The sequence below is a fragment of the Phoca vitulina genome, unplaced genomic scaffold (assembly GCF_004348235.1).
Source record: "Phoca vitulina isolate PV1807 unplaced genomic scaffold, GSC_HSeal_1.0 scaffold40, whole genome shotgun sequence".
In the NCBI taxonomy this organism is placed as follows: domain Eukaryota; kingdom Metazoa; phylum Chordata; class Mammalia; order Carnivora; family Phocidae; genus Phoca; species Phoca vitulina.
This window is the reverse complement of record NW_022589743.1, coordinates 4,786,554-4,857,550: the sequence shown is the minus strand read 5'-3', so window position 1 is coordinate 4,857,550 and position 70,997 is coordinate 4,786,554. Positions and strand designations below refer to the sequence as shown.

The 70,997-nt window shown below is 45.5% G+C and overlaps 2 protein-coding genes and 1 pseudogene across 10 annotated transcripts; 1 reads left to right on the top strand and 2 right to left on the bottom strand.

Moving 5' to 3' along the window:
• Positions 1-9,969: 9,969 nt before the first annotated feature.
• On the bottom strand, positions 9,970-10,404 carry LOC116647266 (annotated as a pseudogene).
• A 19,028-nt stretch (positions 10,405-29,432) lies between these two features.
• ANKRD40CL (ANKRD40 C-terminal like) lies at positions 29,433-34,791 on the top strand. Its single transcript, XM_032429303.1, has 3 exons — positions 29,433-29,472; positions 33,506-33,666; positions 34,592-34,791. Exons 1-3 carry the CDS (start codon positions 29,433-29,435, stop codon positions 34,733-34,735), a joined length of 345 nt encoding a protein of 114 aa, XP_032285194.1. The 3' UTR covers positions 34,736-34,791.
• A 6,611-nt stretch (positions 34,792-41,402) lies between these two features.
• On the bottom strand, positions 41,403-67,961 carry LUC7L3 (LUC7 like 3 pre-mRNA splicing factor). Of its 9 annotated transcripts, none has more exons than XR_004302330.1 (12): positions 67,685-67,960; positions 55,738-55,804; positions 52,667-52,706; positions 51,956-52,100; positions 51,512-51,586; positions 50,427-50,531; positions 48,884-49,045; positions 48,217-48,500; positions 47,034-47,194; positions 44,822-44,947; positions 43,286-43,391; positions 41,470-41,936 (listed from the first exon to the last, which is right to left on the bottom strand). XR_004302330.1 is itself a non-coding variant. In XM_032428634.1 (12 exons), exons 1-12 carry the CDS (start codon positions 67,781-67,783, stop codon positions 41,903-41,905), a joined length of 1,419 nt encoding a protein of 472 aa, XP_032284525.1. In that variant the 5' UTR covers positions 67,784-67,961; the 3' UTR covers positions 41,470-41,902. The 9 variants fall into 9 exon arrangements, 7 of the variants coding, with proteins under 7 accessions (XP_032284528.1, XP_032284525.1, XP_032284524.1 ...); XM_032428634.1 differs by lacking the exon at positions 44,822-44,947 and adding an exon at positions 43,497-43,637 and having other exon boundaries at positions 67,685-67,961; XM_032428637.1 differs by lacking the exons at positions 43,286-43,391; positions 44,822-44,947 and adding an exon at positions 43,444-43,637 and having other exon boundaries at positions 41,403-41,936; positions 67,685-67,959.
• Positions 67,962-70,997: the final 3,036 nt, after the last annotated feature.

The following is a 70,997-nucleotide window of genomic DNA, read 5'->3' as shown; positions in this document are numbered from 1 at the left end:
AGACCGGAAGCTCCCCTAGAGCCTCTAGAGGGGGCTTGATCTCAACACCGTGATTTCCGACTTCTGGCCTCCAGAACTATAAGAGAAGACATTTCTGTTGTTCTATGCCCCCGAATTTGGGGTGATTTGTTACAGCAGCCCCAGGAAACGAATACAGTAAGAATCTGTTCCTTGCCTTTTGCTGTTTCTAGAGGCCACCTACATTCCTTGGCTTATGGCTCCCTCCTCCCTCCTCACACACCAGTGGCGTGACATCTTGTCTCTGACCTGCCTCCCTCTTATAAGGATCTTTGTGATCGCACTGAGCCCACCTGGGTAATCCAGGAGAGTCTCCCCATCTCAAGATCCTTAGCTTAATCCTGTCTGTAAAGTTCCTTTTACCACATAACGTACACACGGGTCCTGGGGATTAGGACGTGGACATCTCGGGGGTCCATGGAGAGACATTATTCTGTCAACCACACTCAGGTTCCCGGCTTCAAGGTGTTTTCCAAGCACGGTCTCCAAGGGTCACCGTTAGGATCTGAGAGTCCCCTGAACCTGCAGAAAGATTCAGCAGACTGTGCGTGCCTTCTCTTCCCGCCATAAGACTTGGTCCTCTCCCTGCATCTCCTGTTCTGGGAAGGCACCTGGGGCCCCTCTGGGTTGGGCGGCAGAGATGCTCGTGGGTCTTCAAATCCTCCAGCTTGGAACCCACAGTCCTAAGAGGCCATGCTCCTCGGTTCCTTCCTTTCCATCTTTCTGCCGCACTACCACGCTCTCATTTCCCCCAAACTCTACTAATCCTGCCTTACCATGGTGGTGGCCACGTTTCCACAAAGCTCACTCAGAACCATTTTCAGGGGTGTCACTGAGTGAGGGCATAAGTGGCCCGCTGTCCTTGGAATAATCTGGGACAGGACGATCAACATAGCCCTTGTCACCTTAGGCCACAGTCAGCTGGGGTCAAAGGGATGCCCAGCGAACAAGGGATTCCGGCTCAGCGGCAAGCCCCACCCTTCTTTGGAGCACCTACCTTGTTTCTAAACACCCAGGCCACCCACTTTCTCTCCACATCATACACTCCTGCCTGACCAGCGCCTCCCGGACCTGTGTCTTCCTGCTAGACGGACCCCAGTTTGGTTCAAGCAGCCATGATGTGCAGGAGAGGCTGGGGTCTGCCGAGCCCCACCCAACCCCTCATGAATTTTAATTGGTCCAAAGCAATCGAGGTGACTTCTCTTGCCAAATGATTGGTCAGGCAAGGGCAGGTGAAGCCATTCCAGCCAATGAACCCGCAGAGCCTGTCTGGTGAGCCCAGGGGAGGAGTCCAAGATGGCAGACAAGGGAGTGGGGCAGAGGAGACAAGCAACCAGCCTGAGTCCTGCGGGGCGGGGGGCGGGGGTGTAGGCCTTGGAATTAGCAGCCTTGCACCCACGGGCTTCCACATGATTGGCCCCTCTGGAGCTGGGCTTGTATTTCCCATGGCAGGCATCTCACGGGTTCTGTCTTGCAGGTAGCTTCTGCTCTCTTTTGCTCTGTCAATCCCCACCTGTGGCCCTCGGGGCCCTGTTGGTTGTCATTCTAGTAGCAGCTGCTGCTGATCCCTGTTTACAGCCCCCACCACACACACACACACACTCCCCCCCCCCCCATGCTGGCCTTTTTTTTTTTTAAAGATTTATTTATTTTATTTTAGAGAAAGAAAGAGAGCAAGCACCAGCAGGAGGGGTAGAGGGAGAGGGAGAGAGAGAATCTCAAGCGGATTCTGTGCTGAGCAGAAGCCCGAGGTGGGGCTGGATCCCATGACCCTGAGATCATGACTTGAGCCAAAACCAAGGGTTGGATGCTTAACCAACTGAGCCACCCAGGCATCCACCCCCCCTCCTTCCTGGCTCTGACATCACAGTGAGGTTCCAAGTGTATACACCAGGTATGAAATAGTTAAGCTTGGCTGCCAGGTGGGGGGCGGGTGGGTGGGTGAACTTGGAGTTGATGGCACCCTGCACAACGGGAAGAACTTTTAGTTGTCACTCAAGTGGGAAGTCAAGGTGGTCCTCGCAGCCCCTGCTGTGGCTAGGCGTGGTGTGGAAACAAAGCAAAGAACCCCCCTACCCCCCACACCTTCCCGCCCCATCACTGGAAGCATAGCAGGGCCTGGGAGAGAGAAAACATTTCCTGCACTCACCCATACGGGCCAGGAAGAGCAGCCCAGAGCATCAGAAGTACAGTGATGGGGCTCTGCAGATAGTGAAGTTTGGGTTATAAAAAGTCAGTGCCTGGAGGCTAAGGGTCTGCCCTGTGCTTAGTGTGACCAGCTGGGACTAGAGAGGAAGCTCTGTGAATAACCCAGGACCAGGATAACTGCATGGAGCCTCGGGACAGCTAGGCATTTCACAGTCTCCATTCCAAACCTCCAGCCTTGACTCACCTTCCTGGTCTCTCAATTCCCTTTTGTTCTACCCTCAATAGCCTTGTCCTACCTGAACCCTGGGGGGGGGGGGGGGCACTTGTCTTGACCAGGCAGGGCTCTAAGAGGCCCAAAGAAGCCAAGGCCACCTCCCTTCTCTGAGGGGCTCCAGTCTGTTATTTTAAAAATCAAGGAATACCAAAACAAGCTTTCTAAAACTACGGCATATTTTGAATGTTATATTTCTTAAATTATTACTTTTGATGCACACACACGCAAGCAATGAAATAGTTTCTTTCTCTGTCCCAAAAGTATAAAAATTGATGCTATTTTGAGGGATGCAAAATGTCAGAACTTTTGCAGCAAAATTGCCTCAATTTCCCATTTCCAGTAAGACAGAATATTATACTAGTTAGGACTGAATGATGACTCTGTGTCACCGTATGAGTATCCTGTCACTGCTGTAGTAAATAACCACAAGCGTGGTGGCTTCATTCAACAGAACTTATTCTCTCTCACTCCGGAGGCCAGAAGTCCGAAACCAGTTTTTACTGCCCAAGGATCTAGGGGAGAATCCATTTCTTGCCTCTTCCGGCTTCTGCTGGCTTCTAGCTCCCCGGCCGCATCACCCCAACCTGCCTCTGTGGCCCCATGGTCTCCTCCTCTTCTTGGGTAGCATCTCCTGCTGCCTCCCTCTTATGGGAATACTTGTGGTGGTATTTAGGGCCCACCGAAATAATCCAGGATAATCTCCCCACCTCAAAATCCTGAGCTTAATCACGTTCTGTGCCTTAGAAAGTAACATTTATACGTTCCAAGGATTAGGACTTGATTTCTTGGAGACCCTTCATTCAGCCCACCACACACTGGTGAACTACAGACTTCAATCTCTTAAGACTGTCCTACCCTAGAACAGTGCTCTGCACAGATGGTTACAGGACTTGGAAACAGTGTTCATTCAAGCAGGTGCTGTGGTTCAGGGACAGAGCATCAATTCAAGACTGTACGAGAATCTTCCAGTCCTGCCGGTGCCTCTCTGCTTCTGCATGGACAACCGTGCTTAGAGAGACCATCCCAAATCTTCACGTGAGGCTTTCTGGAAATATGAGGGCCCAGCCAATGGCAGTCTGCCATCCCTACCCCACGCTCGCCCAGTGACAGGCCCCGTGGCCAGTGCACTGTGGTGCCTCAACTCCCCCAGGCAGGGAGTCCATCTGGAGCCCCACTCACATCTTCATCCAAGACTTGATGCTTTAAGCCCCCACATGTTTGTCTGAAGAAGACCTATCTTCTTATTCTTATTGTGCCAAAAGACATCTAACCTAAGTGTTACCATGTTAGCCGTGGACAAACGTGCAAATCAGCGGCATCAAGGACATTCACAAGGTTGTGCGACTGCCAGCGTTAGCTAGACCCAGTCACTCCCCGTACCCCCTCCCCGGCTCCTGGCAACCCTAATCTGCCTTCTGTCTCCATGGATTTGCCTAGTCTAGATATTTCCTCTAAAGGGAACTGTACCATGTTGGTCCTTTGTGCCTGGCTTCTTTCACTTAGCGTCATGTTTTCAAGGTTCATCCAGATGGTGGCACATTTCGTATTTCGTATTTCGTCCTTTTGATGCCTGAATAATATTCTGTTGTTTGTATATACTACATTTTGTTTATTCCTTCATCAGTCGATGGACATCTGGGTTGTTTTCTACATTTGCCCATTCCTGACTGGAACCCCAGAGCCCACGAGACCCTACATCCATCACCCCTGAATGAGGGCAGTGGGCTGCCTCTAGGTCCATGAGCTTCCGTGCCAAGCCAGACAGGACTTGACCTTAATCCAACACAAAGAATGTGGCCATGATAAACTGGGTTCCTTAATGAGATACACGCCCACCTTCTGGTCTCCCCACTCCCTCCTTCAGCGAACAGCCACCCTTCTTCCAACCCCGTGGTCCTCACGGGGCTGCCCTTCTCTCCCAGAGTCCTACTGATGCGGAACTCCGAAGCTCTTCCACCCCTACTCCTCGTGCTATTTAGAGGGTAACAAAGGGGACCCTGCAATCGGTCACCATGCACCCAGAGAACCTCCCCGGCTGCTGTCCAATGTGACCTTGAAGGAGGCCCAGGCCGGGGCAGGGTGGTTTCTGAGCCAGCCAGTCTTCAGGCCCGTGGGTCCCAAATGTCGACTTCCTGGGCCCTGCTGGGTCTTGCCAGGGCCTTTCCAGGAGAAGCCAGGGCCTGAAGCTGGGTATTGACACTTCTGAGGTGGATTCTCTGCCAACGCAATTGCCTTTGATCAGAGACCCTCCCCGCCTCCCCCTCGTAACAAGTTGTGAAATAAGAAAGTGTAAGTCTTCCCTTTAAAGACAAGAAGAGCAGAATGACAATTATAGAAATTTCTTTTGTTTAATCTGCTTTAAAAGGGAACAATGGACCAAGCAATTTTCCTGGCATCGCCCCAAAAAGAAGTATTGTGATTATTAAAATAGTGTGCTTACTTTGTGCTAATGAGAAAAGCTGGAGAATATTAAAGAACTCAGAGACTCTACAGAGCCCTGATTATCTGACTCATCAGGCAAAGGTCCCAAGTACAATTACAGAGACTCTTCTCTGGCCTCTATCTTTAAGAAATTTTGACAGTTGTCCCACCACTCTATTTAAAAAGATGAGAATTTTCTTATTGTCATTTTTTTTCTAGAGTCTGCTTTTCCTCACTCCCTTCCTTCCTTCCTTCTTTCCTTTCAGTAGGCTCCACATGGAGCCCAATGCAGGGCTTCAACTCATGACCCTGAGACCAAGACCTGAGCTGAGATCAAGAGTGGGACACTTGGGGCGCCTGGGTGGCTGAGTCGTTAAGCGTCTGCCTTCAGCTCAGGTCATGATCCCAGGGTCCTGGGATCGAGCCCTGCATCGGGCTCCCTGCTCGGCGGGAAGCCTGCTTCTCCTTCTCCCACTTCCCCTGCTTGTGTTCCCTCTCTCGCTGTGTCTCTGTCAAATAAATAAATAAAATCTTTTTAAAAAATAAAAAAATAAAAAAAAATAAAATAAATTAAAAAAAAGAGTGGGACGCTCAACCGACTGAGCCACCAGGTGCCCCTTGTTTTTCCTTTATAAATATAATTCTTTTTTTTTAAGATTTTATTTACTTATTTGAGAGAGAGAGAATGAGAGACAGAGAGCATGAGAGGGAGGAGGGTCAGAGGGAGAAGCAGACTCCTCGCTGAGCAGGGAGCCCGATGCAGGACCTGATCCCGGGACTCCAGGATCATGACCTGAGCCGAAGGCAGTCGCCTAACCAACTAAGCCACCCAGGCACCCCTATAAATATAATTCTTAAAATCTCTGTACATCAGTTTCCTCATCTGTAAAATGGGAGAAGTAGGGATTCCTACTTACTCCATAGGAATATTTTGAGGATTTAAGAACCAGAAATCACTTAAGAACTGCATCTGGAACTTAGAAGCAATAAAAATGTTTGTCATTATCATCACCATCATCACCATTATAAATACCAAGATTGTAAAACACATTTTAGATAATTGTCTGAAATCATAAAGCATGGATAGGACAGGATGCAAAGATTTTTCATGAACTACACCTATTGTCAATCACTTCAGGCAGAAAGAAGCTCAGGGAAATCACTAGACGCTTTTCCTTCTTTTTTTTTTCCATCTAAACTAGCTTCCTTTGTTTCACATACTAAGAAAGATGGAGCAGAAAAGTAATTCAGTCTGCTATTGTCTGCAGATACCGGTTTTAGAATAAAGGTGCCTCTCACCATTTCTGAATGTTAGTGAAAGCGAAGCTTTTCTTTCTCTCACCCAGACCCTGCCCAGGCTGCTGGGGCTGGGCCATGGCGGGCGTGGAGCTGCTGAAGGCATGGGAGCCCCGGGGAACAGCATCCCTGACTCTGTTGCCAAGCTCTTCAGAGACGCCCCAGCTGCTGCCACTCGGGCTCTCTTCGCCGTCCTACCAACAGAGGCCCCTTGTTCTGGTTTGACCAGTTTGAGCAGATTCTGTGAGACACCCCAACGTTTCTGGGGCCCCACAGAGATGAGAGAAACTCCATCACCATTCCCACAGCCCTACGGCCCCATAGCCAGCCTCCTCAACAAGGAGAGAGGCCTGGCCTTGAGTGGCAGCCACGGGGCCCCCGGGGGGCTGGGAAATCCGCTCACATCTGTCCACATCTGCACCCCCTGGTCTTCCCTGAGCTAGCCCCACCAAGGGTGATGCCTTTTGTGCGTTGCTGGGGACAGGACATCACAACAGGATCCAAGCACAGGTGAACTGTCACTTTGGAGACAGCTGGTCCTCACCGAGGTCAGTGTTCCAGGTACGAGGAACTCAGGCCACCTTCGGAGGGCAGACGGACCAGTGTATAGGGCCCTGGCTCCCCAAGATGGTACCTGAGACCACCACAGCCCAGTCACCCGAGACAAGGGACCTGGCTTGTGCCCAGTGAGATCAGCACTGTTCCCCGAGCATTTCCACATCTGATAGAGGCTGGGGAGCCAAAAGTGCTGAGTCGGAATAGCTGGGGACGGAAGCTAAGAGATCTTGTGGCCTGCAAGCTTTGGGGCTCCCTGTATTCTCAGGCTAAGTTAATGCTACAGTAAACAAGCCTGAGAATGGTAATGGCATAAACAGAGTGGGGTTAGTTTCTCACTCACATAAACAGTGCCAGGCGGGCCCAGCTCTGGTGGTTGGTTGGAGGTGGAGATCTTCAAATACCTGGGCTCCGTCACCTTCCACATGGCTTCCAAGATCTCCCTGATGTTGACATCCAGTAACGAAAGGGGAAAGAGCGTGAAGAACCACACAGGTGAGGAAGACTTTTATAGTTATAGCAGGCCTAGAAAAATGGGCATATTTCAGAGGCTAGAAGGCAATTGCACGGCCATATCTAACTGCAAGGGAGGTGGGATGCGGCCTGGCTGTGGGCCCAGAAGGACGAAGATACCAGTCTGGAGAGCAGCTGGCAATCCTTGTCACACCATCCAACTGTGGTGGCCATGGATCTGAGGTTCACCTGTGTGCAGCGTCCATGGTCCCGAAGTCTGGAGCCACCTGGCAGCCTCCACGGGGTGGGGGTGGGGAGCTCCTAGGGAGCGCCAGACTATAACTTCCACGAGATGTACCCCCCGACCCCACCCTCCCGGCAAAGCTGGCTCCTCAATGCTCAGTCGTCAGAGGGCAATTCTGAATGGCCCTCCCGGATTCTGGATGCTCTGCCCTTCGTGTAGGACCCAGTCGAGGGCTTGTGACCCTTGACCCAAACTGAGAGCCCCTCTAGGGAACCATGGCTAAGGGTTTTCAGATGAGACTCTCACCCACACTCCACCACCTCTGTGCCTATGTCCCCACCCTGAGAGCACCCCCCATCCTCACCCTGACCCCCACCAACCTCCCCCCAGTACCACTTGCCCTGCAGAAGCATTTTCTCTCCATGAATGATGCAGCCACCTGAAGTCACAGTTTCTACCCCAGGTGGGACAAGCATAGTCCCCCATCCACTACTCACCACTCAATAACCAATGACTAAAGAGAACTTCTCAACCACATCCTTCAGGAGTTGGGGCAACAGTAAGATGAAGCCAAAGAGCTTTGGCTACGAGGAGTCCTGACGTCAAATGCCCTCCCTGCCACTCCCTAGCCGGGTCTCTCGGCTCAAGCTGCTTACCTTGCCGAACCTCAGCAAAATGGGGGGGATAATACCTCTGTGCGGAATTCCAGAATTCCAAGAGTCGGAGATGGTGTGCACCGAGTCCTAGCACGGGGCCTGGTGCGCAGGAGGCCGGCAGGCTTGCTTGCTGTTGTAAGTGGGGGCTCCCGGCTGGTGCGGCACGCTCTGGCCAGAGCCGAAGTCCCCAAGGAGCTGTGCCCGCTCGGCCTGAGAGCCCCACGCTGTGGGTCTTCTTCGCCCTCCTCTGAGGGGGCGCTCCTCCCCCTTCTAACGGCCATGCAAGGAAGGTTCCAGCCGCCCCCGGCCTGTGACAAGCTGGGCACTCTGACCCCCACTCTGCTCCCATCTCCCAATTGCCAAACCCAGAGACACTTCATTTCTTACCTTACCTGACTTCTTGCGTGCAGCGTCCAATGCTGCTGACAAGCACGTCTGCCCAAACTGCCCCCTCCCGCCTTCTGAATACCTGCCTTTCTTTCCTTCCTTCCTTCTTTCCTCCCTCCCTCCCTTCCTCCCTTCCTCCCTCTCTCTCTCTCTTTCTTTCATAGGCCCCACACCCAGAGTGGAGCCCAATGCAGGGCTTGAACTCACGACCCTGAGATCAAGACCTGAGCTGAAATCAAGAGTCAGATGTTTAACCGACTGAGCCACCCGGGCGCTCCCTGAATGCCACTTCCTATCGCTTCCAGACACTCCTGCAGCCTCCTTGCCCAGCCCCTCTTCCTCTGCCTTCCCTTTCCATGCTGACATTCCTAAAGACACATCCTTGGCCCTCTTCTCTTCTCCATGCATCTCCCCAGATGATCCCACCCCTCCATGGGATTGATGGCCACAGACAACACTGACGACTCCCAGATCATTCCCAGTGCCCAGCAGCTTGCCCACAGCAGCTGGGATGACCTAATTCACAAACTGGATCTAGTCTTTAGGCCACTTCAAACCCCTGCATGCTATCCCATCGCCCCAAGAGGAGTCAGACCAGACTCCAGGGTCCAGGAGTCCTCATCTGGCCCCGCCTGTCTCCTCCTCCCCACCCCACGCCCCACATTGCTGGCCCCGTCCCTCATTTTGGCTCTTCCAGCCTTCGGAGTGATTTGCATCCTTGAAGGCACCAGGATTCCCTGGATCTCCACTGCTTTGACTTCCAGGAGACCCCCATTCACCCCTCAATAGTCATCCCAAAGGACAGCTCCCCACCTCTCCAAGCCTAGCTGGGGCCCCTCCCCCGGCCCTCCCTCCTAGGGGACGGTCTGTGGTTGCCCACCTCCCTGCTCAGCGGTGTCTGCAGTTGCAGGGGGGAGGGGGGCGGGACTCCACGGGGAAGGGAGATGCCAACGTCCAGAGGGTGTTCAGGATGCGGGCTTGTTAGGGAAGGCCAAATTAGCTCATGGAGTGTATAGGCTGAACTGTGTCCCCAAAAAGATAAGATGACATCTTGACTTCCAGTCCTCGGAATGTGACCTCATTTGGAAATAGGGTTGTTACAGGTGTAATAGGTAAGATGAGGTCATACTGGAGTAGGGTGGCCCTTCATGCAGGATGACTGGTGTCCCTGTAAGAAGAGAAGAGAGACAGACACATGAAAGCAGAGACCAAGGTTGTTTTTTTTGTTTTTTTTTTTTGCCCCAAAGGCGTATCCTAGCTTTATTAAAGGGCCGCGCCACAGAGTCAATATAAAAACACAAGAAGCCCCATCAGTTTAATAACAATAAAAAAAACCAAACAATGGAAAACTGAGGGGGCAGGAAAGAGGCCCCTGGGCCAGGGGTACAGGGAGTCCTGCTCACAGCACCAGACCTGGCTGCAGGGCCCCCTCCCCCCGCCCCGTATTGCTGTTGCTACGAGGTCGGGGGGGCAGTGATTGTCCTGTGGGAGCCACTGTTCACCTGGATAAAGGACCCTTACTTCTTCTGGGGTGTGCTCAGCTTCTGCATGGCCCGGGTCTTGTCCAGCAGGCCAGAGATGAAAGCCTCAGCGGCTTTGTAACAGTCAACCAGCAGCCCCTTGACCCTGGCAGCCCGGGTATCATCACTCCCCATGTCCAGGAGTTCGTCCACATCAATCTCCAACTCCGGGATCTCCTCTTCCTGGCAGTCGTAGAGGCGAGTGAGCTGCTCCAGGATCCACTCCTCCAGGCTGAAGCGCTTCTGTAGCTCCTTGCGGTCGTACTTGACCGTGACCTTCCCTTGGCGCCTCACTGGGCCCTCGCCTGCAACCCCAGGGGGCTCTGAAAGTAGAGGCGGGGCCCTGGGCCACCACTGCCCGGCCCCGGGGACCGGGGCCACCAACGCCGCGCCCCTCGCAGGGCCGCTGTCCCCCATGGCGGCTGCCGGGGCCACGTGCGCGCGTCCCGCCCCTCCCTGTGCCGCCGCCTCCCGGACGCCCTCCTGCTGGCTCCGGCTCGCTGGCTCGGGTTAGCTCCCGGCTCGGCTCCGCGGGGAGGGTGGCGGCGGGGGCGTCGGGGCAGCTGCAACACGCAGAGCTCCCCGCCCCCCCCCCCCCCCCCCCCCCCGGCCTAGCCTGGCCGCGCCCCGCCCCCCAGAGACTGAGTTTTGCTGCCACGAGCTCAGGAGCGCGAGGAGGGCCGGCAAGTCCAGAAGCGAGGAAGCGGGAAGGAAAGGTGCTCCCCGGCAGGATGCAGAGGGAGCTCGGCCTTGCCAGCACCTTGACCTAGGAGTCTGGCCTCCAGAGCGTGAGACGATACATTTCTGTTTGTTGACGCCGCCCTGGGAACAAATACACAGGGCAAAGGGCAGGCCTCAGATTTGGGGGAGAAGTCTCCTATTACCTGCAGTGATTTTTTGGAACCTCTGATGACATTCCTGTCCCCAGTTGTTTTTCTCGTGAGGCCAACAGGAACAAAGGCCAAGTAACAGAATTGCCCGTCAGAGAGTCTGGGGACCCCACCCCCCAGTCCTTGTTAGAGGAGAGGAGTCTGGGCACCCCCCCAACTCCTTGTTAGAGGAGAGGACAAAGCCAGCAGTGGGCACCCCAGGCCAGCATCTTCTCACACTCCCAGGCCCAGTGCGGGCTCTGCCCCAGCCGCTCGCACGGACCACCTGCTGTCCCCTTAGAGCTGCCCCATGGTGTGGGCTTCGGATTCAGGAGGGCCAGAGCTCAGCCCTGCCCGTCTCCAAGCCTCGCTTTCTCTCCTGTGTTTGTTCCAGCACCGGAGGCCCTCGAGCCTGCTGCACCTGCTGAGCCCAGATGTCCCCTCCTCCCCGCATCCTCCCTGGGGCCCCCTCTCCTGGTGTCTTCATGGTGGCAATGCCTCAGACAGCTGAAGAGGCCCCATCCTGTCCTGTAAAGAGAGCAGGAGGAGGATCACAGGCACTTGCCTTCAAACCGGGGCTCTGCCATTTCCAGCTGTGTGACTCGTTCCCTCCTTGCAAAGCTGAGATACTGCAGGGCTGGGGGAGGTGGCTGATCGAGGGGGGCAGAGTCTCCTTCCCTGGCTCCTGGGCCAGCCTCAGGACGTCTACGAGAGCACCGAGGCTGGCGGGACAATAGTGTGTGCCTGCTGCATGCATTGCTCTGAGGGGACGGTCCTTAGCCTTTCTCTGGTTCGCAGAGGGTCCAGAAGTCGAGACCCCTGCATAAATCCCTGCACCCAAGGCCCTCAGCACACTGCCCACGTAGCGCTGAGCATCTTTCCCGGGCTCCCCGCTCCAGCCCCGCATCGTGCTCTGAGCTGTGGTGGCCTGTCTCCCACACCCTTTGAGGAGAGGGACTCGCACAGGTACATCCTGTTCACCGTGCCAGACCCAGGGCTCATTTGCGAAATAGAGTCTTAAGAGTGTCCCTTCCCTGCCCCCCACGCTGCCCTCCTTCTCAGCCTCCTTTGCCGCCGCCTCCCTTTGCCCCCCCTTGGAGCAACGGGGCTCCCCAGGGTCCTGCCTCGTTCCCTGCCCGCCTCCCGCCACCCCTCTCCCCAGACCAGCTCCGCGGCTTCCATCGCTTCAGCCTGATTTCAGTGGAGGGGATTCCAGCCGCCCTGACACAAAACCCCAAGGTCTGACAATAGAGGTGCCTTTTTCCCCATAAAATCCTACTGGCACTCGGTCCCGCAAAGCCATCAAGGAGCAGCCCCCTCCATCTCTACCACGGGGCTTCCAAGTGGCCTTGGGCATCCGCATGCAGCAGCTCGGAGAGCACATGGAGAAGGACAAGGAAGGTTTTATGGGCCTTTATGAGACATATGTCACTCCCACTACCTTCCATCGGCCAGAACTCTGCCTGTCTTAGTCTGTTTGGGCTGCTACCACAAAATACCCAAGGCTGGGTGGCTTATAAACAACAGACATTTATTCTCACAGATCTGGAAACTGGCAAGGCCAAGATCAAGAGCCCCCTGGAGTCTCTCTAAGGGCACTAACCCCATTCATGAGGGCTCCACCCTCACGACCCACTCACCTCCCAAACGCCCCAGCTCCTGAGCCCATCACATCAGGGGTTCGGACCTCAACACATGAATCTGGAGGAGGGGACACAAACATTCAGCCCATGGCCGATGGCCACACTAACTACAGGGAAGCTAGGGGATGCAGTCGTGTGGTACGGCTGACAGCAGAGGGCTTAGGTTCGGTGAGCGGCTACCTAGTCCCCACCCCAGGCTCCCCATCTGGTCACTGACGAGCCACCCCCTCTCCTTCTCCTTCACAGAGCACACTCATCGCTCCCCAGAGAGGCAGCCGAGTCCCCTGCCCTCACTGTCTGCTGGGACGTGAGCCACAGGCCGGGACCTCCAGGAGGGGCGTGGTTCTCCCTCTGGGTCCTATGTGGGTCCTTGGGATCTGGAAACTAAAAAAGGACAAGTTATCCCCATCCTGCCCTCCCCCCAACGCCCCCAACACACACAGTATTGGACCGTAGGGTTCGGACAGAGTAGCCACGATACAATATCCCAAGGGGAAGGGGATGAACGGAGGAGGATGTGCGCAGGCGCTGGGGGCACGGGGGAAAGCCCCAAGTGGGAGGTCTGCTCTCTGGGACCCCTGGCTCCACCTTCCAGCTTCTTGCCTTTTTGCTCCAAGGGCCCATTTGAAGTGGGCGTGTTGGGGATGTGCCCTCCTTGGGAGTGGCTCCAGCCCCAGGTGGTAAAAGCTGTGAGGCCCCAAGGTAGTTTTAAGGCCCAAAGGGTTAAAGGTTTGTCTTTGGTTCAGGTTTCTGGCGTATGTGACAATACAGTTCCCTCAGAACCTGAAAAGGCTCCTCATCCTGTCGCTTCCTGTCGGCGTCAGGTGCCAGGGACCACATGCAAAATTCATTTCGAGACACAGTTCTCCAGACTGATTTTTTTTTTTTTTTTTTGCTCCCTGGCCTCGGGCTCTTCTCTCTCAACGTACTAATAGTGATCCTGAGACTCGGGCCCGGGAGGGAGGACACTCCCTCACCCTGACCTCGCACAGGGCCGAGGCTTAATGGGCTTTCGCCGCTCAAAGCCTTGTTCAATATGATTTCCTTCTGTTTGGCATCTAGAAGCGGTCAACTTTCCCAACCAAGGCCCCACATTTTTGGAATCGTTCTATTTCATTTTAGTTGTGCTTGCAAATCAGCCAGTTCCGGCCTGGGTTCATCTTAGCCTTCTCAGCCTTGCTAAATGTTGCCTGTCACAACCAAGCCTCGCTGTGACAATGGGTCACAGCCTCTTCCCTGGGAACGACAGCCTCGGAGGCAGCGGTCCTGCTTACCTCAGGCCACTGCCTGGGCCGGGTCTGCTCCCTTCCAGACCCCGACTCCAATCCAATACCATACATTTGAGATTTTCATTATGGCAACACCCGACTCCTGGTACCAACTGCTGTCTTAGTTAAAGTAACGCTAACTTCTACAGAGAGAAACCCCCAAATTTCATTTGCTAAACACACTCTAGTTTTTTTTTTACTCACATAAAAGGCAGAATGGGGGCGGGGGGAGGGATTAGGGCCCTCTGCTCCTTACAGTCCTTCAGTGACTCAGACAAATTGAGCCTGTGCCTTTCTCAGCACACGGCTTCTAAGGGAGACCTGAACCGCAGGATCCAGGAACAAAGGGACAAGAGCAGAGCGGGGGTGAGCCTGATCCTGGAGTAGAACCAGACCCATCCGTTTACGTATGACTTATGGCTGCTTTCATGCTACGGGGGCAGAGCTGGTCCGGTGTGGGGGAGATGGTATGGCTCACAGAGCCTCAAGTAGTTACTTATCCAGCCCTTTGAAGGAAACGTCTGCCAAGCCCTGCGGGGGGGGGTGGGGGGGGCGCTGGTGCTCTGAGGGGCCAGGGGCCAGGCCTGGAAGTGCCATTATGATTTCACTCTTGTTCCATTGGTCAGAACTCAGCCACGTGGCCCCCCAGCCGTCAGGGAGGTTGGCAAGTGTGTTCTCAACGTGCCCCTGGAAGGCCGGGGAACGAGGCAGAGTCATCGCCCGGCCAGTCCCCACCAGGGACACCCTCCAGGCCCTGTGGCTTCTGACTAAGCATGCTTTCCCACACTGCAGATCCATATTTCTAGCCAGGGGCCCGACACCGCACGCTCCACATCCTCCAACAGACCTTGATCCTTCCCCCTCCAAATCTGTTTCCCCTTCTGCAGTTCAGAATTCATTCACTGAAGGGCCCAAACCAGAAGCCTCAGGTTTGCCTGTGACCTTCCCATTTCCTCAGCCCCATAGCCACGCTCTCCACGTGCATTTGAACTTACATCTCCCCAGTCTGCCCCCTCTTCTCTGGAGACTGCTTGCCACTTGTATTAGCCTTCTGACCTGTGGCAAGGACCCCAACTACCCCTAGAGCCGCCACACAATGCTCCGAGTTGGCTTCTTCGAAATCTGGTGTGCCTGAACCACTCCCCTGTATGAACTCCGTGCTGTCCCCAAAGGACACAGACATGCCACCTGGGACCACCCATCTATGCAATGGCAGAACTGAGGTGGGAACTTTGGTTTATGAATCTTCAAAGACCCGTTGCTCCACTCCCCCATTCTTTGCAGGATAAACCTCCAGGAAGCACAAAGAAAATTCTTTGCATAGCAGAAACTCTCAAACCAGTACAAGGGGAGCGGCCCCCTTTGCACACTCAGAGAAGAATTTTACCAGGGTCTGAGCTGTTTTGCTCTGCAGGGATGCAGCCATGTACCTCTCACGGGTTCTGTCCCCTTGCCTCTCATTTTCACCTGTTCTGTCTGTCAGGGATTCCTGGTTCGCATAGCCTGATACCCAGGACATGTTCACAGAGGGAAGCTGCCCCAAGAGAGGCTTCCTCGAGGGCAAAGCCCTTCCCAAAGACCCCTGAGGGTCACCGCAAGTCCACTCCTTCCTCTGCCCCTGCTCATGACCCTTTGAGGGACAAAAAGAAACCGAACTGGGCCAGGGTCCTCCTGGAGAATCTGGGTTTGGTCCTCAGCGCGGCCTGGATGACCATTTTGTCTAATTGTGACTCCCCTGGTCACTCCCTGCCACTCTCCAGGGGTTCCCTTCTCTGAAATGATCTTATCTTAAACATATGTGTGCTTATTCATCACCTGTCTCCCCACTGGAAAGCAAGATACCAAACCAGAATGATAACGTTGTCTCTCTTTTCCGCTGTTTCCCCAGCAGCCAGGAAAGTGTCTGGTTTCTCCTTGGTGCTCAATAAATTTTTGCTGATGAGTGAGTGAGTGAGTGAGTGGATGGATGGATGGATGGTTGGATGGTTGGATGGATGGATGGATGGATGGGTGTGGTGGCGAGTGACACTCTGATGGCCTCTTGCTTCCCCTATGGAAGGTGGGGCTCCCCCAGCCTCCACACCTCCCCCTCTCTGTCACTCCGCATTTCCAAAGACCCTTTGCTCTCAGGGAATTTTCATATCCAAGACTGAGCCCCTCTCCCGGCTCCCATCCAAGCAACAGCGACCCCATTTACCCACCTGTTTAGCACAATGTCGGTCCTTCTTTACTCTTGCCTCCCTTTCCGCCAGTGCGATCCTGTTGGGTCTGTCTTCCAGGTATATCCTGACGCCGACCACCCCCCATGGCGCCCATCACCACCACCAACTCCCCTTGACAACCGCAACAACCTCCCACAGGGCTCCCCGCTGCCCTGATGGAGTGGCCTTCGGGAAGGGTCATTTCGATGGCCTCACCCCTGCTGGCCGCCCTCTGCCTGCCCCCTTCGCACCTGGAAGGCGTGTGCTGGCCAGACCCACAAAGCCCCCGGGGCCGGCCCTAGGTGTCTCCATAATCTTCCTTCCTCCCTCTCTGCTTCATAGGCTCTGCTCAGCTGCCGGGGCTTCTGGCTGCTCCACAAGCACGCCAAACACATCACGCACATGCTGCCCCCGCGCCTTTGCACCTGCTATTGCCCCGGCTTGGAACCCTCTGCCGCACACATCCCTGCAGCTCACCCTCTCACTTCATTAAGTCCCAGCGCAAACATCTCATTAGCAAGGGCTTCTCTGGATGCTCTGTCCACAACAGCGCCCAACCCTGCTTCCCGGTTCTTCACAGCGCCTCCTGGACTTTGTTTCTCCATTTACTGTGTGTCGTAACCTCTAAAGCAATAAGCTTCCTAAACGCAGGAACTTTGTGTGTTGCTGTGTCCCCAGCTGCAAATGCCCAATAGACAGTTGTTAGGTGAGAACAAAACAGTGACTGAAGGGAGATCCTTGAAGTCCCTACGCACCAGAGGGGGGAGTGGGATTCGGAGTTTGGGTCAAGTGCACGAGAGCCCGCACCCACACCTGTCGTCCCTCCTTGCCTCCTCACCGTGGGCCATCTGTGCTCCCAGTGCCCACCCCCTCGGACTCGGGCTCAGCCAGCAGACAAGACAGGAGCAGAGAGCCCCACATTTCCTTCTGCTCGTGCCCCCTGCTGAGCTGGGAGGGCATACCTGGGCAAGCCTGCGGGATATGAGAGGCCCGTGGGTGTGTGGAGTAGAACATTCTGGGCCGAGGGAAAAGCCAGTGCAAAGGTCCCAAGGCAGGAGCTCGCCCTGGGTGTCTGAGAGAGCAAAGGGCTGGCGTGGCTGCAGCCCAGTGAGGAGGGGGAGAGCTGCAGGGAGGTCACAGGGGCCAGACCACAGAGGGCTTTGTAAGGGACTCTTGGAAAACGCAGACTATTCCTCTGGGTGAATTGAGAAGCCGAGGCGCTGTGATCTGACTTATGGATCTGACCCGATTGCTTTAGTGCTGCTGGGAGGCAGATTCAAGGTGATGCAGAGCAGGGAAACCGGGGGGCCGGGGATGTCACGCTGAGACCAGGGTGGCCACCGTGGAGGCGGGGAGAAGAGGCTGGATTTCAGCTATGCTGGAAGCTTTGAGCTTAGAGGATTTGCAGAGGGACTGAAGGTGGGGGTGAGTCCATGAGATGCAGCAGGAGTTCTGAGCTGAAGACAGCCCAGAGACCCTGCCTGAACAGCTCTGAGGTCCCGCCCAGAGGTTCTCCACTCTCTCCCTTCCAGCTGCACTGGCCTTTTTCCATTCTGCAAACACGTTCAGTTCTCCCCTGCCTCAGGACCTTGGCACTTACTGTTGCATCTTTCCCCTTGGTCTTTGCCTGGCTAAATCCCATCAGGGGTCACTGCTTAAAAGCACTTCACAGAGACTTTCTTGGGACCCTCATTCACCCCTCTTTATAGATTGTCTACCCTGTTACTCTTCCTCCTTCCACCCTGCTCTTTCCCTTTCCGGTGCTCGTTGTAATAACACACATAACCCTGTGCTTACTGGTTTGATGTCTGTCTCCACTGGACCACAGAGAGCAGGGCCCCTTCCTAGCCAACTCCAAAGACAGGCTGCCTGGATTCAAGTCTCTGCTCTTCCCATTTAAACCGGTGTGAATTTGGAAAAGCTACTGAACCATTCAGCCTCAGTTTCCTCCTTGAAAACATGGCAGCAACTTTAAGGGCAAGACCCAATGAGATCATTGACATAAAGCACTGAGCTCGGTGCTCGGGCCTTTGTTCAATAAACGTTAGTTATTCTGCTAGCCCTAGAAAGAAGCCTGGTGTAAGAATTATCTAGAAGCACATAGTCTGTTTACATGATTTAACTATAGTTGGCAAGCTCTCTGAGTGGCATAAACAAGCAGCACTCCAGGTATCAGACTGCCTAGATGAGGCAGGTTTGAAACTGCCTCTTGGCAAATGCACATTTGGAGAAGTAAGAGAGATGTATGACATTTGTTGTTTTTGGTTGCTTAGCATCCAAATACCCATGGGAGGGGCATGAATCCCTAGAAGGGTGGGAGGAGGGGTTCCCCTACAGAAGCCCAGTGGGGCCAGACTCCCTCTCCCAGATCACTGCAGAGAGAGCATGGGCACTCAACCTGGGCTCATCCCACCCAGGACTTTGTCACCGACTGAGGGTCACGGAGAAGCTGGGACCATTGAGATGTCACTCCTCTGTTGTCAGGGCACCAAGGGGCAGGGGGTGGCTGTCATTCTCATTAGTCCTTCCTGTGCTTCTGCCTCCCAGCCTTCTGCGTTCCTGCCCAAATGATGAGCCAGGCTCTCCAGCCTACCCTGTGATTCTATGGGCCACCCATCATCCTTCCAGAAAATTCCTTTCAGGCCGTCATTAACTCGAGCTGTTTTCTGTTGTTGCAAGCAGGAGCTCTGACTCGTCCACCCTTCCAAAAGGGGCTGAGCACCAACCCTCCGAAAACCTCCACCATCACCCTCGACTCCACCCTACCCATTGCCAGGAGCACAAGACTCCCCTGGAGGGCTCCAGGCCGTGAGTCAGTGTGCATAGTACTCAGAGTACCAGAACACAGGGGCAGAGGTGTGGCAGGCTGATATTTGGAAATATCAGTCAGACCTCTTTCCTGGTACATCATCCCACCCTGCCCTGCTGCCAACGGCAGCAAGGATGTCTCCAGGGCAGGGCTGTTCCAGCAGACGGAGAGAAGCGAAAGCAGCTAGGTCTTGAACCTTGAGCTTCGAAGTCGAGGTCCTTGCCTCAGGACAGTAGTAACCCTGCAAGAGCGTTTTCTCCCCACCCCCACTCCATCCCACTCTCTAGGCCGGAGTGGGGGGCAGGCAGAAGTCAGGCAGGAGAGGGGCCCGCTGCCTGGGTGAGGGCGTGGAGGTGCCACCCTCTCCGAATGGCCAACATGTATCTACAAGTAAAGCAGACGTGGTAGCGTGGCTTGCCTGGGCAGAGAGGGCCTGAGGCAGCCCCCTCCCCTGTTTCCCACAGAAGTGGCTGAGAGAAGGTTCTGGGGCCAGAAGAGACCGGGAGTCTGCAGGATACAATGACAAAGGAGGTGGGATGGAGCACAGGCCCTGGTGAAGGCTGGCAGGTGTGGGCACCAACAGGGATGAACATGCATGGACAGAGAGCAGCTAATACGGGCCAACGGGGCCGAAGCCCATAGTGACAGAGGCGGGCGGAGTGACCTCTCCTACTGACAGCACGAGTTGGAACCCTGGGGAGAAAGGGAAACTTGAGGAAATCCAGAATTCTTTAAGAAAATGTTTCCACGGGGGGCGCCTGGGGGGACGCAGTCGGTTAAACCACCCACTCTTGGCTCAGGTCGTGATCTCAGGGTCCTGGGATCGAGCCTGGCGCGGGGCTCCACCCTGAGTGGGGCGTCTGCTGGAGATTCTCTCTCTTCCTCTGCCCCTCTCCCTGCTCGTGCGTGTTCTCTCTCTTTCTCTCAGATAAATAAATAAAATCTTTTTTTTAAAAAAAAGTCAGTTATGGAAAATAAAAATGTCCACACATCTGACTGCAAAGTTCCCCCCCACACCCGAGGAACCCCACCACAGTCACTGCCCAAGAGAACAAAGGGTGGATAGATCTTCCCGTGGCCTATTCAAGGAGAGCTGTGGAGACATTCGATGAGCTTTGAAGCCTTGATATAAAGCCTTGCTTTCATTAAGCCCTTACTGTGTGCCCGGCACCCATGCTAAGCGCTGTCCATGTTACTTCTGAGCGAGGTGGGAGAGCATTCCCATTCTACAGGTGAGAAAACTGTTGGCACACGGGTCTTGAATGAAAGAGCCAGGATGCGTCGGGCTGATCTCCCACAGGACGGTTTTCATCGTGGCAGCTGTGAAAGTGGGCTCCTCGGGGAACCTGGAAAACTGCTCTGGGGCTTTAAAGCCGGAGGTGTTGCTGGGAGATGGGAGGCCTGGGAGGGACGAGGTAAAGCGCAAGTTCTTGGAAGGAACTCGGGCGGGAGCGGGGCGGCCCCTGGTGGACGTGACGAGAACAGCAGTTCGGTGGCTCCGACCGCGCCCGGGCCCCCGTGCAGGAGTAGGGGGAGGCTGGGAGGAGGCACTGAGACAGGCCACATGTTGGTTGCTGTGTGGGGTCTGGACATAGTGGCTACTCCGGGGGGCCCGGTCTGGGGAGGGGCGTTCTCTGACAACAGACAGGAGGAAGGAAAGCCACCTTCACTGAGCGCTGACCATATGCTTAGATACACACGCAGGTGCGAACCAAAAGAAAACCGAGATCATGACCGGAAGATCAAAGTTGAATTCAACTCAGAAAGAATTACAAGGGATAATGCTGAGGGGGACAAGACCCCAGAGGACGCACTGTGCACCAAATAACATAACATAAAAACGTATGTCCACCAAGATAGTGAAAGGCAACCCACAGGATGGGAGAAAATATTTGCAAATCATATACCTGATAAGGGACTTGTATTCATGATGCGTACAAAAATCTCTTACGACTCAACCATGAAAGGACAACCCAATTTAAAAATGGGCAAAGGATTTGAATAGCCATTTCTCCAAAGAAGATATACAATGGCGAAGAACGGGAAACAATGTTCAAGGTCATTAGTCATTAGGGAAAAGCAAAATCACAAAGAAGACGAACACTTCACACCCACTAGGATGGCTCAGATTAAAAAGACAGGTATGAACAGGTATGATCGAGGATGTGGATAAATCGGAAGCCTTTTACGTTGTCAGGAGCACCGTAAGATGGAGTGGCCGCATGGAGAACAAGCTGGCAGTTCCTCAAAATGTTAAACATATAGTGATCTTATGACTGGGCAATTCCACTGCTGTGTATACACTCAAGAGAGATTTAAAGAATATGTATATTTTTTTCTGAGACAGAGCGCCCACACATGAATGCACAGATGGAAAAGAGGGACAGGGAGAGAGAGAATCCCAAGTGGGCTCCACGCCCAGCACGGGGCTCTATCTCACGACCCTGAGATCATGACCCGAGCCAAAATCAAGAGTCGGTGCTCAAAGGACTGAGCCACCCCAGATGCCCATGTTTTGTTTTGGTTTTTTTTTTAATTAAAAAAAGATTTTTGTAGGGGGGTCGCCTCAGTGGCTTCATCAGTTAAGCCTCCTTGGATTCTCTCTCTCTCTCTCTGACCCTCTTCCCCTCCCGCAGCCCTGTTTGCGCATGCACGCACGCACTCTCTAAATAAATGAATAAATAAAACCTTTCTTGAAAATTAAAATAAAATAACCATGTCCACACAAAAGCTTGCACAGGAATATCGCAGCAGCACTATCCATAATAGCTGAGACCTAACAGGCCCTGGTGGTATAGTCATGAGCTTGGCTGCCTTCCATAATAGCCAAAAAGTGGAAAGAACCCAAACGTCACCAACTGATGAATAAAATGTGTCATCTCCGCCCAATGCAAAATTATTCAGCAATAAAAAGGAATGAGGTGCACTTACCTTCTATAATATGGATGAACTCTGAAAATATTACGCTAAGGGAAAGAAGCCAGACACAAAAGGCCACGTGGCACATGATTTCACTTAAAAGAAATGTCCAGAATAGGGGCAACCATAGAGATAAAAAGTAGATTAGTGGTCGCCAGGGGCTGCGAGAGCGAGAAGCGACTGCTAATGGGTCCCGGGTCTCTTTTTGTAGGATGAAAATGTTCTGAAGTAAGACTATGGTGATGGTTGCACAACCTTGGGAATATGCAAAACAAAAAACAAAAAACAAAACCTGAATCGTACACTTTTAAGTGGGTAAATTTTACAGTATGTGAATTATATTTTAATAAAGCTGTTACCAAAAAACATATACAAAGAAGAACTGTAGAGAATGTATGGGAAAATCGACAAATGGAAACGCCTCTCAACACTTAACATATCAGATATTTGAAAAACAAAGAAAAGAACATGCTTCTCAGAAGTTATATGTTGCAAACGTGTTGCAAACAATGAATAACTTTACAAGGACCACCCATCCACTCCTTTTTTTTTAACTTTATTTATTTTTTAGTCATCTCTATACCCAACATGGGGCTCGAACTCACAACTCCGAGATCAAGAGTCGCCCACTCTTCTGACTGAGCTGCCCCCCTCATCCAGTCCTTTATTCAACAAATTTATATTGAGCATCGATCATGTTCCAGGTATCATTCAAAACCCTGGGCAGTGCAGGAGCGGGGTGGGGGAGGGGGACGGTGGTCACTGCTCTGGCATCGCTTAGGTTCCAGAGGTAACGTAATATTTATAAACATTTACAAAGATTGACTTGGGCTGCAAAGGAAATCTCAATCGACTCCAAAAGAAATAGTACAGACAAGCCCCGTTGTTTATCACCACAACTGAATACATGAAGAATAAATAGAGTAGAAACAAAATCCTCCAACTGCTTAGAAACGTTAATGCTCTCTCGTAAACAACCTTATGTTTGAAGAGAACATTAAGACCCCATTGCAGAGCGCTTGAGAAATTAGTTTATATGTAAAACATGCACATACATATCTGCGGGATAACAGTTTTTCCAAGGACACTGCTAACGTCAGAGCCAAAAGGGGGCTCCTCGTGATCACTGCTGTTATTTAACATTTTCCTGGAAGGAACGATCAATACAATTCTACAAGAGACCGAAATGACAAACAGCATCAGACTGGCGAAGACTGGAAAGCTGAATTCTCACTGCTGCCCAGCACGGAGTGAAGCCTTCTCCAGCTCTGGTACCTCGTCTGGCAAGGGCACGGTTTAGGGCAGGCGTGCCTTGGCTTCAGTTCAGCAATCCCACTTCTGAAAAGTTTCCTGCAGAAACACGCAAGTGTTCAGGTGGGCCTCTTGCAAGGGACTGACAACAACTCAGCATTGTTGACGAATGAGCTAAAAAATTGCACAACCACACTCTGGAATATTCTGAGACACAGCCAAGAAAAGAAGTAGGTCTCTACATCTGCTGTTCTCCAGCGGAGGCAATTTTGCCCCCCAGGGGACATCTGATAACACCTGGAAGCCTTTATTATTATCATATGGTAGAAGGTGTTGAATCTGCGTCCGGCGGGCGGAAACCAGGGATGCTGCTCGTCCTGCGGAGCACGGGACTGCCTCCAACAAGGACTGATCTGACTCTGAATGTCCATAGTGCCGAAGTTGAGAAAGCCTGGTATAAAGTAACAGAGAGAAATACCCACAAGGAATTGTGTTCAATTGTTTTTTAAAGTTCAGAACCACACTTATATCATGATCCCATATTTTTTCTAAGTATATTTAGGCAAGTATGCACATAGAAAAAATATTGGAAAATGCATCACAAACTGCTCATTCATTCACAGTTCTGTCATTCACTCAGCAAACATTGGGCACTGGGGGGTCCCAGGCACCTGTCTGTCCTATGGCCTGGGCACGCATGAGGGAATAAGGCAGGGGAAATGTCTTTGTTCGAACCCAGGGTTCCTGGGAGGTGCCCGGGAGGACTGAATTTTCTACTTTCCAGGCTTTTGAGGTTTTGACTTTTTTTTTTTTTTAAACCAGGAGTGTTATATTACTTTGTCAAAAAAACCAACAAATACCATAGCAACGAGCACACACACAGAGGCCGAGGGGAGGACAGGAGTCGGGCAGGGAGAGTCCCACAATTCAGAGCAGCAGGTGGGCTGGGCAGGTGTGGGGACGCTCACCCCAGCTTTTCCGGCTGCCTATCCGAACCTCCTGGGGTGAGGGAGACACCCACCACCCAAGAGAAATGCAACGGGTGCCACACCATGGGGAGAAGCCTGCAGAGGGCCTAGAGTTCTCTTCTGACCCGCTTAAATGTTGTCCTGTGATGGCTTTGTGATCGACAATCCTGCCACCCCAACGAGCTAAGCTCTTGGACAGGTCCTTGTTCCCTGCATCCTAAATTCAAATCCCCATGTCCTGCAACCACTCCGGAGACTCTGCTCTTCCACCCACCCTTGGGGTTCAAGCACCACAAGGTAGTTAAACAGCCCGCATGTCTGTCCCATACAAAGTCAGCATCTTTTGAGCCTTCTTGCTGATTCCAAGACCAAAGGAAAAACCTATATGGCCACAATCGTGCCCCTTCTCCTCAAGAAGAAGACAAAACAAAACAGCTGAGGGGAGGTGGGGCCTGCAGGTAAAAGGTCTTTGGAAACAAACCGGTCCCTGGACAAATGAAGGCCCCTGTGCCCTCCTGCCCCCTGGCAGGTACCCAAGGCCTTCATAGGAATTGGCTTAGGGCCACTAGGACTCCAGCCAGCGGTGACAATAGACAACAACAGATATGGAAGGTATTTGTGCATATTCTATCCTTGAATTGTCCCTACAACAGAGGGAATCATGATTAATGTCCATTGTATAAATGAAGAAACTGAGGCTCAGAGAGAAGTTAATCATCTATGGCCCCCCCTCACAAGTAACAATGACTCCTCCTCCCTCCCCCTCCTCAGCCCTCCCTTCCCAGTGCCCACACCTTTTTTAGAGAGCCAAAATGAATTTTTAGCTGGGTCTCCAATCCTAGAAGCCAGCATGGATTTTTCCTCGTTGATTTGACGGATACTTATGAGGGCCTACTAAGGGCCAAGTACTACTTAGTGGGGGCCGCAGTCTATCCCCCAGGAGCAGGCGTGTCCTGGAGTGAGCCACCGACCTCGGGGCCCTGGATTGGTGGGCTTGGTTTCAGCCTCCCGCTCCCTGGCAGCCTCGGGTCTGTTCGGGTCCACTGGAGGCACAATAGCCCTGGGTCTTCTGGGGTTCCCGGGAGCCCCCCACTGTCTTTTCTCCATGGCACACAGGTGTGGCGGGCGGGGGGGGAGAAGCTCCATGAGGAGCTTCTACCTTGATACTTTCCTCTGCCATTAAAAGTGTTTCTTCTTTTTTTTCAAAGTAATATACACAAATAATTAAAATAATAATAATAATAAAACAGCCTGCAAAGGAGGATCCCCAACCTCAGGGAACCAGAATCTTTTAGAGCGGTCAGCAGGCCCGCCTGACCTTTGTCCCCAAGGAATCATTATCTTTATTATACTGGGCAGTAAAGAAACCCGCCCTTTGCTTTGGAGAGAGATGCTATCTCTACCTTCCGAGATCGGTCCCTCTACAAACGTCCTTGAAAAAGTCCCAACAAAGACAGCTGACACCCGTGCTCTCTCCACCGCAAGCGAGAGACCTGTGAAGACTTCCCCAACGGTGAGAAAAGCCTAGTGAACGATAAAGCCCAGGCAACCGAAGAATGCAGACCTGGCAGGGTATCAAGCTCCCACACTCGGGGCCCCTCTTCACCTGCCCTAATCAACCCCAGGCTGGGGAGCAGACAATTAGGCCGCCCCTCCCTCCACCCCGGAGCCCAGGGAAATGTGCAGTCCCTAACCTGCTTAGCCAGGCTTGCCATGCAATAAAGGCTCTGTCTCTGCCTCCTGACCCTGCTGCTTCTCCGTGCGGTCCCATGCGGCACGCCCTGCTACTCACCTTCCTCTTGGGAGCTCTCAGCAACTCTGTCTCCTCATCTCTTGGCCTCACCTCAATAATCATAAAACCTACATTCCAACATTCATCTCTTCCTGTCTGATTGGCAGAAATAGCAAAGCTTGACAGCCCTCTGGGAGGCCATGGGGAAGCAAGTGCTCGTGCAGGTGCTGGTGGGAATGCGAAAGGGTTAAGTATTCATGGGGGAAAATGTGGTCATGTCTAACAAAACTACGTATGCATTTACTTTTTGACCCACCAATCCTACTTCTAGGTATCTACCCAGAATATACACCTTCACCAATAAAACATACATAGGCAGATTACTAATTATGGCATTGGTGGTAATTACAAAATATTGGAAATACGCTGAATCCCTGTATGAAGGCAATTCGTGGACTAGGACTATCGAATGCCCACCCGGGGAGAGGGGGATCTCTACGAACTGATGTAAAATGATTTCCAGGGGCGCCAGGCAGCTCAGTCGGAAAAGCACGTGACTCCTGATCTTGGGGTCATGAGTTCAAGCCCCATGTTCGGTGTAGAGATTACTTGAGAATGAAATCTTTAAAAATAAACAGATAAATAAAATAATTTCCAGATGGATTGTTTAGTGAATAAAAAGCAAAGTAGAAAAGAATGTATGTGCTACCTTTTCTGTAAGAAAAAGAAATAGAGTGGGCGCCTGGGTGGCTCAGTCATTAAGCGTCTGCCTTCGGCTCAGGTCATGATCCCAGGGTCCTGGGATCGAGCCCCACATCAGGCTCCCTGCTCAGCGGGAAGCCTGCTTCTCCCTCTCCCACTCCCCCTGCTTGTGTTCCCTTTCTCGCTGTCTCTCTCTCTGTCAAATAAATAAATGAAATCTTAAAAAAAAAAAATTAAAAAAGAAAAAGAAATAGAAATAGTAAGAAAATAGACATCCATCTGGTTAATTCTGCAAAAAGAAACCTAGAAAGGATAGCTCAGAAACTAAGGAGATTAGTTTCCTACAGGAAATAGATGAGAGCAAAATGGAAGGGGCAGAAATGTTGGATGACACTTCTATGAATATAAATTTCTGCATAATTCTAACTTAGAACCATGTCCATGGTTTTGTTTTTTAATATTTTATTTATTTTATTTTAAAGAGAGAGAGGGAGAGCAGGGAGTAGGGGCAGAGGGAGAGGGAGACTCTCAAGCAAACTCCCCACTAAGCGTGGAGCCCAACATGGGGCTTGATCTCACGACCCTGAGATCACGACCTAAGCCGAAACCAAGAGTCAGATGCTTAACCGACTGAGCCACCCAGGCGCCCCACCCAGAAATGCTTGTATCTTGATATCAGAAAATACAGCCTGAAGTCTTTAGGGATAAAGGAACAGGATGTCTACAACTTACTCTCAAATGGTTGAGGGGGAAAAATGTGTGTGTGTGTATGTGTGTATATTATATATACACATATATATGTCTATACTATTTATTATTTTTTTAAAGATTTTATTTATTTATTTGACAGAGAGAGAGATAGCAAGAGCAGGAAAACAAGCAGGGGGAGTGGGAGAGGGAGAAGCAGGCTTCCCGCCAAGCAGGAAGCCCGATGCGGGGCTCGATCCCAGGACCCTGGGATCATGACCTGAGCCGAAGGCAGACGCCCAACAACTGAGCTACCCAAGCGCCCCATGTCTATACTATTTAGAATATTAAAGCAAATGTGGCAAAATGTGAACCATTGGCAAAGCATATAAATTCTTTCTCGCAACTTTTATGTCAGTTTGAAAGCGTGTAAAACTAAAAAGCTACCCTTCCACACAAAAAAGCTAATACATAAATAAAAGGGCCCACTACATGCCCAGCCTAATGAATGAAAAAGACCCCCGCCAAGGCCTGTGTGGCTGCCTCCCCACCGAGCATGTTGCCTTCTTCCTAGCTAACAGGCCCTGATTTTGAGCACCGTTAGACAGTTTAAACTGGAGCATGTAGGGGCACCTGGGTGGCTCAGTCGTTAAGTGTCTGCCTTCGGCTCAGGTCATGATTCGGGGGTCCTGGGATCGAGCCCCACATCGGGCTCCCTGCTCGGCAGGGAGTCTACTTCTCCCTTTGCCCCTCCCCCTGCTTGTGCGCTCTCTGTTTCTCTCTATCTGACAAATAAAAATAAAATCTTTAAAATAAAATAAACGAGAGCATGTAGTACTTTGCTTGAAAAAAGTTAAAAAATAAGAGGGGGGCGCTGGCTGGCTCAGTCAGTAGAGCATGGGACTCTCAGTCTTGAAGTTGTAGATTTGAGCCCCACATTGGATGCAGAGATAACTTAAAAAAGTAAAATCTTTAAAAATAAATTAATTAAAAGAAAAAAAAAGAGGGAGAGAGACCTCCACATGAGAAGAAAACTTGAGTATCGTTGACGATGAATGAACCCGTGAATGGGGAGTGAGTGAGTGAATGGGCAGAGCAGTGAGTGAGTGGAAACAGCCAGAGCCCTCTGCCCAAGCCTTCTCATCTCAGCCCGCTGCATCTCTAGGCCCCACGCACTCAGGTGAGGAGGTGCCAGGCTGGCTCTTTTTATGGCTGACCACACCCTGGGGGCCCCACTGGCCAAAGGGCATTTCCTTCTCAGGAGCTGAGGCCAGGTGGGTCCCACCGCTTCCTCCTCTGCTGGAGGCCCATCTTCTTCCATTCCTGGCAGGAAGGGCACCGCCGCACGCCAGGGAGGCAGCGTCAGGCTGGCGACCGGGGGCCCCAGAGCCAGCCCCAGGCCTGCGGCCGCCAACCCAGATGCCCATCGGTGAGCATTTGCCTTCCTTGGGTCTCCGCTCCGTTCCCTGCTCTGCCCCTGATGCAGTTTGATCAAATCAGTGGTTCTCAACTTGGGTCACACATTCAGATCAGCTGGGGACCTTTCCAAAATTCCAGGGCCCAGATGGCGCCCCAAACCAAGTATGTGGGACCCAGGCACCCACGGTTTTTAGGGCTTTCCGGGTGATTCCAATGCACAGTTAACTTTGAGAACCTGCGAGCTATGACCTCCTTGGCCCCCTCCACTTTCTGATGCCCTGTCCATCTGTCCTGTGTTCTGTCACTGGAGGGTTAAATGAAATGTGAGAGCCATCCCCGGACCTGTGGGCTCCTATCCTCAGCACCCCTTACGCACTCTTCACCAAACCTCCTGTTCCAGCCCCCTCCTGCCACCTGCATTCTTAGGTTTGAAATCAAGGGATCTGGGATCATGGCCAAGGCAGAGTCTCCCAGGTATGGCTGGGGTCTTCCTGCCTCCTTGGCACTCGCAGCTGCTGAGGAAGGGGTTAGGAGAAAAGGGAGAGAGAACTGGGGAGGACGGAGAGCCTGTTCGATCCAAGAACCTAAGTGTTTGGCTTTTCCTCTCCCTGATGTAGGAGCTGCTAACCTTGTCCGAGGAAAGGTCTAGCTGGGTGTCAGGGGCTGAGCCTCCTGGGGGCGCGTTCCCTTGGGTAAGCCCTATCAGCGGCCGGTGTCACCTGCTGGACACAGCCTGAGAAGGGAGGAAGGAGCCTTGGGCGAACTTCCCTTCATCATCCGCTGACACCCTGCCGCCCCCCCGGGAGTCTTACTCTGCCCATCTATGCTATAGGCACCCCGGGCCTCATCTCACCGGGCCAGTGGCAGTCCGACCACATCGCTGTTCCACGGCACCCAGGTGCACGGAGCTTTCGGAGGTGTTTCCTATGTAGTTGGGAGCTTGTGCATCCATGCGAGAGGGGTACCGATCTGACGGACAACAGAGCTGACCCATGGCCGAACCCCAACAGGACATGAGGGAGAAGCCAGCAGGTGAGTCTGGAAGACCTGTTTCCCACATGGTTCTCAAGGATTTGGGTGGGGCCTGAGGAAGGTGTTGGGGGGCGGATGCTGCCGCCGGTGGGGCCAGGGGCCCTCCCCCGCTCGGCCACCGGCGATCAGGAGCAGAGCGAGCACCGAGTGTCCCGTAGGGGAGCAAGAATCCGCAGCTGTGATCAACAGGAGCAGCCCGCGGTTCCGGGCGCTCACTGCTTTGCTTCTTACAGACTTGCGAGGTAGAGATTATTAATCCCATTTCCCACATCAGAAAACTGAAGCGCAGAGAGGTTAAGTAACTTGTCTGAGGAGTCACTGCTACAGCGGTAGAGGAAAACCTCAAACCCAAATCGCCTGACTTCAAAGGGCGTGCTTTCTGACCTCTCGAGACCCGGTCCGCACTCAGGGGATCTTAATCCGACGGGTTCAGCAGAGGAAAACGCTCTTACCCGCGGCAGGCGGCAGGCCAGGCTGCGGGAGGGTCCCGTGCTCTGTCTGCGTGCGGTGAGTGGTGGGGGGGTGCGGAAGGCATCATTTCAGGTTGGGTACTGGAGGCTCTGAGGGGCTCCCGGGGACAGGGGCTCACTCCGTGGCCCAGAGCACAGGGCAAAGATGGGACTGCAGGTCCCGCTGCCTTGGGAGGGGCTGGGGAGGGACTGCGCAGTGTGGCGAGAGTACTTTCTGAGCCAGAAGCAAGGCTGGCTTCTTGGGCCTGTGATCACAACAGCTGTGCAGAGCCCCTCATTCAGAAAGGGTCCCACACTTGGGATTAAATGCTCTGTGGTCGCTGGCTTCACATTTTAAATAATTTTTTTTTAAGATTTTATTTATGGGGCACCTGGGTGGCTCAGTCATTAAGCGTCTGTCTGGGATCGGGGCTCCCTGCTCAGCGGGAAGCCTGCTTCTCCCTCTCCCACTCCCCCTGCTTGTGTTCCCTCTCTCGCTGTGTCTCTCTCTGTCAAATAAATAAATATTTAAAAAATAATAAAATATTTTATTTATGAGAGAGAGGGCACGAGCAGGGGGGAGGAGCAGGGGGAGAGGGAGAAGCTGACTCCCTGCTGAGCAGGGAGCACAATGTGGGACTTGATCCCCAGGAGCCTGGGCTCATGACCTGAGCCGAAGGCAGATGCTTAACCCACTGAGCCACCCAGGCGCCCCATTTTAAATAATTTTATCTTGAAGTCTATTTTGTAAGTGAAGTCAGCCGGGCCGATGGAGCGTGTGCTGGGGGGTTGGGAGCTGGGAGCCTTGACCCCGTGTCTGCGCGGCCCCACTCCCAGCCCACCGCCCCTTCCCCACCAGGGTTCCCCTGTCCCCTTCTGCCCCTGGCAGCGACTCAAGCAAGAGTTGGAGTTGAGACAGGCAAGGCAGGGCATGTTCCGAGGGTGACAGGCAGGGAAGAGGCAGGAAGCCCTCCCCCACCCCAGTCCAGGTACAGATGGGTGCAGCTGGGAGGCTGTGATACCTGGGGGGTCGCCCTTCTGCCCTGGGTTAGGGGTGCAGCTTTGGGGAAAGCTGTTTTGCACACCTTCCTTTTGCTCCGGGCTCCACTGATGTACCTGGCTCTGGTCACATCCCAGTCCTGCCATTTACTCATGGAGCAAGTTCAAGCAAGTTACTTCACCTTTCAGCCTCAATTTTCTTGTCTGAAAATGGGAATGTCAACACCCTATAGGATTTTTTTTTTTTTTTTTGAGGAGAGTGAGGTTTGTTTGTTTGTTTGTTTTCCCCCAAAATGCAAGTCTGATTATGACAGCCTTGGGCTGAGAACTGTCTAATGGCTTGGTGTTGTTCTAGAATAAAAACCAAAACCTTTCACCTGGGCCAGTGCTTTCCAATAAAAACACAATGTAAAAAAAAAAATAATAATGTAAACTACATATTTAAAAATTTCCTTGTAGCCACATTTAAAAAAGACAGGTGAAGGGCGCCTGGGTGGCTCAGTCGTTAAGCGTCTGCCTTCGGCTCAGGTCATGGTCCCAGGGTCCTGGGATCGAGCCCCGCATCGGGCTCCCTGCTCAGCGGGAAGCCTGCTTCTCCCTCTCCCACTCTCCCTGCTTGTGTTCCCTCTCTCACTGTGTCTCTCTCTCTGTCAAATAAATAAATAAAATCTTAAAAAAAAAAAAGGTGAAAATAATTTTAATATATTTACTTCACTCAATATATCAAGATTATCATTTCAACATACAACCAATATATAAAAAGGAAATATTTTACATTTTTCTCCTGTCTTAGAAATTGTATTTTATGTATTTTTATGAAATGAGTGTATCTCATTTAAAGAACTACAATTAAGGCCCTCCATGCTCGCTGCCCTGCAGCCATGTTGGATTGCCTTTCCTTCCTCAAAATCTCCACTCCATCCACACACAGGTTCCTTTTGCTGTTTCTAGCCCTGGGAAGCTCATCTGCCTCTTTTCCCTCTGGATCTAGTTAAGCCTACTCATCCTTCAGATGTCAGCTCAAATGCCCAGGCTTCAGGGCGCCCTTCTTTGACCCCTTTCCATGCTTTCATGCTATTGTTGTCTCTGGCCCTCGCCAGCCCCACGATTGTAACTTCACATTTACTTGAGGCCACTTGATCAGGATCTCTCTCCTCTAGTTTGCCAGTTCTAGGACAGAAACCACTCTGGGTTTTTGCGGTGGCGACTTGAATCCTGTCGCCAGGGCTTAGCCTGGTGCAGAGCAGGGTCTCAGGGAGCAGGGCGGATCCTGTGAGACTGGGAAAGGCCTGGCCCCCGGAAAGCACTCTAATGCTCACTCTCCTCTCACTTCCCTCTGGTGGAGAAAATGCCTTATAAAGGGACTCTGCTAGAGAACTGGGGACACGAAGCACAGTGCCCAAAATATTTAAGTAGAAACTTGAGTTAAGCACACAGATTATAAATATTTCTTCCCCAGATTACAGACCACTTAAAAATAGCTTCTCGGCTCCTCTTCATGATTTGGGCCGTGATGAAGGAAAATGACTCTTCGAGTTTGAACATAATTACTGCCCTTTTCGTGACTTGGCTTTTCCCTTGAGGAGGAGGCGGAACTAGGGAGCAGGAAGTGAAGAGGGGGCATCATTTTCCCTGTTTAACTGGCAGATCTGGCAGAGAGCCAAACGCCAAAGTGCTGCCTGCCATTTCTCAATGCTTTCTTTTTCTTTTAAGATTTGAGAGAAAGAAAGAGAGAGCGCGCGCGAGAGAGCGCACGACCCGTGGGGCGGAGGCAGAGGGAGAGGGAGAAGCAGACTCCCAGCTGAGCAGGGAGCCCGACGCGGGACTCGATCCCAGGACCCTGGGATCATGACCTGAGCCGAAGGCAGATGCTTAACCGACTGAGCCACCCAGGTGCCCCTACACTTTCTTGTTCCAATTCTTTACCAGGTGAATATAAACAAGGCTCCAATCCGCAGTTGCCAGCTGACCCAGGGGATGCCAAACCTGAGGACACCTGTGTAGGTGAGGACTCAGCCCCGTAGCCGTGTGGCAAAACCAAACACACCACTCAGGTTCTTCTACCTTCAGTCCATACCCCTCCTCCTTAGGACAGTGAGTGGGAAGAACTCACTTGATACCACTGTCCCCCCTGCAAAAGATGGTACAATTATGCTGTTTCTCAGGGCCTACCTGTCACCTTAAAGTCCCAGGGAGGGGTGCAGTAGGAATCACACAGAATCACCTGCACGTCTACACAACAGCTTCTCAAGGATACAGAGCCCCAGAGCTCAACAGTTCCTTGAAGCTTTTCAAATAAACAAGTTCAAACACCATGTACTGCTCAAGGGTGATACATTTAAATATTAATTTTTTCAATCCTAGTCCGGCTTCTAACCGCAAGCTTTTTGGTGAGTATAATGGGGCATACATCCCAGAGCACCCCAAGAAAAGCCCATACACCAATAAAAACCGCATGTCTACCTATCATGCAGTTCTTGAGATGCCCTGTGCTGTGAGAATGGATGATGTCAATTGAAAGTCTTTAAATCCAGTATTTTCTTTTACAAATGAATTTGCAGGTGATCTAGAGCTGGTGCTTAAAGTCAGAATTCAGAGTCCCAGAGAAAATGACTTCATTGAAGTTGAACTGAACAGAGGAGAGCTGAGTTATCAGAATCTACTAAAAGTCAGTTGCTGTGAACTGGGGATTGAACCAGAGCGAGTGAAGACGATCAGAAAGCTACCAAACACACTGCTCAGAAAGGTAGGGTTTGCAAAGTGTCTAAATGCAGACGGGGTTCTAAGTGGGCAAAATTAATGTTCTGTGAAGCTAATCACTTAGCTTTTGCATTTCTAATGTGAAAACAAATTTAAGACACTGGGAAATTCGGGCTGCAGGACAGCATGGTAGCTAGGTAATTTTCAATCTGGTGCTTTTACCGATTTGCACACCTAAATTCATAAACCCTTTAAAATGGTCTGAATCACACTAATGCCCAAATGGAAGACTCAGTTCAATGCATATGGCCCCTTCCACCTCTGCAAACCTGGGTTAACAATAGGCGGCATGGTCCCCGGGAATGAAAAGACTAACCCACCTTTATTTGCTTACAACAGTTCAGCCTTTGTAATCTCATGAAACGAAATTGTTTTGCATTTTTATAGATTTTCCAGATTTCAAAATACAGTTCTCTAATTTCAGAATAAAAATCTCATTTCTTTGGGCATTATTATTATTATTTTTTAAAAGCTTTCAAAATGCCTTTAACAATTCTCATTGGTGTCAAGGCTAATAGTATATTCTTTGTAAAGGACTGGCAGGATGATCGTTATTTTCTAGATTTTTTTAATGCCCTTTTCTGGATTTGAAATAATGTATATACAGTTACTGGTACATGATAATTTCTTAATAAATGAGCGCTATAATTATTACTTAAAAAAAAAAAAAGAACCCTTTCTTCAGCAGTATCAGTTTGGGACTATAGTCGTCCCCTTAGGGACCTACAACAGAGACCAAAAAAAGAAAAAAGCTTCTCAACTGCTACCTTAGTTTACCACGACAGAGAAGCCAATAGAGAAATATCCTGAGTTTAGGCAAGAACCCAAGATGCTGGCCATTAAGACTTTTTAATCTTAATAATTTCACATGCTATCTATAAACCACCCTGTAATTTCCTTTACATATTAAGGACAAAGACATTCTAAGACTACGGGACTTTCAGGAAATAGAACTCATCCTAATGAAAAACGGAAGCTCTGAATTGGTAGAATACACACCATCCCTGACAGAGAAGCCCTGCTACAACAGCAATGCTGCTAAACTGACCTATTAGAAAACCCCAGAAATGAAACACCGGGATCATTGTTTTGTAAATAACCACGTCGGAATGCATGTACTGGTTTGCTAACTTCATGTGTGTACTTTGGAAAATTGTTCCCTCATCTCAAACTTCTCTGGGCAGGGAGAAATTTCAAAGTGCTTTGACAAAGAGCTATTTTTAAAAATTGTACAGGGGCACCTGGGTGGTGCAGTCGGTTAAGCATCCAACTCTTGGTTTCAGCTCAGGTCATGATGTTAGGGTCCTGGGATTGAGCCCTGCATCGGGCTCCCCGCTTAGCGTGGAGTCTGCTTAAGATTCTCTTCTCCCTCTGCCCCTCCCCTCATGCTCTAAAATAAAATCTTCATGGGGTTGCCCGGGTGGCTCAGTCGTTAAGCGTCTGCCTTCGGCTCAGGTCATGATCCCAGGGTCCTGGGATCGAGCCCCGCGTCGGGCGCCCTGCTCCACGGGAAGCCTGCTTCTCCCTCTCCCACTCCCCCTGCTTGTGTTTCCTCTCTCGCTGTCTCTGTCAAATAAAATCTTTAAAAAAAATAAAAATCTTCAAAAAAAAAAACACGTCACACCATCATTTCCTATTTACACTTTTAAACTTGCCTATAAACTGGCATGCCTTGATATAACTTGAGTTACCTTTGAGGCCATTTTTAACACTACTTGTCAAACGGCAAAGGCACAGCCCACAGCACTCACCTCTGCTAATCAGATGAAAAAAACAAAGTCGGCACCTTACCAACTAGCTCAAAGCTGGCCTCCTCCTATCACACTACCTAGAATCCTTCTGGGTCAACTCACCCAAACTTCTAGTTAAGAACTAGTACTTTGGAAGCACTCGGTAGGTTGACCTCATTTACCCACTTAACCCCACACACTGTCACTTCTCTTCCCAGCCATTACTCCCGGACTCAAATTCATGGAACTGAGCTATAGAACATCAGAGCTCCTTCTGCCAAGCAGTGTCTTGTCTCCCCCAACACATAATGGGCCACCATGACGCCTCTGCAAATTCTATCTCGGCTTTGATGAAGGGTGGGGGACAAACACTATACTAACACCTCGCCCAACTGTCCAAAGAGCAAGGTTTTAAATAGTGTGGGTACAGATGTATCATTTCACTCATAAAACTGTGAAGGGTGCCTAGGTGGCTCAGTTGATTGAGCATCCGACTCTTGGTTTCGGCTCAGGTCATCTCAGGGTCAAGATCAAGGCTTGCGTCTGCTAGTGCCTCTCCCTCAGCTCCCTGCCCCCACCCACCACCACCACCACCCCCCCACCGCCGCCGGCGAGCGCTCTCCAATATATAAATAAAATCTTTAAATTAAAAAAAAAAAATGGGATGAGTACATGAGACTTGAACCTGCAATTTGCTTAGTAGCCATGGACCTCTTTGGGTGGGAGCACCTCTGCTTGAAATTCTAAGCTCAGCATCCACATCACAAGTCTTTAAAGAGCCAGCACAGCCCCTATTGCAAGCCAATTCCATGTAGCGCCGTTCCAGTGCCACAGGACTGGGGAGATGACAGGCGATCAATCCCCAAGGGCCAGTTCCCTGAGGTATTCTCAATTTTGTTTTGAATAAGGAAAATTTGGGCAGGAGCTCAGGATTGGCTGTTAATGGCCCCAAATCACCCTTTGTGGGGAAGTGAGGTTTTTAGGTGGTATTTTTTGGTGAATATGGTAGAATAAATTTGAAAAAAATGTTGGGAGGAAAGCTTACACTATGATAACAACAGAACCTACAGTGTGGCCTCATGATTAATTACAGTAATTCAACAAGGGCAGCAATTTATCATGAGACCGTTGAGCAAATTCAATATCCATTCCAATATAGTTTGCACGAAAAAATTGTAAAAACTTACTTCCTATAACATGAATAGTCTTAAGGCTTAAGATTAATAAAAACTGAAGCTTCAAGAGTAATTTTCATTGTAATTTATACTTCATGCAGAAATTGTGGAAACTAGTTTCTGAGGAAGGTACAATTCCACTGACTTTTACACCAACTTAAGGCCATTTTAAGATTTTTAAGTGGTTGAAACGAATCAGGTACTAGGATGCTTATCCTGAAAGGTTCCAGAACATATGTAGTAGGTTGAAACAAAAAGATGGAATGATCTAGAGAATTCTCAGTCGTTCACAACCTAACGTTCATTTACAATGAGGTGACTGGTAACATAGCGGCGCCCCCTTCCATCCCTCAGAGCAGAAATTCTTCCTGTACAGCTCACAGGCCCGACAGACTCCACTAGAAGTTGCTGCTACTTTGCTCACTGATCTATCCAAGGTTATCACAACAGCACCTCGCACACCAGCACTGCGGATACAGGTGAATTTTATGCAACTGCAGATACATTTCTACTTTCAGTCACTTCCCTTTTAAAGAGTGAACATCTCACGCTTCATGGTGCCCCTCATAAAAGTATTACAGGCCAAAATGGAACAGTCCCTCTGATTTGACAATCTAGTTTGAACAGGGGAAGCACGTGCTGACCACCAGCCAGGAGTATTGCTCTTCTCACCCAGCAGTTCCCTTTCTGGAAGGGCGTGATTTTGCAAGAAATGTATGGAACAGCAGCAGCAGCTCCCTGGCTAACACCCAAATCCCAAATGAAAGTATGTAAAGATAAAAATAAGCGATCACGAAGGAAACATCCACTTAGGCCCTGCTTCTAAATAACTACAATTAAGGCCCTAAATTTGGCGCTCAGGAAACCATACCTTTTACACCTGCCTGTCACTACAAGAAGGTAAATTTCATTAAATAACAGTATGCTTGTATCTGTTAGTCACTACCTACACCAAGACCTTTTCCCATTTTTTAAATTTAAATTTTATTAAGAAATACCATACATACAAAAGCACATAAACATACAGTTTAAAATAGAAACCGCCCACCCAGCTTTAGCTACAGAGCGTCGGCAGCAGTTCCTCCGAAGGCTGCTCCTTGCCCTCCACGGTCTCCTCACCCTCCGTCCGTCCCTCCGATGCAGGACGTTAACACTGAATTTCATGTTAATCATTTCCTTGCTTTTCTTTCATTTACCATAGATTTCACAGCTTGATTTTGACCTTCACAGAAATGGAACCATAGTGGATGTATTCTTCTGCAACTTGCTTTTCCAACCACCAAGATCCACCTGTGTTCACACGTGTGGCTGTAGCTCAGTCTAACTTCTGTGCAATTCCACTGTAGGATTAGGCCACGGAATCTATCCAGTGGACTGCTGAAGGACAGGCGGGGTCTTTCCAGTTTTTTGTTTTCCTTTTCTTCCTATTACAAACAATGCTATTATGACACTTTCACATCCACGTCCTGACACACATGTGTAAGAGTTTCTCTAGGGTATGTATCTAGGAGTGCAATAGCCACACTGAGAAGTTAGGGCATGGCCACTTATGCCAAACTACTTCCCAAAGCCGCTGTTCCTAAACATTCTTAAATTCTGACAACTCAGCTACTTGGGAGGGCTGAGGAGAAGAAACAGATCAACTATGACTCTCAAACTGCATTTTCAAAGTAGGAAATTTAAAAATCTGATACAACAATGAAAAACACATTGACCTCTGCTTTGGTTTACTTGAAATGTATTTTTAAAAAACTACATGTTAAAACTTAAAAGGGCGGTCTCCTAGATCTCAAATGTTTCTAAATATACGGAGTGAAAACAGCAAGATTCAAAACATATGGTGTACTTCATATATAAAAAACCGTCTATACATATATGCTTACATCCCCCACCACCCACCTCCCTCCAGAAGGAATAACTGTTAACAGTAGCTCCTGGAGAGGAAGAACAGAGGGACAGGAAAAGGGAGAAAGAGATCACTTAACACTTCTACTGTTGTTTTTTGAACCATGTACAAGCATTACAATTATAACATAAAATTCTTTAAAAGTAGTCACCTGTGGTTCTTTCATAAACAACTAAAAATCAGTCTGAACGAAGTCCCATCCCACAGAAAATATACACAATAAATTCTCAAGTGTTTTCCTTTTGTTTCATGCACTTTAGAATAATGCTTAAAAATATTCACACAGCCCATCTAAAATGCATTTTTAAAAGCACAGAATGGATGCAAGCTCAAAACTCCCACCCTACATTGTTCCGTTGTAACATCTCTAGAAACTCTAATCAGAAGGTGGCTAACAACCTCTATGTAGTCAGTTTTCTCAGACCTTGGAAATAGGGTGGTTTGTCCTCTGTGACACTAACTATATATTGAAGAAACCAGACAGACTGCCTGCAGGTGTCATGTGTAAGGAGAGAAGATAAATATCGAAGCTGAAATAGGACTAGTTTATTATAACCTCAAGAAGGCAAGAAATGGGTTTTAATCCAAACTGGAAAATACAGCTGACCCTTGAACATGAATTTGAACTGCATGGGTCCACTTATACAGGGATTTTCTACAGCGAGTACTATAAATATGTTCTCTCTTATGATTTTCTTAAAACTTTTTCTCTAGCTTACTCTATTGTAAGCATGCGTATGTAATACATATGCAAAATACATATTAATTGACTATGTTATAGGTAAGGCTCTGGTCAACAGTAGGCTATTAGTTTTGGGGAAGTCAAGTATAGGTGGATTTGGCTCAATGGGGGTTGGTGGGGGGTGGCTGGCACCCCTAACCTCCCTCATTGTTTCAGGGTCAACTGTAAATATACTGTGATCTGTTTGAAGGAAAAATGTATTAACAAAACAGGAGGTGATGCCAGGCAGAGGGGAGGATGCCAGAGCAGCAGACTCATTACCTGGTCCCCTTGAGACATACAATGGAAAGTAAGCTACCAGACCAATACTACAGTTGAGGACTCCAGCCAATTAAAAGTTCATCCCATTTATTTTCATTAATGAACTTGTTTAATTTTTTAACTTTTAGAAATACATGCTGAAGTATTTACAGATTAAATGGTATGTCTGAGACTTGCTTGAAAATGATAGGCAGGGGATACATACACACATGCACATACACATATAAGACTGGCCACTGACTCTTACTAGTGGTGAGTTTTAATAGAGGCTAATTATACTGTTGTTCTACATTTATGTAGGTCTTAAGTTTTCCAAAATAAAAAGTTAAAAAAACCTGATTGCTCTGATCCCATTCCAATCTTACCAAGTAATCTTCTGAGTAATAAAATCTGGTGCCCCCTCAAAGGCTTTTCACAGAGAAAATACACACTGACCCTCTGACAACTGTTTGGCCCTCAAGGCAGAAATGTGTACTTCTCACAGTAAATTCAATTAGCACACTGCCTCTATATTGGGTTCTTATGAATTTGGTAAGAATCATTTCCTCTTGAACCTGATTAAATTTGGGGTGTTCAGGGCAACCCAACTTGATCTCCAACTAAAACCAGACCTTAGTCATGGCCACCCTAAGAGGCCAGGCCTCTCCCTCAAATCCTACAGAACTTTAATCATGATCAACCCATCGAGGTGTCTGCACAATCTTGAAGATGACGACGACTCTTCCTGAACTCATGTACTGTACCTCACCGAAATAAGTTAGCTACTGATTCTAGATGAGGCAGAACAAACCTGGCATTTTAATTCCTTAACAATTTAGTCCTTAATACTTTAGCAAATTGTTTTCTGTCCTTCTTGATACTGAATAATATGGTAAACTAGCACTTTAAGTCCTTTTACTCTTACAACCACAATCTTGTCAAACTACACAAAGCCATACTAGGCTTTGTGTTGGATTGTTTCGCATCTCAACTTAATCCTGACAAGGTCAGAGATAACCCATTCACCTCCTGCTGCAATCTCCAGGATCAGCTGGTAAGCCAGGAGTGCTCTGTGCTCCTAGCATGATCTCACACAGAGCACCTCTGAGGTGGTAGTTTTCATTACTTTCCAAAGCTTGGTGGAGGGTATTTTAGTAAATTCTGTGACAGTTCACCTTGTCCATTAGAATGAATACAGTGGCATAATAGTGAGGCACTGGACCAAGAGGCAGAGACCCAGGTTCCATGGGCTAGCTCTCTATCAACATGGAACCATGTGACCTTATATAAGTCATTTAACCCGATTACCTGGTTTCACTACCTATAAATGGACAGCAAGATTTGAAAACTATAATTCACAAAGAACTGCTATGATACATGTAACTGGAGATAATACTTTTACACAGCCGCTAAAGCTGGCTATAGATAGAAACATGCTGCCAAATTAGCTGTATGTGGAAAAAAAATTACCTGCTTAAGCATGTTTTTAAAATAAATCCTTATTATGTGTATTATACACCCCACACACAGAAATGAATACATCTGTAATCTGACAAGACCAGGTTAAAAGAAATCTTGATACAGGATTTAAAACAAAGACCAAAAGCTAGTTAAAAATTCCTAAATGCTCTTCTACATCATTATTTCATTGCTAGAGGAGGATAGTGTTCATCAGAAGGATATTTTGAATTTTCTACTACTAAAGGAATCTCTCAGGGATGTAAAAATATATTCTAGTTCACTGTACACCTTTGCTATTAAAAGCAGAATTCAAATTTATTCATAACCACCCAAAATTGAAGCACCGTTATTTAAAACATTTAAACTGCGAAAATTCTATAAAAATTAGTCTTAAACAGAACAATCAGATAAAACTGTACACCAACACCTCTAGTAACAGTGCACCTCATATTTAAAACAAGGGACTAGTTCAGAGTCAATAACTTTATTAGAAAAAGATTAATACTAAAACTTTTCAATGACAGAGACAATCAAATTTGTAACAGAAAGTCAGAGATACTTTATTTTCACTTCTAAATCCAAAGGCTAGGTATAGCAGAGTTGTAAAAATGGAATCCCACTTAGTCTGATTCACACAAATACTAACGTTTAATCCTGTTTTCAAAGTCCAAGAATGAAAACTTGCAATTAAACACTGAGCAAGCCACATGTTTAGGTAATATTTCTTAAAAAGTCTTAAAAGAAAAAAAATATGATACAGGACCTAAGTTTTCAGTGGCATATATATATACTATCAACACATGTTCTGAAATCTGGTATGGTCACATCAGTCCTGAATTAATTTTTAATAAAAAAAAAACAAAAAAAACAAAAAACAAAAAACAACTAACTGAGCTTTATACTTTTTCTATGCCACTATAGTTTTCTTTCACCTCATTTTAATGTCGATCTTCACTTTATGCCGTTTTTCAGTTTTCTTCCAAAAATCTTCGAACAGTAGTCCTACAATGCAAAATTTGGGGAAAAATGATAATTAGACAACATGTAAAAGGCAAATTTTTATGACTAAGTGTTGGCCCAGTCACTAACTACTAATTAATATATGTATATGGAATGTTTGTATTCTTTTTAATTCTCAAGGCATCAGTGTGGACTTAAAGCCTTGTGCCTGTGTATGCTTGTCTATGTGTGAATGGCTCACACACGGAACACTATATTGCTGTCCTAGAAGAAGAAAGACATTGACAAACCAACTAATTGGTAGTCCCTTTCATTTATTTATTTAATCCCAAGCCACTAGCCCAAAGAATGAATAGTTTATAGGTTTTAAGAACTCTTATAAAACCTAACTTTTAATAGTTCTTTAAAAACCCAAATTCATTCTATCCGATTCATCAGTTCTTTGTGTTTCAGAGACTGAAGGTGTCTGTCCTTGCTACTCACTGCTGCTTTAAACATTATCAGCCAGGGACTACGCCTACGCACCTATGGCTGACTGCAAATGCTCCTACACCGTAGGAAATATTAAACACATACCTCTTAAAGACTTGAGAATTGCATTGAATGTAACAAGGCGAATAATATGAAGTGTTTATTGTATTTAAAATTCTTTAAAGATATCTAATTCTGGGCACCACTGCATCCCTACATACAGTTGAAAAAAAATTCCATTCTGTTAACATTTGATTTATAAGTTTTCACGCAATACACAAAAAACCCCTCTGTGCTTCTTGTAAAGAACAAAAAAGATACACAACAGTTAAGCGTAAAGATCACAGGCAATAGCATTCAAACATGGATGTGGGTAGAGAAAGGAGTACCTGGCATGAGTACCTGCTTAGTTTGACTGAATCCTTGATTTTTAATTTGGCTTTTCATGGGCCGCTCACAACACCAACGCTGTGTGAGGTATGGTAGTCAGCTGCAATAATTCATAAACCCTACACTTCCATCAATCCAATGCTACTGGCTCTCGAGTTACAGAACAAACTGCATTAGAATGCAAGGCAATAAAGCAAAAAACTAGAAACATCCTTGACAAATAAATACTAGCAGTTTAATTAAAACAAAGTAGTCCAACATGTGCCTCAGAAATATTTAAGTTTTTAAAGCATATGTCTCTGCCAATGTACCAACACAAGATGGACTTAATACCAAAAAGAAAAAAAAAAAAACAGTTCAACCTTTTTATTAAAAAAAAGAAAAAAAAAGAAATGACAGCAAAATCCCTAAAAAAAAGGATAATTAATTTTCAATGGCGACTATATTACAAACGTGGGCAATAATTTCCAAAGAGGCACACTAATGGGGGCACGAGTCTGCTACAAAATAGCTGAGACAAAACAATGTACCTCAAAATGTTTTGCAGGACTACACTGTCTTTTCCTTCAGAAGATGCTTTTGTATGTCTTCTTACTCGGCTTAGCTCCATCTTCATCTGTGCATACTTACGCTGCACTGTCAAACAGTAACAAAAAGCCCTAATCAAAGTGAGAAACAATACACTTACCTCTGTCTGATCTGAGGTCTTATCAGATCAGTTTTAATTGGACTGAGTGTCACCTTCAGATTTAATGTCTTCACTGGTCCCATTGACCTCATTCTTAGTATCACTTTCCTTTGATTCAGTGTTTGTGTCTTCACTCTGTTTTTCTCGACTACTGGACTTCACACTACTTTTTTTATCATCAGATCCCCTCTTTTCTGCCATAAAAGAAGACATTGATCGTGGATTTTAAAGTAAAATACAATACATACATGACATTTTGAAAAGTGAAACAATTGAGAGATGAAAAGACAATTATTTCCCACAGACTGCAAGTAACACAGTTTGATGAATCTATTAGAGGGATAAAATTTATAATTTATGAAGGAGGGAGAGGACCGTACAAGGAATTACGAGAAAGCAAAAGGTGAAAACAGTAGGCATATTCTCTCCGATTGGTGAGAAGCTACTAAGTACGGGCCACTCCAAATCACCGCAGGATCTAAGACTTAAGTAAGTTTCATTTGGGGTAAGGAACATCAAAAAGCAATGGGAAAGCTACGAAGATAGTACACAAAAACTGCGTTCACGTGAAGTAAATTATGAAGGTAAAAAGTAAAAACAGTAACTGCAAAGGGTGAAAAAAGCTGAACACTTAATAGGCAGGTTTCTCCAACTACAGATTTTTTTTAATGCAAAAGATTACTTACATATGTACATATTTGAATACCTAAGAGGAACAAGCCCAATGAAAGAAAGCAGATCTCAGATCTCAATCCAAGTACTGAACTTTGGTGCTTTGCTAAGAAAAGTAATATATATGCCATCTCAGAGTTGTTTTTCCAAAACGAGAAAATTAAAATTCAACTCAACTGCGAATTAAGAATGGAAAAAGTAAATCTCAACTTTTTCTCCTACTGTTTTCCTTGGAATGGTAAACCTCAGACTAGGGGCAGAAAGTGGTACATGGGTCAAGTATATTCCAGCTTTTTTAATTCCAAGTATTGCCTAACAAAAGATTTCTACAGAAAATGTTAATGCAAACTACAAGCTTTGTGGAAGAATTATTTTTCCCCGTAAAACTATGTTAAGAATAGCTGGTCTAGCAGAGTAGTTCATAAGACAGACGTTTTAAGAGAAGCACAACCCTCTACAGATTCTGGACAAAGTTGTTAAGACACAACAGCAAGTGGGAGAGGGATGGTAATGAAAACAAAATATGGCCGTGGCAGGGGCACTCAAAGAATGGAACAACTGCAGATCGATCGTACGTGAGCATATTCAGTCCGTAAGACTTGCAAAATGCACACGAAGCAACGTCCGAGTAGCTGACTGCAGGACTTGCTCCATGTCTGTCTGTCGACTTATGAGAACTGTGCCAGTACAGTGTGCTCTAACTGACCTTGTGGGAAAGTCCTCCCTTTGTGCCTTATGGGCTTCTCCGGTGCACAGGTAGCTTCAATGAAGAAGAGTCGTCTTGTTGCCCCGTAGAGGACTAGTAGTCAGTCCAATAATCTTATCTTCTGCCCTATGTAGATATGGTAGATCTTAATAGTCCTAAGGACATCCACAAAATGTGGTGGATTTCAGGGCTACGGATTAAAAAAGGAAACTCTCTTGACAAAGAGAGAACCCTAAATCGGTTGGTGTTAAGAACTATAGGTCTGTGGAAGAAACCAGTTTCCATTGTGGAACTGAAGTGTTTCCACTGCAGCACGTGGAGTAGTAAACTCCACTTAACTCGTGCCATTAAATGCTATTCCTGCTCAGAGTTCAGGCCTTCTTCAGTCATCTATTACCTAGGAGTGCCTGAATGGCTACATGGCATTTTCAAAAGCCAATAAATCGTATCACTTCTAGAAGAGATCCCCAAGTTTAAAACAAATCTGTAATGCATTCCCAATCTTTCAAGGTGGACCTGATGCAGAGCTTTCTCCGAATTCTCTCCTTCCTCCATCCCTCACCAGGAAAATCCTGTTTGTCCATATCCAAACACAATGCAGCTTATTTACTTAAGCAAAAGTTTTATTAAATTCTATGATGTCATTATCACAATTAGGATTTTTTATAGCTAAGCAATTCAGGACATCTTTTTGCTCTCCCCAGAAATTACACAAACATGTCCTGTTTTTAGTCAGGCCATTGCTCATTGTTGATCCCAGACAGTTATGAAGGCTAGCTAGCTTTTGTCCCAAGAACCAATCCAACTATTTTAAGTGACACGAAGTATGATACAGCAAAGAGCTTTAATTCTCAAAGAGAAGTGACTAATTTGATCTCTGACATCCATTAGCTGGCTCTTGAGATTGGACTTGTCCCCCGAAAGAGACACTACACAAAGTCTTGCAAAAAAGGTTGGGTGAAAGTTTAAAACTAATGTAAAATCAGGCAACAATCCTTTGTAAAAACTGCCGGTTGAATCACAGAAGTAATTTCTGAACTTAAAGCTCGTGACAGTAAATTTAAAAAATTGTCCTTGTTTCCTACTTTTTAACATTTGCTCCATGTTGTAAGAAAAAACCCAATATATGTAAATATTTTTTTAAAAGACAAGGTACACCTATTTGAGGAAAAATGAAAGCCTAAGACCAGAAAGTTATGTCCATTGTTTGCGGTGCTAGTTCTCTAAATCAGTCTAACAAAACCCGAGTCTGGCCCCCAAAAAACCCACAAAAAACAACCACCACAAAATAGTTCCAAAAGAGAAAATAAGAAGTGAGTGTCATATAAAAGTCCAGTTTAATAAACTCAAACACAGCAGCACATATGTTGGGTAATCAAACATGGACACAGACAGGCAGAACAGGATGTAACAAGCAGAGCCAAGAAAATTAGAAATTGGCCCTTGCTCTCATTCCTAAAAACCATGCAAAGCAGAATGGCCCAGTCAATACAAAATGAAAGATGCTTGAAGAAGCTAAAGAAAATACAGAAAGGAGACCCTGATGATTTAAAAGAATTATCTTTCAGTAAAGACTAAGCTAAAAGATGAGAACATCCAGGTGAAAACATGCCAAAGACAAAATGAAAAGTCCATTAACAGTGCAGTGAATAGTGCATTCCAGCCACTGGAATGCCACCAAAAACCAACGGGAAAAGTACAAAGGAAAGAGCATGTTGTTTCAATAGAAAACATGGTTAAGACATAGGTAAGGTATTCAACTTCCACAAACTTGGAAGTTAATTACACAGGTAAATGAAGGCTACACATGAGGACCAATGCAACACAGCACACTTACTCTGCAAGACATACTATGGTACACGCAGCAGATAAAAAAAAGTATTGCCAATAAACAAGCTAATAAATTCTACTAATTCTAATAACCCTGAAAGGTAATGCAGTACTTGGAAAAATCGAGACGACAAACCTTTAGGTGAATAACTGAAGGATGTGGTTTTAACATGTTCTAAGAAAACACCAGGTCAACTGTCATTCTCACAAATCAGAGGAAGAAAGGGGAAAATACTGCTGGTCTCCTACTGAATGGTATTCGCAGTAAGTAAAAAAAAGAGATTGAAATGGGACTCTGCCTATGTCCAAAGAAATGTGAGTGGGGAGAAAAAAGTGTGAAAATAGTCTCCTATTAATGAATTAAATTCTCACATAAACTAACCTTTCTCCTTGGATTTTCTATCTTGTTCTCTGTCCCGACTTTTGCTCCTGTGCTTATAGGACTTTCGATCCCGGCTTTTTGATCTTCTTCGATCCCGACTACGAGATCTATGCTTTCTTTCTGATCTATCATGGCTTCTGCTTCTTCGTCGATCTCTACTTCTTCACAATTGAAAACAAAAGGAATGCAACTTCAGCTGACATTACAATGAGAAAAAAACTTGCAAGAATTATACACTGTTCAACAATTAACAAAATACAAAAGGCAAATGAGTAGAATCCACTAATACATATCTACAGTAGAAATCTTAAGAACTGGAAATTATTGAAAATCTAACTTCAGTTTTTCAAATAGTGCTAAGATAGTCATCAACATGACTTTTTTTTGAGAGAGAGAGAAAGGATGAGCGAGCACACATGGGATGGGGGGTGGGGGTGGGGGTTTAAGCAGGCTCCATGCCCAGCAAAGAACCAAATACGGGGTTCGATCTCATGACCCTGAGATCATGACCTGAGCTGAAATCAAGATTTGGACACTTAATGGACTGAGCCAACCAGGTGCCCCTATCATCATGCTCTTTAAGACTCCTCTTCAGGGCACCTGGGTGGCTCAGTCGTTAGGCGTCTGCCTTCAGCTCAGGTCCTGATCCCAGGGTTCTGGGATCGAGCCCCGCATTGGGCTCCCTGCTCAGCAGGAAGCCTGCTTCTCTCTCTCCCACTCCCCCTGCTTGTGTTCCCTCTCACACTGTGTCTCTATCAAAATAAAAAAATATTAAAAAAAAGACTCCTCTTCAATCCAAACTCTAAAACAGAAAACTGTTATCATTTTTTTGTATTTTTAAAGAATTAGTTATGAAACACATTCTTATGTTCCGCGTGATGTCATCCAAAGCAAAAGTAGGTAATTTTACCAAAATAACTTATAATTTAAATGTCTTCTTAGAATCAATAAGAGATGCACTTAAAGAAACCATTTGGTAACATGGACTTCCTAGAAAGAGTGCCTCAAACCTCCTCAGACTGGTGGGAAATAGCAAAGAAGTTGCCTTTAAGATGGACTGGCTCACTGATTCCACTCTCATAATCCATCCTAGTGCTTGATGATACTTAAGAGCTTCCCAAGGACCAAAGAAATAACACTAGCAATTGCTACTGCATACTGCACGCTCTCTCATGCTATATACCTGCTTCGCCTCCTTTCTCTACTTCGTGATCTTTTGTGGTCCCGAGACCTGCTGCATCTTCGGTCTGAGGTTCGGCTTGAATGCCGACTTCGTGAACGACTTCTCTTTCTTCTTTCTCTGTCTCTAGCCCTTTCTTTCTCTCTTTCTTCCTCTTCTCTCCGTCTTTTCCTTTCTCTTTCTTCTCTTTCTCTCTCCCGTTCTTTTTCTCTTTCTTCCCGTTCTTGCTTCTCTTTTTTTAAACGCTCATCACGATCAGGTTCTTCGGTTCTTTTTCTTAACTTTTCCTAAAAGAAATCAAGTTTGATTTTTATAGAACTGTACCCTTAAAGACATTATCAAACAAACCTAATATAAAGCATGTATAGATCAACATATGGAATTTGATGCCCTAAAAGAAAAATGTAGAAATTCCAACACCATGTCTGCATGCAAGGTACTGTTTCTTGACTAAGTCCTCAGGGATACTCTTTCTCCCAAATTCCTGGCACAGAAGAGCGAAGAAAATAAAGCCCTTTGATAATTGATGAATAGAAAAATTTTATAGGGATTATTACAGTTTCAAATAACACACACAAACTATCAACAAGAAGCTAAATGTGATCAATTTTTAGCCATACTAAAATAGAGTATTAGCTGTGGCTAAAGTACATGCTTGAAAGAAGCTTACTTTTAACTCTTCTACAGTAGCTTTAATTTTGGCATAGCCCATGTGCTGCTTTCCCATCAAATGGTCATCTACCCGGGACTGGGCATCTCCTACTATCAAAAAGGCTCCACACACTTCACAAACTTCCATTTGTTTTTCTTGGGCAGCAAAACTTTCAATTGTCTGAAATGATAAATCAGTTATTATAAGAATATTTGAGGAAGAGAGAAGAAACAAAATCCAAAAAAAGTACTTACAATCTAGAATAGTTTTCGAATTTTGTAAATTTCTCCAAAGCCCTAATACTGAACAGCAACTGGTCAACTTTTAAAGTAGGGAAGCAAGGCAACAGCAACCAACTTCCCGTATCACAAGGAAGTGATGAGACCCCATCACTCAACTATAACCAATGAATTGTCCACATTACCTTGAAAAATGTTAACTACCTTCAGAAAGCTACATATTCTAGTCTGAATTCATTTCTTAGTTTCAACAGGCTAAAGGTGGGGCCTCCATATTAAAAGTATTTTTCAAGAGGTGCCTGGCTAGCAAAGTCAGTAGAGCATGTGACTCTTGATCTCGGGTTGTGAGTTCAAGCCTACAATGGGCATAGAGCATACTTAAAAAAAAATTTTTTTAACCCTAAAATGCTTAGGGAACTACCTTACTGAGCATAATCTGTACATATCTTATTCAGTATTTGGGAACCAATGGCCAATTATATTCTACCATCAATATCCAAAACATGTATATCACATTCTCCAATTAATACAAAAAAGTAAAGAGTATACCAATTTTGAGCTAAGGTAAGTATATATGGGGTACTTTATCATAACAAGAAAGTTAAGGGGTGCCTGGGTGGCTCAGTCATGTCCAACTTTTGATTTAGATGATCTCAGGGTCATAAGATTAAGCCCTACATCGGGCTACCCACTCACTGGGGAGTCTGCTTCTCTCCCTCTTTCCCCACTTGCATGCATGTTCTCTCTCTAAAAATAAATAAATCTATGGGCACCTGGGTGGCTCAGTTAAGCGTCTGCCTTCAGCTCAGGTCATGATCCCAGGGTCCTGGAATTGAGTCCCACATTGAGCTCCCTGCTCAACAGGAGTCTGCTTCTCCCTCTCCCTCTGCTCCCTCCCCGTCTCAAATAAATAAATAAAATTAAAAAAAAAAAAATAGTAAGTAAATCTTTAAAAAAAAAAAAAAAAAAAAAAGGTAAGTAAAACCCAGGCCCCAAGGAATAGTCATGATCTAAGGCATGGGCTGACATGCAGCAGCCAGAAGCTTGTTTTTTATAAATAAAGTTTTATTGGAACACAGCCACATCCATTTGTTTATGCATTATCCAAAGCTGCTTTCATAATATAAAGACAGAGCTTGGTAGCTGCCTGGGACCTTGTGGCCTGCAAACCTTAAGTATTTACTGTGTACCCTTTAAGATACAGTTTGCAGACTCTTGATTTAGGACATTAGGAAACTGTTTATTAAGATTCTCAAATAGGAATAGGTCCTAGTAATTCACAGTGAACAGCCTGGATAAGTCAAAATGAGGTTGCTACTCACCGAGGTTGTGGACCTAAGCAATTCTCTCTCTTCTTTTAACTGTTCAACTAATTTCATCATCCCCTGGGCTTCTTCTACTTTTCCTTCAGATCCTAATTCTTCAATCTAAGGGGGATTTTAAAAAAAAAACAAAAAAACAGCAAAGCAGTCAAGACTCCTTTCTAACCAAACTATCCAAGTATTCTTCTGTTCTTCCCTAAGCTTCATTATCATTTCATGGTTGTTTTGGGTCTTTTGTTTGGTTTCATTTATTGAAGCCTCTTTGGGTTAAATTTACCCTTTTGATTTTTTTACAGCATTAATAAAGTATATTTCATTGCATATTTTTAAGGTGCACAATCTGAAAGTTTTGACAACCATGAAACTAACACCTTCACCTAGATAACGAACACATCCATCACCCCAAACTTCCTTTGTAGTACCTCCTCCCTGAACAACCACTGATCTGCTGTCACTATAGATCAGTTTACATTTTCTAGAATTGTATATTAATGGACTTATGTACTTATTTATTTTTTTAATCTGGCTTCTTTCACTCAGCCTAATTATCTTAAGATTCACCCACAGTGTTAAATGCAGCTGATTTGTTTTATTACTAAGCAGTACTCTACTGCATGGATACATCACAGCATTTATCCGTTCACCTACTGAGAGACATCTGAGCTAGTTCCAGTTTAGGGATTTTTGCCAATTACGCACAAAGCTGCTATGAATATTGGTAATACAACTCTGTAAACATACGCTTTTGTTTCTCTTGGATCAATATCTAGAACTGGAATGACTCACGGTGGATCTTTAACTTTTTAAGAAACCTACGATTTTCCGAAGTGGTTATAATTTTACATCCCACCAGCAGTGTAGGATAGTTCCAGTTTTCCCACATCTTCATTAATACTTGGTATGGTCTTTTTAATTGTAGCCATTCTGACAGATGTACAATAAATACCTCATTGTGGTTTTAATTTGTATTTCCCTAATGATTAATGACTTTGAGCACCTTTACATATATGTATTTGCCACCCTTTTATCTTCTTTGGTTAAGTGTCTATTCCAAATATTTCGTTATTAATGTACACAATTCTTACCTGCTGTAGGAGTACATCAATTTTATCTGTTAGAACCTGAATTTTTTCTTCATTTTTGCCTGTTGGGCCAGCTGCCTATTGAAGAGATAATAAAATATGTTATCAATCAGTAAGTAAAAAACAAATATTCAAGCACTCACATATCATACATATTTGTATTTAATAGTTAAAATGTTGAGTTAGAAGGATAGTAACTCAATTACCTTCAATTCTTGCTACCTAATTACATATTTTGTCAGTTACTGATAACTAGGAAAAAAATCTTAATGAGTACCAAAATGAGTATTACTAATGAAGACTGAAAAAAATGAATGCCTTTTAAGTTTATGTCATTCTAAAAGAACACAATGAACTTGACCACAAATTTCAATACTAGGGAGGTCTCTGGGTCTCCAGAGAACAAGGACACACTTTACAAAGACTACAAATTAATTTCATACTCACCCCAGAGGACTGCTGGTTTTGAGATAATGCCAAACGAGCATGGCCTCGTCTAATTCTACGTTCTACTTCTGCAAGTAAGCTCTGTAGGTATCGCAGAAAATCTCTCTCATAGCCAACCTTCATAAAACGAGAACTCTTTTCATACCTGGTTAAGAATAAAAATTAATAAGCATTACTTTCCAAATCTTTATCCATTACAACTCACATAGTCTATCTTAACTAATCTTATAGATTGTTGCATTTACTCTGAAGAGTAAACTGGGTATGTAAGAAGTCAATTTCTAGTCTCCCATCCTGGTAAAGGGAAGACAAGTACTTAACATTATGTTTGGTTAAGAGAGTCACCCAGGCGCCCAAGAGCATGGACTTTACAATAGGGCAAAGCTAGGTGCTTTAACACCAGCTCTATCACAATACTGGATCTGTGATCCTCGCCCCAGGACAAGTCTCATTTATAAAATCAGGACTGTTAAAAAACAGATGATATAGGAAAAAAGCTTAGGATTCAATAGTATTTACGCATATAATACACACTCATATAGTGGCTGATCGTATCATTTTTGAAGCTATAACTTTCTACCATCCCACCTAATGAATAGAACCCCAACAAGACATTCATTTTATACTCATTCTAATTACTTCTTCAATCTTTGTCCCCTTTAAACCAAAGAATGACCGAGCAGGAGGAAATGACTGATAAAGGTAACTTACTGTTTTCGAAGGTTTTCATCATGAATTTTTTCACATGGACCTGAAAAAAAAAAGATGAGAAATATGAATGTATAAATTATTAATGACGTTAACCACCTTTTCTCTCGCCAAAACTAAAAGTAGTTTAAAAAAAAAAAAAGGAAAACAAAACCCATTTTATCACAGAATAGTCTGTACACACCAAAATTGAGCCTAATGAATTACAAAGTAATGTGCCCAAGTAAACACATGAAAATTGTTCTCCTTAATCTTCAAGATCAGTATAATGGAGAGCAACTATATGGTAAGAAAAGAGAAGAAAAAAGAAGAGGGAGTTGGAAGAAAACAGAAATTGTACCCAGTGCCACCCAAGAAAACCGTGATGAAGGTGAACCACTGGTCTACCACTCATCTTTTACTAATTTGGGGGATCTGCAAATGAAGCCAAATAGTGTAAGAATGCTCAAGTCCTACTCCTTCCTACCTCCAGAAGGCAACCGATTTCAACCATGTCACCTATGCCTTCTGGAATTTATTTCCATATTTCTAAGCTATTTTGCTTTTTCTTAGTTATCTTAGACATCAAAATTTTAGATCAAAAGAATTTTAAGTTAAATAAACACTTTATATTTTGACTATGCAAGTACTGTTACCTGCTGAGCCAAACAAAAGGGGTATTATGACGACTTAGGATATACTTCACATTTCTGTTGGAATTCATTTGTTTAGATTTCTGTATTTCTGAACTCTTCTCAAACACTTTAAGTCAGCTACAGAAATTCTCTCAAGATTCCAAATCTATCAGATAATCAGCTTCAGTTTTGCCCCTGAGCCTTCTGTTCTGCTTCAATCTGGGCTGCTTATTTTCTAAGCTCACTATTAAGAGTGGTCATCCTGAAAGGTTCCTTTTCTGGTCTGGACTGGATGCAGTTTACTGGATCTCTTGTTTTTCTCCTTGGTTTTATACCCATGTGTTGGAGTTTCCAGAGAAAAGAATCGTGGAGATAAATTTGTTGAGATCTTGCATGTCTGAAAATGTCTTTTTTCACTCTCATACTTTGAAGTTTGGCTATATAGCTAACCTAGGAAAAATATTTTTTCACTCAGAATCCTGAGGGTGTTTCTCCAAAGTCTTCAAGCTTCTGGTGTTGTTACTGACAAATCTGAGGCCATTCTGATTCATAATCCTGTGTGCCCCTGCCCCACTCCCACCATTCTGAAATTTCAGTGGTGTGCCTTTGAATGGATCTTTTCTCATCCAGTGTGCTGAGCATTTGAAGGACGCACTCAAATCTATAGACTACCGCCCTTCAGTACTGCAAAATCTTTAATTTCCTCCCTTCTGCTTTCTCTAGAATATCATTTTTTCAAATTTTATTAATCTTTTCTGTCCGATCACCCAACATTCCAGCAAATTTCCTTGATTTTATTCTCAAACCTTAACAGTGATTTTATTTCAGATTTTTTCAGTCCTAATTTCCAAGAGCTCTTTTTTGGTTTTTCAAAAGTTCCCTTTTTATATAGTATCCTATTCCTGATATCCTCTCTTATTTCTCTGAGGATACTAAATTTAGTTAAGACTTTTAGTATTTTAGGGCACCTGGATGATTCAGTCGACAGAACATGCAACTCCTGATCTCAGGGTTGTGAGTTCCCCCACTGGGTATAGAGCTTACTACTTAAAACAACAACAACAAAATATCTCTTCTTCTGCTTTCACCATTATCTCTAATTCCACTAAACTCCCCCCCGCACCCCGCCCGTTTTGGTTAATCTAGCATGTTGAAGGTTTTCTTCACGCGTCTAACTGGTATTCCTTGGCTGGCAAAACACTTCCAAAATCTAACTGGAAGTTGGTATGCACAGGCAGGGTTTGTCAACGAATGGGCTTTACCACAGGAAAATCAGGCAGCAAAATTCTTTTAGGAGATTCCCCAAGGGTCAGTACCTGTAGATCACTTCTCTGGAACTGTTCACTTTCTCTAAAGAATCCTCTTCTCTTCTGCCTGGGGAAAAACATCTGGCTGTATCCTTCTAGGAACAGGGCAGAGGAAGGGAATGGGAAAACCCCACTATTAAGAATATAGACTTAACTCTCTTAATAAGTCTCATTTTTACTCATTACTGCCCTATGCTGTGTCTAGAATCCCAGTATCTAGATTCGTCCAGCCCTAATGTGCTTCTAAGGCTCTAGGGCAAGCATCGTGCTTAAATAATTAACTTCTCTTTTATGTTTCTAGAATGATACTAATTATGTACCATCCTTGGGAGAAGAAAAGTCACTCGATTTTTTTTTGCATTCTGTGGTTCAGATGGAACTACAGTCTCGTAGGTCCAATTTCTCCAGAAAAGAACCCCCTACTGTCTCCTGGGATGCAGGGGTGGGAGACGGAGAATCACCAGATGCACAGGTTTTAAGAGTCCCTCCAGGGACATGTGGCAATGCCTTTTTAGTTGGAGACGTTTCTGGTTGTCACAGTTGAGGGGTGCTACTGGCATCCAGTGGGTAGAGGCCAGGAATGCTACTAAACATCCTACAATGCACAGGACAGCCCCCCTAAAACAAAATTATCCAGCTCAAAATATCAAATGTCACGGTTGAGAGACCCTTAACTAATCTTTCACTTTCAGCCCCATGACTCAACTCTGCCTTCTATGGTACCTGACGCCTCCAAATGCTGAGCCTGTCCAGGGTTCTGCTGATCAAAACTTCTTTTTAGTATCCCCTTCTGCAGGCTTTTAGGGTACAGGTTTCTCTGCTCTGTTGAGTTTGCTGCTACTCTTCCATCCACTTGTCATCTTCCAAAAATTTGTTGGTATCTAGAATTGTTATCGCCTCTTCTGTTTACACTTTTTGTTTTTAAATTTTCATTTTAGTGGAGGGTTTTGGGAGGGAGTGGAAATAGACATGTATGTTCACTTAAGCCACCATGTTTAACTAGACTGGCATTTATTAATATGTTCAAAAATCTAAGCCAAGAAAGAAATTATCTTATCAACAAACTTTAAGAGAAAACTTTTTGGAATTTATAAAGTACCAGTTTTTATTTTAAATCATAATTTGATAAAAGCTACACAGAAAATTCACTTACCAAGATCAGAACGAGTGTTTGTGAACAATTCCGCAGGACAAAAACCACAGAGATAATATTTACAAACCTAGTGAAGAAAAACAAAGGTACTTTTAAAAATTGTTCAGCTTTAAAACTATACTGGAAAAGAGTGCCAAATTACTATCTTCTCATTTCTTAACCTTCATCTTTCAACCAAATGAGAACAATTTTATTTGTTAAACCCACATTAATTACAGTAGTGACTTTCCAACTCCCAGATTTCAGTAAAAAATGTGCAGGAGAGAATTACCAGTACTTCCTACTACCTACTTTTAATCACCGCTCTCCCCACATAGCAACAATATGGGAAAGATTTCTAGAAGAACAAATTTTAATTTTATTAAAATAAAAACAAAAAACTTAAAACTGTTATTATCATTCTAACTTTGTTAAAAAGACCAGAACCAATTTACAGATTAGGATTTGGGAATCACTGTCTAAATTACAAATAACATTCATTTAAAGCAATCTGGATTGGTAGCTTCCCTTAAGAAATCCTTTAACTCTAAATGTACTGGATATTTTCACATACACCAGCACTTTACTGAGCAACTGCTGATGGGCTCCTATGGTATGAACAAAGACTATTAATACGAAACAAACTTTTAATTCTCTCCATCAGTACTTCTGTAACTCCTTCAGATATATTTCAAGACTGCTCTAGCTGATACACTGCAAACCAAAACCTGTTAAGCAATATTCCAAAGCGTCTTTCTTACTTCATTGTTATTGTATAATCAATGTAAAACTAAGACATATGAGAAGAAAACATGTTAAATTTAAGATTGAACTCTCATACTCAGGACTGGATGTTAAATCTGCAATCAGTTATTTTCTTCCTTAAAAGTCTTTTTTTCTTTTCTTTTAAGATTTTATTTGTCAGAGAGAGTGAGAGAGAGCACAAGTAGGGGAATCAGTGAGAGAGAGCACAAGTAGGCAGAGCAGGCAGAGGGAGAAGCAGGCTCCCCGCTGAGCAAGGGCTGGCGGGACTCTCGGGTTGATCCCAGGACCCTGGGATCATGACCTGAGCCGAAAGCAGGCACTTAACCGACTAAGCCACCCAGGCATCCCTCAACTTTTAAAAAGCAGTACCTACGGGGCACCTGGATGGCTTGGTAGAGCATGCAACCCTTAATCTTGAGGCTGTGAATCTGAGCCCCACATTGGGAGTAAAGATTACAAATAATCTCTACACCCACTGTGGAGCTCAAACTCACAACCCTTAGATCAAGAGTCACATGCTCTTACCGACTGAGCCAGCCAGGTACCCCAAAGATCAACTGTTTCACACTTGAAGTAATATAGTTTCATAAACATTGTCCAGAAGAATTAAGGTCATAAAGAACAATTAAGATTCAAAAATTATATTTAAAGATTTAGTTTTATATCAATATTAACCTGTTATACATAGAGTATCTTTGTATCATTTTCTTTAGAAGTACTTCTAAATACTGGATTTTTAAAATTATTCTTTGCAATTTAAACATTCTTCTTACAAATAAATTATTAAGAAAACTCCTATATGCTCACAGTTAGTGTTTTTTCAAATTATTTCCAAATTTTCAGTGCTCATGTGATATTTTAAAATGCTATATACTTTTCTAATTATCAAAAAGTCTGATTTGTTACACTTGGCATCCACAGTAAGTGTATCACAATAAAATACCAATGCCAACACTCAATCTTAAAAATAATTAGGAATCTTTTATTTGAGGGAAGGAGGAGAGAGACAAAGAGTATGCCATTTATCTTTCAGACCATTAACCCTGGTTCCCAGGGCTCAAAATTTATTTAACAAATTTCCAATAACTGTAATAATTACATATAATAGCTTAGTAATAGTTATTGGCAGCGTTTACATCTAAAAATTGTACAGTTATATAATTTAAAACTAAATTTAGTACGTAGCGCTCATAGTATGAAACTTTACTATTGTGCATCTTTGATTTTATCCTTTTTAATACAAGTTCTATTTATCATCTTAACTAATAAAACATAAGACTGGGGTGCCTGGGTGGCTCAGTCGTTAAGCGTCTGCCTACAGCTCAGGTCATGATCCCAGAGTCCTGGGATGGAGCGATGGAGCCCCGCATCAGGCTCCCTGCTTGGCAGGGAGCCTGCTTCTCCCTCTCCCACTCCCCCTGCTTGTGTTCCCTCTCTTGCTGTGTCTCTCTCTGTCAAATAAATAAATAAAACCTTAAAAAAATAAAACAAAAAATACCCCATAAGACTACTGTTCCTTTGTTTATACTGAGTCAATCTCTATGATCCTCAAAAAAGGCTCATCATTAAAACAAAATAGGGGCACCTGGCTGGCTCTGTCAGTAGAACATGTGACTCCTGATCTCGGTTGTGAGTTTGAGTCCCACATTGGCTGTAGAGGTTACTTAAAAAAAAAAAAAAATTTAAAAGAACAAAAGGAATAAACATCTCCATGGTCCCTCTCCTGACTCTAAAACATAAGCCAATACAAACTTTCTCTAGGAAGGAAATCATATAATTCTTTTTGGTAATGAAATATCAATATAGTACTTACTGAATCTTAGTTTTAATAATATTTTTCACTGAAATCAAACTGACCCAAATCTGAGTTTGGGCTTTACCATATATCATGTGGCTTTCTGTAAAACTGGTGATTACTACTAGCTTCAAGGTTTGTCATAAACTGTCTGATATTTGTTGTTTTTTAAAACTAAAATACTTGTGATTTTCCACAGCTGTGTAGTTTTACTCTAAAACCTCACCCTTATTCATATAAATTAGACTTTCTAAAAAACAGCAGGTTCTTGGGGCACCTGGCTGACTCAGTTGGTGGAGCATGGGACTCCATATCTCAGGACCATGAGTTCAAGTCCCACGTTAAAAAAAATAAATAGACAAACATAGATTCTAAGTGGTCAAAACTTTAAATGTACTGTCAGTTTTTAAATAAAATACAATTTCAAAACAGTATTTTCAATTAAAAATAAAATGAACACACTCTCAAATCTAGTATGTACTGCATAGGATTTTAATATAAAGTGGCACTTAGGGGGTGCCGGGGTGGCTCACTCGGTTAAGCATCTGCCTTAGGCTCAGCTCATGATCTCAGGGTCCTGGGATGGAGCCCCGCGTCAGGCCCCCTACTCAGCAGGGAGCCTGCCTCTTCCTCTCCCCGCCCCCCTGCCCGTTCTGTCTCTCAAATAAAAAATATTTTAAATAAATAAATCAATAAATAAAAATAGAGTGGCACTTAGGGGCACCTGACTGGCTCAGTCAGTGGAGTCTGCAACTCTTTCTTGACCTTGGGGTGGTGAATTTGAGCCCCACACTGGGTGTAGATTACTTGAGTTTTTAAAAGAACCTTAAAAAATAGGGCGCCTGGGTGGCTCAGTTGATTAAGCGACTGCCTTCGGCTCAGGTCATGATCCTGGAGTCCTGGGATCGAGTCCCACATCGGGCTCCCTGCTCAGCAGGGGGTCTGCTTCTCCCTCTGACCCTCCCCCCTCTCATGTGCTTTCTCTCTCATTCTCTCTCTGTCAAATAAATAAATAAAATCTTAAAAAAAAAAAAGAACCTTAAAAAATAAAGTGGCATTTAATTTTTTTTTTTTTTTTTAAAGATTTTATTTATTTATTTGACACAGAGAGAGAGAGAGGAATCACAAGCAGGCAGAGTGGCAGGGAGTGGCAGAGGGAGAAGCAAGCTTCCCGCGGAGCAGGGAGCCCGATGTGGGACTCGATCCCAGGACTCTGGGATCGTGACCTGAGCCGAAGGCAGACGCTTAACGACTGAGCCACCCAGGCGCCCCAAAGTGGCATTTAATTTTAAGTGACATTTTAATTTTAAAAGGTAGAAAATGGCACTTCAACAATCACTTAACACTGTGCTAAAACAGTGCAGGAAATCCAAGAATGAGTAAGACCCACTCCTCAAGAAGATCACAGTCTAACAGAAGACAGTCAAAAAATAGAGTGTACTAGAATATACATGCAACACTAGATACAGAAGTGATTTTAGTCAGCAATGTCAGGTCATCACAGGTGATGAAGCTTGAACTGGTTCTTAAATTCAGAAGTAGAAAACCTGCAACACATTCTAGGCATAAGGAAAACATGTGAAAAAGACCTAACAGTATGAAATGGGCTAGTGTAAACAGGTATGCTTGGAGAGACAACACAGTACAGAATTTGAATCTTGGATGACACCCACTGTGAACTACAGACTTTAACTCTGCCTTGGTTTCCGCATATAAAAAAAGCAGACAATATTTCACAGTGAGATTTTATTTATTTTATTTTTTTAAGATTTTATTTCTTTATTTGACAGAGACACAGCGAGAGAGGGAACACAAGCAGGGGGAGTTGGAGGGGGAGAAGCAGGCTTCCCGCCAAGCAGGGAGCCGGATATGGGGCTCAATCCCAGGACCCTGGGAGCATGACCTGAGCTGAAGGTAGAAGGCAGACGCTTAATGACTGAGCCACCCAGGCGCCCCCACAGTGAGATTTTAACACTTAAATTATATGTTTGTTCCATTGGGAGAGAGGGGCAAATTTGTCTGATTTTTACAATACTACTCAAGTTATTTTTTTTAAATGGTTTTAGGCACTATGTATACCAAGTAAGACATGCCTGCCAGTGGGCTAACCAGGTGCTTCTTACAATTCAGTCCAATCATCCCATGTGAGACAAGGGAGAGCAACCACATGACCTGCCCTAAAGGTATCTATTTATTTACAGAATCCAGATTAGAACCCCCTTTCTTAATCTGGTTCTGTATGTTTTCACTCTTCAACTCTCCTTAAGATACACTGTAACACAATGGCATATCAAAATGTTACTCTACCCATTAAACTCAAGCTACTTAGACTGCTTCTTTAACCCTCCCCAGGGACTAAGGATCTTTAAAAATACTAACAGTCTGACAACCAAAGGTGGGAGGGGTAGGTACCAAGACAGTAGGGTGGCCAGAATTGTGATTTATCCTCTTGATAAAACTAAGGCAACACTACTGACCAGAAGAGTTCAATCTCAATAGCATCCTTTATTGAAGTCACCACCAGTGAAGAGAAAGCAGAAATACAATCAATCTTGGAAATCTGACTCAAAAATTTTAATTGCAAATTTCTATCATATTAAACAAAGTCAAATTGTCAAAAATTAAAACAATTATCTGACCTGTGATATAGTGCTGGGAAAATGACACTCCAAACAATACTAGAGGGCTGTGAGACAATTTGGCAGCATCGTCAAAATGTAAAACGTGCATTCACCTTAGCCATTATCCTTCTAGGAACCCATCCTACAAGTGACCCAGCTTTGTGTACTAGAATGTTCGCTGCAGCTTGGCTGGTAATGGGGAAAAAATTAGATATAATCTATATACTCACTATGGAACAAAAAGTTAAAAAATTAAGATAGATTATCTTTTATTTTTTTTAAGATTTTATTTATTTATTTGACAGACAGAGACAGAGAACACAAGCAGGGGGAGTGGGAGAGGGAGAAGCAGGCTTCCCGCAGAGCAGGGAGCCCGATGCGGAGCTCGATCCCCGGACCCTGGGATCATGACCTGAGCCGAAGGTAGACGCTTAACGACTGAGCCACCCAGGCGCCCCAATTATCTTTTATTTTTTAAAAGATTTATTTGAGACAGTGTGAGGGCACAAGTGGGGGGGAGGGGCAAAGGAGAGAGAAGCAGGCTCCCTGCTGAGCAGGGAGCTCGACATGGAGCAGGACCCTGGGATCATGACCCACAAAGAAGGCAGATGCTTAACTGTCTGAGCCACCCAGACGCCCCTTTATTTTTTTAAAGATTTTTTATTTAAAAAAAATTTTTAAGATTTTATTTATTTGAGAGAGCCAGCAAGCGAGAGAGCACAAGCAGGGACAGGGGCAGAGGGAGAAGCAGACTCCCCACTGAGCAGGGAGCCTGATGTGGGGCTTGATTCCAGGACCCTGGAATCATGACCTGAGTTGAAGGCAGATGCTTAACTGACTGAGCCACCCAGGCACCCCTATATTTTTTTTTATTTTAAAGTAATCTCTACACCCAACGTGGGGCTCGAACTCACAACCCAAGATCAAGAGTCACATGCTCTACCAACTGAGCCAGCCAGGCACCCCAACTAAGGTAGATTTACATGCACCCAAGGAAGGATGCCACAACAGAAATGAAAAGTTGTTAAATATATATTTACATATTATGTAATATTACATTAAGCTATCTATAACTTCTACTTATATATATGTCTGTAAGATATTAGGAAAAAGGCTCAGAAACATACCAATTTTTAAGTTTTCTAGAGGGATTTGGCAATGGGGAGGGGAGGCAAGGACAGACTTTCATTGTTTATTTCTAAGTTAAATTTTAATTTTTTACAGCAAGCATGTCTCCTTTGGTAAAAAAAAAAATAATTTCAATGGTGCTAAACTCAGAGGGAAATAAAAAATAGTAAAATCAATTCCCAATATATTAATGGAATCAATCTTTAAAGGAAAGAACATATTTAATGCAAAGACAACACACACGCTGGGAGACTTAAGCAAGTATCTAACTCAAAATATGCTTAGACTTCCACCTTAACAAAAACAGTCCTATTTTTTTTTAACATTCACTATTCACTCCTTCAAGGCACAATCAATTCTGGTCATCGATTTAGACCACTTCTGATCACAAAAGTACATTAAGAATACCTTACTGATTTTTGTCTTTCTACACCCACTTGAATCAAACAGTTAAGAGAATTCTCCCTTGAGCTAATCAAATATTTTCAAAGCCGTCTGCATTATTTTTGTTAAACTGCTTTTCCTAAGTCAGTTGAATTCCTAGTTGTTTCTCACCCCAACAGTCAGGCCAGCTAGTTATTATTTACAGATAGTAAAGCCTTCAAATCATTAATGGACATACGTCTTTACAGACAACTATGATTTTCTTTGGTATTCTAAGTTACTAACAACCTTGGATACATTTTTGGTTCCACGAGATAACATGTTCCGTTTTATAAATAAATCATAAAAAGAATGTATTTATTCAATTTCTAGTCATCTAAATACTGGCATTTAAAATTCATCATGTTGGCAACAATCTGCTATTCGATCTGCTTAGAAGCCTTCAATTGTTTCCCAATGTAATTTTAGTCCCAACTTTTTTTTTTTTTTAAGATTTTATTTGTCAGAGCGAGAGAGTGAGAGAGCACAAGCAGGGGGAGTGGCAGGCAGAGGGAGAAGCAGGCCTCCCGCTGAGCAAGGAGCCCGACCTGGGACTTGATCCCAGGACTCTGGGATCTTGACCTGAGCCAAAGGCAGGTGCTTAATGGACTGAGCCACCCAGGTGTCCCTAGTCCCAACTTTTAACAAGGCTTATAAAAACCATTCAAAACCAGATTCCTGCCCACCTATCCACATGTCCCCTTCCCCAACAAAAACCAACAAGGGCTCCAGCTGTAACACTGTTCACAATTTTTCAGGCCTAAGATTTTCTCCAGCCCCTAGTAACATGTCTTCTCTCCCATTCCCTCAGGCCAATTCCTACTAATCCTTCAGGTCCCAGTACTTAAGGGCCACTTTAAGAGGCCTTTCCCAAGTACCCCAGTCTAGGTTATTAGATGCCCCTCTCATGTGTGCTTTTCTAGACCCTATACATGTCCTACTGTGGCACGTACCAAATTGTGTTACAAAAGCACGTTTACTCCTTTACATCTGCCACCAGACTGATGGTTCTCTCAGGCCAAGTGCCATATCCACACTATTACAGTGCTACATTTTTGTTGAATAAACGAATACAGGAAATTTCCCCAAGTTACAACTAAGAAATGATGAGAAAATTGGGGCACCTGGATGGTGTAGTCCGTTAAGCAGCCGACTCTTGGCTCCCACTCAGGTGGTGATCTCAGGGTCGTGAGATGGAGCCCCGCGACAGGCTCAGCACGGAGTCTGATTAAGACTCTCTCTCCCTCCCCCCAAAATAAATAAATAAATCTTAAAAAAAGAGAGAATGATGAGAAAATTAAGCATATTTCATAAAACAATGAAGCACTATTACTAAAACTTTCTCCCTTTGTGAAATCAACTCTAATGATACACATTTTTCCTAAAGCAATCAAACAAATACTAAAGAAATACCTTAGTATTTTCAATGTGATGGTAATATTGTGGTTATGCCTTCTTGAAGTTCTTATATTTTAAAGATATATAATGATGTCTTTAAATCTTAAATGATAGAATTGCTTCAAAATAAAGGAAAGGACAGGGAACATAGAAACAATAATACTGGCAATGTGTTGGTAATGTTGCATTACCTCTTATGTAGAGAATTCACTCTACTTCTGTATGTTTTGGGAAGAAGCAAACAGCAGTTATGTGCACATACAACACATAGACTGCTGCCAATTTGAAGAAGCCCAACATTTAGCACATACTATAGAGGAGGACCGGAAACGCCTACATTTCTGACAGAAAGAACATTTTGGTGACGCTGAACTAAAACTATCCAGAAAAATACTTCGATATCATGCACTATAAGTACTAATTTTTGTTTCCAAAGTTCACAAGTAAAAATGTGGACAGAGTTTTAACTTTTCTTTTCCAAACAGCTTTCAGTGTCAATGAAAATATCTGTTAACATTCCGAAGATTTTAGAAAAGAACATTTAGTTCAATTCCCTTCATAAATTATTAAACCTTCACTGAACAGGGGGTACACCTGAACTTGATAAATGATCAAAGAAATCCCATTTTGGATATTATTAGAATCAGAGTTAGGCCAACAGTTAAATAATTTCACTTCTGGGTTGAGATCTACAATGTAAAAACCTCAATTTGAACTATAAAGTTCCTGTTATAGTATACAAAAAATAATGAAAACTCTAGACCAAAGCTTAAAATCCCCTACAAAAAAATTTAAAAATAGGGGCGGCTGGGTGGCTCAGTCGGTTAAGTATCCAACTCTTGATTTTAGCTCAGGCCATGATCTTAGGGTTCTGAGATGGAGCTCTGTGCTGTGCTCCATGCTGGAAGTTCTGGAACCTGCTTAAGATTTTCTCTTTCCCCCTCTGCCCCTCCCCCTTCTCTTAAATAATTAATCAATGGGGAGGGGAGATCCCCTACAATCTTTTCAGATAATTAGAAAGCTATTCATGCCGTCTCTAGCAAAGACTGAAATCTCCCCATGTGCACACTAACTGAAAGGTGCTCATGCTAGGCTGCTGCAAATCATATACTTTTCTCGTTACTGGTAGTTGTTTAGAATTAACAGAGCAAACAAACTGCTTAATGCAAAAATACTAACCTCAAGGAAATGTAAAATATTAATAAGCGAGGAGGTAGGATATATGAATGAATGCTTGGAATGGTATTAAAACTAATTTGACTTTAGCTGAAAACTACTTTCTCTCAGATTGAGATAGCAATCTACAAATAAGTTGGAAATGCTGTAAAACCTCAGTAAAGCACTTTCCAAGATTCCACGGGGATAGTGGTTACACATACACCATTACAAACAAAGGAAAGGTCGATAATTTACATCTCCTTCACTTAAAAAGGAGCTTCAAGTGCTACTAGTTCACAATTAAAAACCCAAGACTAATCAGGTGGGTCAGGAAGCTATAGTTCACAAGCTTTACAATTTGTATGAGGCCATTTAAAGAAAACCCAGATTTCCGGGGCTTTGCCTCAGACCTACAGATCAGAATTTCTTCAGGGGAAGTACAGAAATCTGCATTTAAAACAAATTCCATAAATAAAATCTTTAAAAAAAAAAAAAAAAGGACCCCACCCAGCTGAAATAGCTTTTCCCATCTAGTGCAAAGGTAGCAAAGAAAATTTTCCAGATAGAATAGGAATGTAAAAATATTTTGAAATATCAGGTTGCAGTGATCCTGACACCCTAAGAGTACATGCCGGGGCTGTCCATTTTTTCCAGGATTTTACCACTAACAACCAACAGCATAAGAATATGCAAAGAACCCGGAAGTGATGCCGTGAGCTTCCACAGCTTTATTTTACCCCAGAGTAATTCAGTCTTATTTAGAAGAGGCCATGTGCTTTGTTCCAGGTCAACACGAACCTCCCCCCCCCCCCAAATGAATCTGAAATACCAGTAATTGACTTTTTCAAATCCCTGGATTGAGAATGAAGGGCAATCTGTCATTAAAGGCATAAAGAATCCCGGTGACAAGCACCGAGAGTTTAAATCAATGAGAAACACTGTAAGTGAAAGATTATAGCTGAGATGACATAAAACCTAAGTTGCAATTCCCAGAGCCCACTGCTAACTATAAACCCATGGTATAAAAAGCAATGTGGCAATATACTACCACCAGGAAAACAAAGTTTCTTCACAACACGTGTTCAAAAACAAGGAGGCATAGACTTTAGACTGCTTCAGTTGATAAGCAGGCAATCAAAAGCAATTTTCTCTTTAACCCAAAATACATTATGTCCAAAATGTCCTATTTGCACATCAACTAAATCACAATGTTTTTTGTTTTTTGTGTTTTTTTGCAAGGCAAGATGGAAAGATTCTTAATAAAAGAAAAACTGACTTCACTAGGACAAATGCCTAGAAAGAAAGAGGGTCAAAACAAGCAACAAAGCTACTCAGCTTCCTATTTAACAAGCAGGGAAAAAACCCCAATGTCTATCTAGAAGAGAAGAGAAGGGAGAGAGAGACAAGGCTTTCAAAAAGCTTCCCCTCTCTTGAGGTCAATGACAAACATGTGAATTTGACCCCACACAATAAATTCTACCATAACCCTTCATACTACTTTGGAATCAAGCAACACCACAATACAGCTTTCCACTTACTTGTTAAGATACAGAAAGGACTCATCTAGCACCTGCTTATTTTCCTGCATTGCAAAAGAGAAATTTTACTCTGACCAAAGCCTACATTAAAAAAAAAAAAAGCACAACTTTTTTAGAAAGCGCATTTGTTCAACTATACCTATTTTGATTAGTAACTGCCTTTAAATTATCATGTTGTTTGGTTATAACTGCAAGCTAAGTAAAATTAAAATCTACATCTGTTCTTCAGGTTAAGACCTAACACAACGCTGCATGTTCAAAACACTTGAAATACATTAGTATCTGCAGAGTCAGTTTGATAGGATTGTGGAAAGTGAACAAGACTACGAAGATTAGGTTTAGTTTTGCCACTTAACTTGCCAAGAGACCTTGGGTAGCCTCTCAAGTCTCATCTGTGAAACTGGGGTTGTATTTACCCTTACTCATAAGATAAAAAGAACCAAATGAGTTTTGTTTTATTCAAGTATAATCAACAGTGTTTTATTAGTTTCAGGTGTACAATGATTCAACAATTCTACACGTTTCTCAGTGCTCATCAAGATACCTGTACTCTTATCAAATAAGTCTTTTGTGAAAGAAAAAAACCCTGACAACCATCTACATGAAAGGCTTACTAAAACGTACTGCTATCAAACAGTATCTGTAAATCATCACGGGAAATCCTACCAAGTTATGACCTCTTAAAATTTTATTTCCTCATATAAGCGTCGAAACTGAACCATTCTTGAAGTAATACAGTGCCACAATTTTTACCACTAACCCTGGCCAGATATTTCAGTCTAAATACGACGCTCAACCCAAATAACGGAAGAATTTGCCTTTTTCCCTATCTCATAATGAGGTGAAAACTCCAAAGCCTCTAGATGTAATAAAATCCTTTCCCGCGTTTCCCTGCCTTACTAAGGTGCTTTTCAATTCGGCCAAAGGCCCTCTCAGACTTACTCGATACTAAAACAACAACAAAAACAAATCATCCCTCATCCCCGGACCCGGGCGGGCTCCTCCCTCCCGCCACAGAACCAGACACTCGACCCGGGCGCGGTCCGCGCCCCAAATCGCGGCGCGGGCCGGACGGGCCCCAGCCCGCGCCGCTCCCCTCCCCCACGGCACCCGGGCACAGACCCAAGGCCCGCGGGACTTACGCTCTCGTGGTCCCACCGCACGTTGCTGCGCTTCTCGTCCGGGGCGAGGTTTCGGTCCCGGCCCATTAACTCATCCAACAATTGCGCGGCCGAAATCATGGTGCTTTTCTCGGGCGGCTGCTCCCACCAGCCCTGGCACCCGCCAAAGAAAACGCCGGCGACACAGTCGCCAACCCCTTCGGCCCACTAGCAGGCCGAAAAGCCTCCTCTAAAGGAGCCGACAAGACAAAATGGCCGCCGCGCGGGCGCCTTCCCATCATGCCGTGCGCGCGCGTGCGCCCGAGGGGACACGCCCAGGTCTGGGAGGTGAGGACGAGCCCGCTTCCGCCGGCCCGGGGGCGGGGCCTGCCGAGGCTGGGCTCGGATTCCGCCCGGGTCGGGTGGCCCCGCCCTACTCCGCGCTTGGCTGAACCGAGGGCCACGCGGTTCCGGAACGCTGCGCGCGTTCCTGTCCCGGCGCCGGTCTTTCCCGAGCTCTTTCACTGGGAGCCTTCGTGTTGAAGCTTGGACTCCGCTCCGAAAGGAAGAAGGGGGTAGTGTAACCGTTCGCACCACGCGGTGCAGTCGGTACCATCTCCCAGCGGAGGAAGCTGAGGATCTGCACTCCCAATTCCGTGTTCCGACCCCCTGTTCTTAGTCATTTGCGCTCGCCTCCTTTTCTACCCGCCAGTCGTCCCACCCCAACTCCCCTGATTCACTGGGTGGGAAGTCAAGCAGGGAGAGATAACACGGTTTCTACAAGGTCAGGCAGAGGGAGGAGTTTTTTTTTTTTAATTATTCGAATTAGTCGAATTTTTTAAAATTATTCATCTAGTCAACTGAGTATTTACCGTGTGCCTGGTAAGCCCTTGAAGTTTGAAGCTAAGTCTTCGCTCCCCCAGACCCTGAGGATTATTGAGGGAGACAGTCACTAAAGAAATGAAATCTATCACAATAAATTGTAAAGTTCTCCATCACAGTTAAGGGTATGGACTCTAAAGCCAGATCAACCTGGTTTGGTAATCCCGGCTCTGCCACTCTGTGCCTTCTTTTCCCCATCCGAAAAATGGGATTTATGATAACGGTCCGGTTAAAAAGAAATAATAGGCCCCAAATTGGAGTCACTGTTGATAAATTAACCTAAGACTTAATATGTAACCTAATTGCAGTTTTAGCCTGGCCCAGGAGTAGAATTTAAACCAATAAATCTGGAATTTCCTGATCAGCTCTAGTCCGGTCATCTGCATGATAAGACCCCTGTGTTCCCCTGTGGGAAGGTAACCTTGCCTGAAGCAATCCACGCTTACCTTCCTTGTCCCAAGGGCCTTCTACCTATAAAATCCTTCCATTTTGCACAGCTCCTCAGAGCTCCTGTCTACTTGCTGGATGGGATGCTGCCCCATTCATGAATTCTTATCATACAGCCAATTAGGTCTTTAAATTTACTAGTTGAATTTTGTTTTTTTTCACAGTCCCCTACACACAGGATGTTATTGTGAAGGTTAAATGGATTGGTACAATGCAAGACATATAGAACAGACCCAACACATTTTAAGTTCCATTAATCATTAGCTATTATCATGATAAGGGAGAAAAGGAGGTATGGGTCAAGGGAGGCTTTTTTAAAATGGGAAATTAGGATATGTTTAACGTCCGAGGAAGAGGTGGAAGATAAAAGTTGTAAGTTTTTTTTTTTTAAGTTTTATTTTTATTTAAATAATCTCTATACCCAGTGTGGGGCTTGAACTCGCAACCCTGAGATCAAGAGTCACATGCTTTGCCAACTGAGGCAGGGGCCCCAAAAGTTGTAAGTTCTTAAGAAGGTGATAGTAGGTGGGGCACCTGGGTGGCTCAATCGTTAAGCGTCTGCCTTCAGCTCTGGTCATGATCCCAGGGTCCTGGGATCAAGTCCCGCATCAGGCTCCCTGCTCCTCGGGAAGCCTGCTTCTCCCTCTCCCACTGCCCCCTGCTTGTGTTCGATCTCTGTCAAATAAATAAATAAAATCATTAAAAAAAAAAAAAAGGTGGTAGTGGATCCTCTCTGTCTGCTAGATGGGATGCTGCCCAATTCATGAATCATTTAATAAAGCTGATTAGATCTTCAAATTTAAAAAAGAAGAGGGATGTGAGGGTGCTCTGACTGTAACATCTGTCACCCCATTGATCGCCAGGGTTGATTGAGTTGATCTGGCTGGCTAAGCGAGTGTCCCCTACTCCCCTCACCCTCACCACTCCATGTGCATCCCTCCCCCCGCCCCCCAAGTTATGCACTTGGTCAAAGAGGACGACCTTCTCTGATAGAGGAGGACCTTGCTTCAGTCAAGGTTATACGAGTAGCTGTGTTCCCCCGCTAGAACCTCCAAACAAGCTCTCGAGGTCTGTTTGTAGGAGAACGTAGGGTAGGTAGTCAAACTTTATTATTATTATTATTAAGATTTATTTGAGAGAGAGGGAGAGAGTAAGAGCAGGCGATCAGGGGAAGGGGCAGAGGGAGAAGGAGAAGCAGATTCCTGGAGGAGCAGGGAACCCGACTTGGGGCTCGATCCCAGGACCCCGAGGTCATGAGCTGAGCCAAAGGCAGACACTTAACCGACTGAGCCATCCAGGTGCCCCAAGCTTTATTACTTTTTTAAAAATAAAAAATAAAGAAGAAGGAGAAGAAGATGGTAATGGTGGTATAGGCTTCAGGGCATATTTGTAGCTATTGGCCTTTGCTACAAGAAAGGACCTTTCTCTACTGAAAACAAGAAAGATAAAAAGACATCAGTTTGTAGATGTAGCAGTGAGATGAAAGAGTTCTCAGCTGATGACTACTCTTTGCTCAATGAAGCATTTTTTGAAGGTTGACCAGTGCCACTATCACCAAAAAGGGAGAAAACTTATACATCTTGAACCGCAAAGAGTTCTTATAAAACCTGAATGCAAAGTTACAGCTTCTACTCACTAAAACTTTTAAATCTAATTCCCTCATTCATTCCACAAACTTAACGGGTATATGTGCTCCATGCCAGGATCTGTACTCTGTGCCAAGAACTGGATTAGTGGCTGGGAATGCTAAGACAGTTGTAGAAGACCCTTTTCCCAGGGAGCTCCTGATCAACAGAAGACAAAAAAAAAAAGGAACAATAACTTGAAATGAAAATACTAAATGCCTTTGGATCTTACCCAGTCACACCCTCAGTAAGTCTTACGCTACAACTCTCCTTTCCCTAGACTCTAAGGGCAGACAAAATTCCATGTGCATTACAAGTACAGATAATGGATTCATTCATCTCTCCTCCATTAATTCAACAAGCACCAGTATCATCTGTTTCAGACTCTGCTGGACATCAGA

Excerpts from the sequence above, each read along its gene's own strand:
- ANKRD40CL (XM_032429303.1), top strand. The coding sequence starts at position 29,433 with ATGGCCGAACCCCAACAGGACATGAGGGAGAAGCCAGCAG. Across the intron at positions 29,473-33,505 it reads CATGAGGGAGAAGCCAGCAG|TCAGAATTCAGAGTCCCAGA; the intron begins GTGAGTCTGGAA and ends TGGTGCTTAAAG. Across the intron at positions 33,667-34,591 it reads CAAACACACTGCTCAGAAAG|GACAAAGACATTCTAAGACT; the intron begins GTAGGGTTTGCA and ends TTACATATTAAG.
- LUC7L3 (XM_032428633.1), bottom strand. The coding sequence starts at position 67,783 with ATGATTTCGGCCGCGCAATTGTTGGATGAGTTAATGGGCCGGGACCGA. Across the intron at positions 55,805-67,684 it reads TGCGGTGGGACCACGAGAGC|GTTTGTAAATATTATCTCTG; the intron begins GTAAGTCCCGCG and ends TTTCTTCACTAG. Across the intron at positions 43,638-47,033 it reads TAGAAAATCCAAGGAGAAAG|AAAAGAGGGGATCTGATGAT; the intron begins GTTAGTTTATGT and ends CTTTTATGGCAG.